This window comes from Pipistrellus kuhlii, unplaced genomic scaffold (assembly GCF_014108245.1).
Source record: "Pipistrellus kuhlii isolate mPipKuh1 unplaced genomic scaffold, mPipKuh1.p scaffold_m20_p_7, whole genome shotgun sequence".
Classification (NCBI taxonomy): domain Eukaryota; kingdom Metazoa; phylum Chordata; class Mammalia; order Chiroptera; family Vespertilionidae; genus Pipistrellus; species Pipistrellus kuhlii.
In genome coordinates, this window is record NW_023425573.1 from 25,348,551 (window position 1) to 25,420,112 (window position 71,562).

General features: G+C 45.8%; 2 protein-coding genes and 1 long non-coding RNA gene across 3 annotated transcripts; all 3 read right to left on the reverse strand.

Moving 5' to 3' along the window:
• Nucleotides 1–5,262: 5,262 nt before the first annotated feature.
• LOC123651640 lies at nucleotides 5,263–8,268 on the reverse strand. The gene is made up of 3 exons (XR_006740484.1): nucleotides 8,224–8,268; nucleotides 5,479–5,562; nucleotides 5,263–5,406 (listed from the first exon to the last, which is right to left on the reverse strand). It is a non-coding gene; the product is annotated as an uncharacterized LOC123651640 (long non-coding RNA).
• Nucleotides 8,269–27,088: 18,820 nt separating this feature from the next.
• LOC118709397 (nucleolin) lies at nucleotides 27,089–35,270 on the reverse strand. Its single transcript, XM_045575489.1, has 8 exons — nucleotides 34,985–35,270; nucleotides 33,624–33,733; nucleotides 30,993–31,278; nucleotides 30,442–30,606; nucleotides 29,836–29,922; nucleotides 29,238–29,376; nucleotides 27,703–27,827; nucleotides 27,089–27,454 (listed from the first exon to the last, which is right to left on the reverse strand). Exons 2-8 carry the CDS (start codon nucleotides 33,705–33,707, stop codon nucleotides 27,417–27,419), a joined length of 924 nt encoding a protein of 307 aa, XP_045431445.1. The 5' UTR covers nucleotides 33,708–33,733; nucleotides 34,985–35,270; the 3' UTR covers nucleotides 27,089–27,416.
• Nucleotides 35,271–36,440: 1,170 nt separating this feature from the next.
• Nucleotides 36,441–44,214, reverse strand: NMUR1 (neuromedin U receptor 1). The gene is made up of 3 exons (XM_036421452.2): nucleotides 44,103–44,214; nucleotides 40,679–41,543; nucleotides 36,441–38,000 (listed from the first exon to the last, which is right to left on the reverse strand). Exons 1-3 carry the CDS (start codon nucleotides 44,103–44,105, stop codon nucleotides 37,480–37,482), a joined length of 1,389 nt encoding a protein of 462 aa, XP_036277345.1. The 5' UTR covers nucleotides 44,106–44,214; the 3' UTR covers nucleotides 36,441–37,479.
• Between the last annotated feature and the right edge of the window lie 27,348 nt (nucleotides 44,215–71,562).

Genomic DNA, 71,562 nt, shown 5'->3' on the forward strand with positions numbered 1-71,562 from the left:
GCTGCTCCAGAGCTCCACATGGGGAGCTGGGCCTCGCCTGCTGCCTGGGAGAGCAGGAGCTCAGCAGATGTTTCTGGAGTGACCTGAAGTCAGGAAGAGACTTATCAAGGAGATGTCATTTATGTTGAGACCATAAGGGGAGGGCAGAGTGTCCTGGGCAGTACAAAGGCCCTGGAGAGTGGACTGGTGCCCTCTTGAGGACTCAAGGGAGACAGAGGGACTTGAAGGCTCTGGATCCATGTCAAGGAAGAAGATCCACAGCAGAGAGAGCTACAGACGTAGATAGAGATTTGAAAGACTTATTATGCAGGAGACACCTTTCAATGCAGCTGCTCAAACTGTTTACATACTCAAGGGGATTCACTGGCTCCCAGTACTGCAAAGTGCTGGGTACCCTGACTCAGCACATCAGGCTGGCTTGATCCAGCAGCTCAAAGATATCATCCTGGACTCTATTTTGTGTCTTTCTTCCCTCACTTCTCCATGTCAGCTTCATGCTCAAACCAGCTTTCATCATTGTGGCAAAATGCTTCTTGTTGCGGTTCAAGCAATAAACCTCATGTCTATATATCTTAGAGTCAGGAGAGAGCTAGAAATATCCTTCCCAGCTACCCTAGCTAAAAAGAAAGTCTAGTCCACTGCCCTTGGGTTATAGGCTGACCCTGAAGCCAGGTAATGGGACTGTGCTGATAAGTGTGGACCTGAGCCACCACACTGCCCCCAAACTCAACTGTATCTGCATTTAGGACAGTGAGTATCCAAGAATAATCAGGGGAATGGCTAGACAACAGAGAAGGGTCATGTGAGATAACCACAGTAGTCAAAATGCTCAATTTTTTTTTCTAATCTTTATTGTTCAGATTATTACGGTTGTTCCTCTTTCCCCCCCCCCCCCCATAGCTCCCCTCCACCTGGTTCCCACCCCACCTTCTGCCCTTACCCCCCACCCCACTGTCCTCATTCATAGGTGTACTATTTTTGTCCAGTCTCTTCCCACACTCCCACACCCTTTTCTCCCCAAGGATTATCAATCCACTCCCTTTCATTGCCCTTGATCCTATTATATTCACCAGTTTATTCTGTTCATCAGACTTTTTATTCACTCCATTTTTAGATTCACTTGTTGATAGATATGTATTTGTTGTCACTTTGTTGTTCATAAATTTTGTCTTTACCTTTTTCTTCTTCTTCCTCTTCTTAAAGAATACCCTTCAGCATTTCATATAATACTGGTTTGATGGTGATGAAGTCCTTTAGCTTTTTCTTGTCTGTGAAGCTCTTTATCTGACCTTCAATTCTGAATGATAGCTTTGCTGGGTAGAGTAATCTTGGTTGTAGGTTCTTGCTGTTCATCATTTTGAATATTTCTTGCCACTCCCTTCTGGCCTGTATAGTTTCTGTTGAGAAATCAGCTGACAGTCGTATGGGTACTCCCTTGTAGGTAACTGTTTTTCTCTTGCTGCTTTTAATATTCTTTGTCTTTTGCCCTTGGCATTTTAATTATGATGTGTCTTGGTGTGGTCATCTTTGGATTCCTTTTGTTTGGGGTTCTGTGTGCTTCCTGGACTTGTAATATTTCTTTCACCAGATACGGGAAGTCATTATATCTTCAAATAGGTTTTCAGTATCTTGCTCTCTCTCTTCTTCTGGTACCCCCATAATTCTGATGTTGGTATGTTTGGAGTTGTCCCAGAGGCTCATTACACTGTCTTCATATTTTTGGATTCTTTTTGCTTTTTGCTTTTCTGATGGATGTATTTTGCGTTTTTGTATTTCATATTTTTTAAAATATTATTTTATTGATTTTTTACAGAAAGGAGGGGAGGATAGTTAGAAACATTGATGAGAAATATCAATTAATTGCCCCCTGCATGTCCCCCACTGGGGAAGTGCCTGCAACCAAGGTACATGTCCTTGACTGGAATTGAACCTGGGGCCCCTCGGTCCTCAGGCTGACACTCTATCCACTGAGCCAAACCAGTCAGGTTGTATTTCATATCTTTGACTTGATTCTTGCGATCCTCTAGTCTACTGTTGGATCTCTATATTATTTCAGCCAGTGTATGCTTAATTTCTAGTTGGTCCTTTTTCATATCCTTGAGGGTCTCACTAAATTTATCGGCCTTTTCTAGAAAATTCTTGAAAAACCTGATAACCGTAGTTTTCAAATCTATATCCAGAGAGAAACATTGATCAGTTTCCTCCTGAACGCCCCTACTAGGGATATGCCCACAACCAAGGTACATGCCCCTGACCAGGATTAATCCTGGGACCCTTGAGTCCACAGACAGATGCTCTATCCACTGAGCCAAGCCAGCTAGGGCCAATTTGTACTTCTTTTTTTTTTTTTTTTTTTTCAATTTGTACTTCTTAATCTCACCTTTTTCTCCCAATCCTTTACCCCCCACCCCTTCCTCTCTGGTAACCTTCAGTCTGTCCTCTGCATTTATGAGTCTGTTTCTTTGCCCATTTTTAATTGGGCTGTTTGGGTTTCTATTGCTGAGTTAGAGGAGTTAGGGTTTTATTACAAATGATGTAGGGAATCATTGGAGAATGTTAAGCAGGGAAGTGATGTGACCTAATTTGGGTTTGTTCTGTTTTATTATTTGGTCACTTGGACTGTTGGGTGGAGAATGTTTTGAAGGAGAAGCGATTATAGATGGAGAGACTAGAGGCAGGCTGTAAATGGAAAAATAACAGGACTTAGAAGGCGATGCAGATTGACAGAAAGGCTTGTTTGGATTCTTTGGAAAACACAGCAGCATGAACAGGACACTAGCACCATCAGAGACCCGCCAGCTGCTCATCCACCTGTTCCTCCTCCAGGATGTGGAGCTGAGTACATTCCCAGGCTCCCTTGAGACTTGAGTTGTAGTCATTGACCAAGTTCTAGTTAAAAGTAGTGGCCCTTCAAAAGTCCAGGCCCTTCTAAAATCTGAACATTGGATCCCAGTTGTTCTTTCCTGTCCACTTTCTGCATGAGGAGATTGTCAATGGCCCAGAAGAGGATAGAGGCACAAAATGGAGGGAGCCTGGGTCCCTACATGATCACATGGACGGCCATCTGACTGGCAACAAAGTAGGGAAGGTCATATAGCTGGTTTGGCACAGTTGGTGGAGCATCAGCCTGCGGTCTGAAGAGGCTGAGTTCTATTCCAGTCAAGGGCATATGCCCAGGTTGCAGGCTCAATCCCCAGTAGGAGGCACACAAGAGGCAGCAGATCAATGATTCTCTCTCATCATTGATGTTTCTATCCCTCTTTCCCTCTTCCTTCCTCTCTCTGAAATCAATAAAAATATATTTAAAAAATAGAACCAAAGTTGTTTAATAATCATTCTCCTTATTATCAATAGAAAGTTTTCTTAAAGACCCTGGAAAACTAGAGGATGAAACAATGGGTCTCAATGGGCCCATTACTCAGAAAAGAAATAGATTTTGAGAACAGATCAAGGACAGGACATGCTTTGATTTGGTCACTGTGCCTGGACCCTGCCCCCTCTGGACGTTTGCCTCAGAAATGCTAACCATTCTCCGGTCCCAGGAATGGGCTGAGCTGTTTATAACATCATAGAAGATTAGCCACCTTATTATCGGACTTTGAACTCCTGAAGCCTGGACTGCAGGCACTACCCTCTCCGTTCCATGTTACACTTGCAGCTTGAAACTGCATGTAGTTATCATCTCCCTCATTCGTATATAATCAGTCCACTGATGAGGGGGATCAGAGCAAAATTTCCAGGGTGACCGACTGCTCTCCCCATACTGTCAGCAATATTTATTTTGACATTTTTCTTGCCAGTAATATTGAAATAAACACACAAATGATTCAACCCTGTCTCCTGCTCAATTTGGCTCAAGTAGTGACAGGCAATCTTGGAACCACTGTGTCTGGTTTCAACACTGCTCTGAACTATGGCAAGAATGAGAAATATATTTTTACTCTGTTGAGCCACTACGACTATGGGTCCATCTGTCCGAGGAGCTAGTTAACTTGAGATATTGGTGAAATAATTTTTTTGTATAGTCTACATCACTACAGCTGTAAGACTAAGGAAGCAGCTCTTTGCTATTCAATATAGAATGATCTCCAAGATAGCTTTAAATGGAAAAAAAGCAAAGAACAAGGAAATGTGTATAACCTGTTAGTTTTTTGTGTAAAAAAAAATAGGTGGGAAAAATAATGTAAACATAATTCCTTGTTCATGCATAACAGTGGAGGGATAAAAGAAACCAGTATAGCTCTAACTGGTTTGGCTCAGTGGATAGAGTGTCAGCCTGTGGACTGAAAGGTCCCGGGTTCAATTCCAGTCAAGGGCATGTACCTTGGTTGCAGGCACATACCCTGTAGGATATGAGCAGGAGGCAGCTGATTGATGTTTCTCTCCCATCGATGTTTCTAATTATCCCTCTCCCTTTCTCTCTATAGAAAATCAAGAAAACATATTAAAAAAAGAAAGAAACCAGTATACTGGTTACTTCCATTCAGGGGCCTGGCCAGTGGAGGGGTAGGAGACCTATCAATATGTACCTGCTGAATCTTTTAAAAATATATATTTTATTGATTTTTTACAGAGAGGAGAGAGAGGGATAAAGTTAGAAACATCGATGAGAGAAAATCATCGATCAGCTGCCTCCTGAACACCCCCTTGACCGGAATTGAACCTGGACCTTTCAGTTCGCAGGCCTATGCTCTATCCACTGAGCCAAAACGGTTTCGGCTATACCTGCTGAATTTTGAATGTGAATGTGTTTCCTAACTTAAAATTTTTGTTTTAATTAGGAAATGAAAAGGAGTATGCCCAGAGATGTGGGCATGTTCAGATACTGGTGGAAGGAGCCAGTACAAACAAAAATCCCTAAAGTACAGGGAGATCGAGGATAGAGGAAAGCCCTGAAGAGCTGTGAAGAGCAGGGGTAGAGATGAGCACGGGGCAGGGACCGGCCAAGCGCAGGAAGAAGGTACATTAGGACAGGAAGGGAGGAGGCAGGAGGCGTGCGACCCCAGATAAGTGTATAAATGCCAACAGGAAGGGAGGGTGAAAGGGTTCTTTTCAAACAGCTTTTATTTAGAAGGTGAAGTTACCGAATGAGAATGAGAGGAGTGGTAGATTTAACTTATAGGGGAGAAAAAGGGGTCACGGGGACAAGAGTACAGGAAAATGAAGACTTCCAGGGAGCAGTGAGGGCTGGGCCAGGAGGAGGCATGTATTTAGAATCAGACCCCTCATAGCACCAGTCCCTCCCTCTCCCCTGCCCCCCATCTCTCTCTTTGCTCAGTGGGCCTGATCCAGCAGAGCTTCTTCATGCTCATTAGTGATTCCAGGACCTCTTGCTTGGAGGCTGTCATCAGATATGATCTGTCTCTCCTTCCTGGGACAGCAGGGTTTCTCTGGCCTTCTCAGAACCTGGCAGGATGAAAGGGGGATCTCACCCCTGGAAATCAACCCTGTGGCTCATGTGAAGCCAAGAGAACTCACCCTGACTGGCAGAATCAAATAAATTCAGCCCTTGAAGTAAGTCACTCAAAGACAAAATGCCAGATGATTTCAGTCATGTGGAATCTAGAAAATGAAATTAACAAGCAGAACAGAAACAGACTCATACATTTTGACAGTTGCCAGAGGGGAGGGGTTTCACAGGATGGGTGAAAAGGGTGAAAGGATTAAGAAGTTTAAATTTAAAAAATAATAAGTAAATAGTATAAATTGGCAGCTACAGAATAGTCAGAGATTGAAAATATAGCGCAGGGTTCTGGTGGATGTGGCTCAGTTGGTTGGAGTGTCATCCCGTACACTGAAAGGTGGGTTCGATACCTGGTCTGGGCGTGTGTGTGAGAGGCAATCAATTGATGTTTCTTTCTCTCTCTCCTTTCCTTTCTCTAAATATATATATTTTTAAATCTTTGAAGTACAGCATAGGGAATATAGCCAATAATCCTACATAATAAAAAGGTAATAGGCAAATCAAATGGCAGAATGACTGGAAGGTATGACGCACACTGACCACCAGGGGGCAGATGCTCAACGCAGGAGCTGACCCTGGTGGTCCGTGTGCTGGGGGAGAGGGAGTGATGCTCAGCCAGAAGTTGGGCTGACAGCTGGCGAGTGCAACTGCAGTGGCGGTATGTTTGACTTGTGGCTTAGGCCCTCTCCCCACAACCCACTCCCTAAGCTAGGGGTGTCGAACTCAATCAGAGAAGGGGCCAAAATCTAAAATCCAGCCTAAATCGCGGGCCGAATGGTTTACTGAACAGTCATAAACTGTCATTGTGATGGAAACGCAGCGGAGTGCAGTGATGACAGCGCGGTGCGGGCCACATTGCAAGGCCTGGCGGGACGGATTTGGCCTGTGGGCCTTGTGTTTGACACATGTGCCCTAAGCCATCAATCGGACACCCCCCAAGAGCTCCTGAACTGCACTGCAATAAAGGGCGCAGGCTGGGCTGAGGGACCGCATCCCCTTCCCCCAGTGCACAAATGTCGTGCACAGGGCCTCTAGTATTGTAATAAATATGTATGATTTCAGATGGATAATAGATTAGGGTGATTGTGAATTAGTTATAGAAATGTCTAATCACTGGGCTGCACATCTGAAAGTAACATAATGTTGTAATCAACGATAATTGAAAAATAAGAAATTTTAAAAAGAGAAAAGCATCGACCTATTGCTTTACCCATCCATGCATTCACTGGCTGATTCTTGCATGTGCCCAACCCCAGTCCAAACCTGCAACCCTGGTGCATCAGGATGACACTCCAACCAACTAACTGAGCTAACAGGTCAGGGATAAAAAATTATTTTTTATGAAGCAGTTTTGAGTTTACTGGTGTGTGCGTGTTTAAATTGAATTTTTATTTATTTTTTATTATTTTTTAAATTACATTATCTGTGTACATATCTTACCATTGCCCCCCCTCATACATACCCTCCCTCCCCAGAATTTTGTGTCCATTAGTTGTACTTATATGCATGTATACAAGTCCTTCGGTTGATCTCTTATCTCCTCCAGATCTCCCTACCCTCCCCACTGTAATTTGACAGTCTGCTTGTTGCTTTACTCTCTCTATATCTATCTTTTGGTTCATCAGTTTATAATATTATTATCCATAAATGAGTGAGGTCATGTGGTGTTTCTCTTTCATTGATTGGCTTATTTCACTCAGCATGATGTTCTCCAATCCCATCCAGGTTGCTGCAAATGATGAGAATTTCTTCTTCTTTATGGCAGCATAGTATTCCATTGTGTAGATGTACCATAGTTTTTTGATTCAATCATCTGCTGACGGGCACCTAGGCTGTTTCCAAATTCTAGCTATTGTAGATTGTGCTGCTATGAACATAGGGGTGCATATATTCTTTCTGATTGGTGTTTCTAGTTTCTTGGGATATAATCCTAGGAGTGGGATTACTGGGTCAAATGGGAGTTCCATGTTCAGTTTTTTGAGGAAACTCCATACTGTTCTCCACAGTGGTTGCACCAGTCTGCATTCCCACCAGCAGTGCACAAGGGTTCCTTTTTCTCCGCAACCTCGCCAACACTTGTCGTTTGTTGATTTGTTGATGTTGGCCATTCTGACAGGTGTGAGATGGTACCGCATTGTTGTTTTGATTTGCATTTCTCGGATAGTGACTTTGAGCATGTTTTCATGTGCCTTTTGGCCTTCCTTCTGTCTTCTTTTGAAAATATTATATTTATGTCCATTGCCCATTTTTTTATTGGATTATTCATCTTCCTTTTATTTAGTTGTATAAGCTGTCTGTAGATGTTGGAGATAAATTGAATTTTTAGAAAGGGACAAATGCAGGGATAGAAACATCAATGTGAGAGACACAAATCGATTGACTGCTTCCTGTATATGCCCTGACCTGGAATCAAACTGGCAACCTTCCAGTGCAGTCAACGCTCCAAACAGTTAAGCCATACTGGCCAGTGGTTAATTTTTTTTTTTTTTTTTTTTAATATTACAGACTTTTGTAAAAAAACAACTGTCTTGAGCTTAGATGACTGGCAGATGTTTAGGATTTACTGTTATGTGGGGGAATGGGAGAGAGGGCAATTGAATTCAAAATGGTCCATACATAATACAAACAGAGCTCAGTTCCTGAACATCTCTCATCTTAAACAATACAAACATCTCTCATCATAAACAATACGATTCTTGACCAAGTTGTTTACAAAAAAAAAAATGTCTAAATTGTAAACCAAAACTTCAGTTTTTGACCTGACAACCCTTTCCTGCTGATACTTCAGCATGACAAAAAGCATCGGTCAGGCAACAAACAAAGGAGAAAATGCTTTGGTTTAGCACAATTTTAAAACATAGAGACTATCAAGAGTGCTAATGTTGCTAAAGGGTGTGAAAGTGATAATAAAACAACCACAGGTAATGGAGTTGCTGATTGGAAAAAGGAAAAGCAGTTAGCTGGTGGTAGCATTTCTAAGGCAGTGATAAATGAAAAATTCACTTAAGGCTAGTAGGGGTTGGTCCCATAAGTTTAAGAAAAGTATTTATTTATAGATTAAACAGTGCACTATGTGTGTACTATACATAAGAAAGGTTTGGCTCAGTGGATAGGGCGTAGGCCTGTAGACTGAAGGGTCTGGTTTTATTCCAGTCAAGGGCACGTAACTCAGTGGCAGGCTACATCCCTGGCCCTTGTTGGGAGCTTGTTTGGGAGGCAGCCAATCAATGTGACTCTCACGTTGATGTTTCTCTCTCTCTCCCCCTCTTCCATTCTCTCTAAAAATCAATGGGGAAAAAAAATGTCCTCAGGTGAGGAATAACAAAATATCCAGGGGAGAGGACTTGGTGGGAAACTCAAGAAAACAGGTGGGCTGCCTTTTCTACTCGCCCTCTCAGTCCACCCTCCTTCCTCTCGGAGTTAGGGAGAAAGAATCATTCCATCGGAAGGCTAGAGAGCAGAGGTTTGAGGATTGTATACTGGAGCGGCCCAGCCCTCAAGTCAGACTAGATTCTAAGAATTCTCTAAACGGGAGGATCCAAGATGGCTGCTCGGGTAGACACCTAACCGCAGCAGCACACAACAATTTCAATGGAATACAACTAAAATGTAGAGTGGACATCGCCCAGAGCTACAGGTAGTCGACTGACTGAAAATTCTACAACAAGAAGGAAAGAGAAAACCAGAAGGAAAATCAGAGGAGCTGAAAAAAAGTCTAAGGTACGGAGACATGCTGCGCGCTAGCATGCGCACGCGCGCAGAGAGGTCGCAGCCGGAGAGGAGGAGAGGGCTGGGTGCTGCCTGGCGTTCCCTAGCAGGAAGAAAATAAAACCCCCAGCCTGGGCTAAACCCCCGAACCGGCAGCGCTGACCCCCAGTTATGAGCCAGACCCTGGGGACCCAGGCTCCAGCGGGGGAGACGGGGCTGTGAGGCGGAATCCCAAGCAAGCAGCTGTTATGCCCAGACTTCGTGATCCCCAAGGACCACCAGGGAGCCAAGTCCGATGCAATAAGCAAGAGAGCCTTCACCATGCTAGCATGTGCTCCCCCACTCATGCCGGCAGCATGGCGGAAGAGAGCGAATTTCTTCCGGTCCAGGGGTTTTGAGGGCTAGGGATAACTCCGCCCTACGGGGCGGAGTTGGGAGCTCATCCTCGCCCCGCCCTGCCCTTTCATTCCCCCCTTGTCTAATGTGCCTAGTCAAATCATTGACTCAGCAGCCTACTTCCTTTCAGCATAAACAACAAATACAGTTATCAAGACCCTTAGTACCACAGTTCCCATCAGTATTGTCCTCACTGAAGTCCAGTTCCCCTCCTGCAGGCATCAGTTCTCCTCCTGGCCTGTAGTTGCCAGGATCCAGGCCATGCAGGAGCTGGGAGTCATGTAGTCAGGTCTGGGTGCCATCTACTTCAACAGCAGTGGGCGTGCTCAGGATAACAGTGCAGCATCCCTTTGAGTCCTTGGGCAGCAAATTTCTTTACCCACATTGAGTTCCAGGGCTACAGGGTCTGCGGTGGGCACTGGCAGTGCATCTGGAACAAGCAAACTGCAGAGCCTGTAAGGACTTGAGCAAGGAAATGGTTACCATACATGATCCCCTCCCAAAAAGGGGAAACTTGTCCCAATAAGGCGTACACCTGGCCCTCAAGAGGGCAAAGGACAGGGGGTTGGTCCAATTTTCACCGAATCTAAGACACATTTAGTTAAACCCCCTTTTCAAGAGTCTCGCCTGTCCTAAGGCTAGAGCTATGAGATACCTTAGCTACCAAGGGGAGGGCTGTTATCTGATAGTGGGGTATACCTCAACCTAATCTGAAGTGTCTATAAAAACTAGACCTTAATGCTGGTGGTTTAATCTCTGAAATCCACCTACCAATGCTCTCCTGGGGAGGTTCCCTGGGACCTGAATTCCCAGGGGGGATCCCCTTACCTTGCTTAGCATTTACCTGTGCACAGACAGTACTTCTAGCAACTCTGCCTCACAGAAGTTCAGAAGTCTTGGTGACACTTAACCTGGTGTCACCGGGCAACTCTGACCTAGAGCCTCTGGGACCAACAGTCTTGTCATCTGGAGGGTCCATCAACCATCTGGTCCTTCAGTGGCTTGCTTCTGGTCAGCCAATTCCTTCTGGCTGCAGTTGGTACCCCTCTTTTCTTTGTGGATGGCACAGTGTTTCTATCAAAGGGCCTGGATTAAGGCCAAAAGTTCTGGAACTGTGCCCAAATGGTGTGGTCCAAGGTGACTACCACTGCCCCTGCATATCAGGTCCCATCCTGAACATAACTGCTCCCATCCATGAACAGTACCTTGTCGTCTGTTACCTCTGTGCAGTCATGAATGGGTTCCATCATCATCATCTGGAAGCAGGCTGGCAGGGTTGATGGCCAGAGTTTTCTGAATCTGGACACAGGGCTGGTCCAGGAGAAAAGCCTGGCCCATCCAGGTTAGCTCCTGGTCCAGAGTCCACTTATCTGCCTCCTTCACCAACAATGCTGTGGCTGCCACAGGGTCCAGTCTCTTAGACAGATAGGCAACAGGTCTCTTCCAGGGACCTAGAGTCTGAGTGAGAACCCCTTTGGCAATGTCTTTTACCTCACTCACGTAGGGGTGGAAGGGCTCCGCGTCGTCCGGCAAGGCTAGGGCAGCTGCTGAGATGAGAGCCTTCTTTAGCTCCTCAAAGATCCATTGTTCCACTTTGGACCAGTTCAACAGCTGCATTCCCCCAGTACGTGTTCCTTCCGAGGACCACAGTCCTTCTTGATGTCCAAGGAAAACAGGTAGTTTGTCCGGTGGCTTCCTGGGCTGATGTACGGGTCCTATTGGCTCTCTCAAGACTAAATAGGGTGCCCCCATGCCCATCAGGAAACTAAAAGGCTTGCCTCTCCTAGCTAACCTGTCAGGACATACTCTTTATAATTTCTATAAAAATCTTATCTTCCAAAAATACATAACCATGCCTCAAATTTTAAAAGGCAAGGGAGGAGGGAGCAGGTCCAGTACCTGTTCCCAGGCCTCTAACAGCCACCTGAAATGTAAAATGCCACATTTTCCCTACAGATATAGATTTATCTACATTTCTAAGCCCCTCTACTCCCCACTGCAGAACATCGGTGAAAATTGTCCAAGCAGTCTCGGGGGGTTAATCATACAAATAATTGTTTTCACATTGTTTTAACACAATTCTAAATAAATTATAAACCTTTGTGATGAAGTCTACTTAAATCTATAAAGTAGATACACATGACTGAAACCAAAAATTATTCCCAAAGTTTAAACAAAATACAAGATGCAGGTACAAGCCCAAATTCAACAACAATGGCATATGAAAAAAGCAAAACAAAACAAATCAAATATAAAAGTTTCATATGTTACATTAAACATTACTTTAGAAAAACTGACTTTTAAAAAAATACTGCATCACTGACTTAAAATAATTTTTTTAAGTGTAAGCATTACATACTTTTTCATCTGACAAATGAGAATAAATCAATCCTTGAGATCTTTGATCATTACTGCTTATTCTTAACATATATAATACAGTTTAGCCTGCCATATTCTAGGCATCTAGTTACTGCAATTACCTTTTCCTAAATCAACTTATAACTTTTAAAGCTGGCAAGTCAAATAAATTTGGCATTTCTTAGATTAATAACATTACATTTCTAACACATCCTGCTTATTTAGGGTAAAGTTTCAGCAACAGATCTAATCATACAATTTTTTCAGATCTCAAAAATTTTTTTCCTGAAGTTCAAACAAAGCACTGAATAATCTCTTTGTAGGAGAGCTAATAGTCTTGCGCTCTCCGGCCTCCCCTAGACCTCTTCACACCAGAGGCAGTTTACTAGGATTTAAGACAATGTCAGAAAATCATAGGTCAATCACAATTCATACTTAAGTAGCTATATGACTCTGCTTAGCTGATACCAATGACAAGGAAAACTAACCATTGTGGGCTGCTTCACCACCAATTACCTGCCACTCCCTGAAGCTGGAGCAGCATTCAAATGCAAATGAACACATTCTTTACCTAAAGACTCCTGGCCATTCAGGGCCATTCACCACCATTCACGTAAACTTGTTACCATTACCATCTAGTTTCCGCCTCATGGCGGGGAATTTCAAAAGCTGCTTACAATGACTTGGGAAACCAGTTTTAATTTATCTCCACCACTTTTAAAACTTATTCTGTACCCAGAAAAGTGTTTTTAAGCACAGCCCAAAACTATGCGCACTCGTTTTGAACTGGCCTTTTCACTTTACTGAGCACAGAGATTCGCCCTTGAGCTCTTCTCCAGTACCGGATGTCGCCAGGGACCAGATGCCTCCACGCTGGCCCAGGCCACCAGGGCCCAGGCCCCCGGAGCGAGGCTGCTTTGGCGGCAGCCCCAGCCACGCTACTCAGGCAGCCCCCGAGGAGAAAGTGCGGGTCGCCCCAGCGGCTTCCCGGCTCCGCCTCCCCTTCTCCAGACAGCCAGCAAATTAGCCCAGGTGCCTGCTCCCCGAGCGAGGCCACCACTGCCCAGCCGCGCTCCAATGCGCAGACTGAGCCCCGCGGGAGCCCCCCTCCGACCCAACGCCGCCAGGGGGCCCCGAACCACCATGCTGGCCACACTTCGCCGGCTCCATCCTGGGGCGCCATGTCGCCCACAGATACCAAACTCAGACCTGGGAAAGGCTCACTTTCCGCAGGTGAGGCAACGGCTCACGCCATTCCTCTCCCCATACGAGGGTCCCTCTCGGGCCCTCCCGGGAGGTCAGAACGTCTTCTGATCCTCCTGCCCGTGGCCTTCATGGTGCGTCCACCAGGCGTTTTCGGGCACCAATTCCACAAGGGGTTTTACTTCCCTCCAGAGCGCGCACACAAAAACACAGACACACACACACCTACCGCGGCCAGTCAGACTCTCCGGACCAGGTTTTCCCTAATGGTCCGGGGGATCCCGGACGAATTCCCCCATCTGTTATGCCCAGACTTCGTGATCCCCAAGGACCACCAGGGAGCCAAGTCCGATGCAATAAGCAAGAGAGCCTTCACCATGCTAGCATGTGCTCCCCCACTCATGCCGGCAGCATGGCGGAAGAGAGCGAATTTCTTCCGGTCCAGGGGTTTTGAGGGCTAGGGATAACTCCGCTCTACGGGGCGGAGTTGGGAGCTCATCCTCGCCCCGCCCTGCCCTTTCAGCAGCGAAAAGCAGGGCCCCCGGAGTCGTGTGCACTTTGCGCGCAGAGGACTTAATGTTGACTCTGATGCTGGATTACCCTAGCCGGAAGAAACAAAGCCTCCGGCGGCGCTGAGCCTCAGTCCGGACTGCTCTGAACCCCAGTCCTGGACCAGACCCTGGGGACCGAGGCTCGGGCAAGGAGAGACGGGGCTGTGAGGTGGAATCCCAGGGGAGTGGCAAAAAGCGGAGCCCCCAGAGTCGCGCGCACTGCGCGCAGAGGACAGTCTGTTGACTCTGATCCTAGACTCCCCTAGCGGGAAGGAGAAAAAAAAAAAAAAAAAAGCTCCAGACTGGAGGAATGCGACAGGGAGCAGGAGCCCCTGCCGGACACCAGCCAGGACACCAGCCAGCCGGGCAACGGCAGGGAGCCGGGCGACGGGGCCCCCAGGGGGGGGTGCCCCCGAGCCATCGACCTCTGAGCACGGGCAATGGAGCCAAGGCCGGGGGCCGCTTCCTGGGCGGCGCCGACCCCGGCAACAGGCTGGAGCAGCGCGGGAGCCCACGGAGAACAAAGGGGTGCCACAGGCCAACCTGCTGAGCTCCCAGGACAAGGAGGAAGAAACCAAAGTTCTCAATGTGAAGAAATCAAGTGAGAGCAAAAGATAGTAAAATTACTTAAGAAAGAATACAAAGAAGATCTTGAAAAATCAAAGACTAAGTCAGAACTCAACTCACCAGCCAACATTGCAACATAAATGCGTTTAAAAAAAAAAAAAAAAAGGACAGAATGTTGGAACAGCGGCGGCCAGGCCTAGAGTGCCCAGGCACAAAGCAATGGCAACCGGGCCCGGAGCAGCAACGGCCAGGCCCCAGAGCAGCAGCAGCCAGAACCAGAGCAACAACAGCCAGCAATGGAGCAGCCAGACCTGAGGCGGAGGCAGCCAAGTCCAGGGTGGCCAGTCCAGGAATACCCAGACCCGGAGTGGCCGGACCCGGAGAAGCCGGGCCCAGAGCAGCCGGGTTGGGAGCAGCCAGGTCCAGAAGAGCAGTAGCCAAGCCCGGAGCATCCAGGCTGGGAGCGGCCAGACTCGGAGCGGTCGGGCCCGAGGCAGCCAGGCCCAGAGCAGCCGGGTCTGGTGCGGCCAGGCCCGGAGCAGCAGCTGCCAGGCTGGGAGCGGCCAGGCCCGGAGCAGCCGGGTCTGGTGTGGCCAGGCCCGGAGCAGCGACTGCCAGGCTGGGAGCAGCCAGGCCTGGAGCAGCGGCTGCCAGGCTGGGAGTGGCCAGGCCCGGAGCAGCGGTTACCAGCCTGGGAGCGGCCAGGCCCCGAGCAGCCGGGTCTGGTGCGGCCAGGCCCGGAGCAGCGGTTGCCAGGCTGGGAGCGGCCAGGCCCGGAGCAGCGGTTGCCAGCCTGGGAGCAGCCAGGCCCCGAGCAGCCGGGTCTTGTGCAGCCAGGCCCGGAGCAGCGGTTGCCAGGCTGGGAGCGGCCAGGCCCGGAGCAGCCGGGTCTGGTGCGGCCAGGCCCCGAGCAGCGGTTGCCAGGCTGGGAGCGGCCAGGCCCGGAGCAGCCGGGTCTGGTGCGGCCAGGCCCCGAGCAGCGGTTGCCAGGCTGGGAGCGGCCAGGCCCGGAGAAGCCGGGTCTTGTGCGGCCAGGCCCGGAGCAGCGGCTGCCTGGCTGGGAGCGGCCAGGCCCGGAGCAGCTGGGCCCAGAGTAGCCGGGTCGGGTGCGGCCAGGCCCAGAGCAGCAGCAGACAGGTCCAGAGCAACTAGGTCGGGAGCGGCGGTGACCAGACCCGGAGCAGCTGGTTGTGGAACGAACCAGAGCAACAGAGGCCAAGCCCGGAGCAGCCAGGCCCGGAACAGCTCGCTCCTCGCCTGCCCCTGCCCCACAGCTGCCTCTCAGACATGGCTGGAAACTTTTGTGGGAACTTGAGGGTCTGCTGAATCAAGTGATGAAGGCTTAGATCTGGATGTGTTGAGTTAGTATAGGGCTGGGGTGTTCATCTGTGAGTGCCTTGGGTGGGGCCTGGATGAGGCTGGTTGACCTATTTGGAAATGTCTTTTGTGTGAAATGTATCATTGGGCATGTGGTGGTATTATTGATATGAGAAAATGCTAAGTAACTGATTTACTATCTGAAAAGGGATTTACTATCGGGGAAAAGGAGGGAGGAAGAGACTGAACATAAACTGTGCACCTATAAATGAGGACAATGGGGGATGGGGATGGGGCGGAGGGTGGGGTGGGAACCTGGTGGAGGGGGGAAGAAATGAGGAACCTTTGTAACAATATAAACAATAAAGATTGATTTAAAAAAAAAAAAATATCCAGGGAATCATTTGGGAATCTGGAACGATTAATTCAATTTACATTATTCCTAGTGGGGGGGAAATGATTTGGTTTTAGAATAAATCACTTCTCAAACAGCCTTCCGGAAAGAATTAAGTTCAAGAAACGAGGTTCCACTACTCAACCATATAAAATAATGCATAGAAAACATGCCTAAATATTTATAGGGCTTACCTCTGGTTGTTGAAATTGTAGGGTTTTCCCCTTTATTCCCTTATATTCTCCAAATGTAAATAATATATACATACACATATGTACGTATATTCATATAACTGCTATAATTAAACTGGTTAAATAGTTTCTGCAGCAATGAGCAGTCAAGTCCCAATTGCAGTTATGGGCTTTCTCCCTGGAAAAATGCTCATAAGCTCTTACACACATCAACATCCATTCTGCATCCCTTCAGGGTGGCCCCAATGCAAGGGTATGTCCATCTTTGCCTGTAGGAGGCAGATGACTCCTGGCCCAGCCATGTCTGTAAGCTGACCAATAATATTGAAATTTTAGCATAAATGCACAAATCCAAAATGGAAGTATCAATTAAAAAGCCCATGGTCTAGCCGGTTTAGCTCAATGGCTAGTGTTGGCCTGCAGACTGAAGGGTCCTGGGTTCAATTCCGGGCAGGGGCATGTAACTTGATTGTGGGATGAGCAGAAGGCAGCTGATCAATGTTTTTCTCTCATCAATGTTTTTAACTTTTCTCTCATCAATGTTTCTCTCTATCCTTCTCCCTTCCTCTCTGAAAAAAAAATCAATAAAATATATATTTTTTAAAAAGAGCCCATTGGCTATACCACACCAGCTTGATCTGTGAAAGCAGGGTACTCTGGCCTGAGCCCCACAATTGTAGCTGCAGGTCTGTGGTCCTCGGGGATAGAAATGCTCTAGGCATCTGAACATTCATTCTATCCAGCTGACTCTCTGGTTCACATCCTTGACTCATGAGTGCCTTTAGGAAAATATGTGGCTACTTTTAGGGCAAAGGTTTATATACTTTTATAATACTAGGGACAAGAAAGGCAAAGCATAGGAGAAATAAACTGTCAGGGTATAATCAAACTTTATTTTATGTTATAAGGTACAAACAAATGATGCCAGAGATTGTGCTTTAAGTTGACATTAGAAAAATGTAACTTGGAAATAGAAGTAATTATTCAATTTTTTAAATTTGTTACTCCTTAGGTATGAAATCTAAATTTCACTGATGCCCATCAGGTTGGGGACTTCTTGTAACAATACGCAGGAGCAAACTCATCTCTGAATCTTTTAACTGGGAACAATAGTTTGATTTTGTGTCATATCAGAAAATAGTTGCTCACAAATATATATACTTCCAAACATGGACAGAATCTTTGCACAATGGTTTTTATATTTAGGGTAACTATTCCCAAGATATTTGAAGAATTCTGGGATTCCAACATCATCATATTTAGTCTTCAATATAGTGTTGTGCTGCAATTCAATAACCTCCATTTGTAGCTCTTCATCCACATTATTAATATTAATTGAGAAAGGTGAGCTGAACAGTATAAGTTCGTTTTCATAAAGTGTGAAATCAGAAAACCTTTTCTGAAATTCAGTCTTCAACTCTTTAATTTGGGGAATGTAGTTCAGTCCATCACTTTCATTTTCAGAAACCAGTCTCAGCGTTGGGAAGTGGGCCAGATTGTTTCTTGCCAAATGAGTTTCCCAAAGACACAATTTTGCTAGGAAAGAGCGAACTGCATGGTACATTTGCGTAACCATCTGCGAATGCCCTTGCAGAGCAACATCCAACATGTTTACATAAGTCATAATGTCAACCAAAAAGGCTAGGTCTTTGACCCAATCTTTGTTACGAAGCTGAGGCACAGATTTTCCTTTAGAAGACATGAAAAAGTCAATTTCTTCCAAGAGTTCAAAAAACTGCTTTAGCACCATACCACGGCTCAGCCACTTCAGTTCCAGGTACGACAGGTTTCCATACTGTGTGTCTAACTCACTGAACAAAGCACTGAACTTTCTGTGGGTCGAGCCATGGGAATGTAGCCAGCTTATAGTGTAAATAACTACGTCCATGACATGATCCATTTGTAACTTTTTAGCACAAAGGGATTCTTGGAGAAAGAGGCCATGCACAGATTTAAGTTCTATGTCTTTGCAAAGCCCTGACACTTTAGACTTAAGTGTTGTAACAAGTTGCTTCACACCAACCGTTGCAGAATTACCATCCGTGCTAACACTTACTAATTTTGACCAGTCTACGTCTAATTTTCTAAGATTTTTCTCAACACATAAAAATAAGTCATATCCTGATGTTGTGCCCGTCAGGGGTACCATGTCCAAAAGTTCCTCAGTCACATCAAAAGTTTCATCAACACCACGAATAAATACAGCTAATTGGGGGGTGTTATTAATGTAAGTGCTTTCATGAGCTGCAATAGAGAAAGCCACAAATGATTTAGCTTTTTCTTGCAAGATGCCCTGTAAGCTCTCAGTCACATTGGGAACATGTTGCTCAGCAATATTACCAGTGAGATTTATGTTGGCAAACACTTGTCTCTGTTCAGGGCACAAAATTTCTGCAGCACTCAGTAGACATTCCTTTATAAACGCACCATCTGTAAGGGGTTTTGATGCTCGAGCAATTTTCTCACGTAACACGTAACTACATTTCATAGCAGCATCAGTTACTTTATTCACATTCAAAAGCAAATCATGTTCAAGTTTCAACCTTTTTTTCAGTTCATTGAGTTTTTTATCACGCATCTTTTCTGTATATCCCACAAGGTTCCTACTGTGGTTTGTTTCATAATGGCATCTTAGGTTATATTCTTTTGACACAGACAGACTCTCTTTGCATATTAAACACATAGGAACATTCTTTACCTCCACAAAGAAATAAGCTCTCTCCCATTTTTCTTGAAATGTGTGGCTTTCTTGTTCTATCTTTTGTTTTCCTATTTTTTGAAAGAGACAAATGCATAAGAAATGTTAAAATGTCATCTTTACTAATAGGGGAAAAAGTACTACTTTGGAAGAAAAGTATTTACTATTTTTTCAAAGTGTAAGTGTGCAGTTCACTTGTTCAGAGTTAGGGAGAACTTAGAGAACGGTGGGGGATGCACAAACAGCAAATGCCAGTTAAGAGAAACGGCTGCTTCTCTCCAGGGGGCTGCAGACAGGTAGGACTTCAGATAGGTAGGGCTGAAGCCAGGGATGGCCAGATTTCCTGATGTAGCAAAAGAAGCTGGAAATCCCAATTTTTATGTGAAATGTCTTAATTTTTAAAAAACATTCATAACAAATTGTATTGCTTTTTCCTATAAATGCTGTATAAGCCACCACACTTACACCCATCAGATTAGGGACACTGGTTTGGGGTCTCTGATTTAAACCTGACAACTCTTCCTAAAAAGAATTAAATGTCTGAAGAGAACTAAATATCAAATTCTAAAACCACAAGTTTGAGAGGTTGTTCAAACCGAAGCCTAAGGGTACCCAAAAAGGGGAACCAAACTGATGTATCTCAAAGTGCCATTTCTTTTTAATATGTTTTTACTGAATTTTAATATGTTTTTAGGAATGGAGAGAGCGAGAGAAACATAGCTCAGCTGCCTCCTACATGCCTGCAACTGGAGATCGAGCCAGAAACCCAGGCATGTACCTTGACTGGGAATTGAACTGGGAACCGCTTGGTGCATCAGATGGTGCTCAACCAAAAGCCACACCGGCCAGGCCACAAAGTGCCATTTCTTTTACAGACATCAAGGTTGCCGTTAACTGGGATAATGCTCATTAGCTTGGTATAATCATTAGGATGACTTACATATTTTAGATACAGGGAAAAATTGTATTTAAAATTGCCACATGCCTCTAACCTAACGCCAGCCCCTCCCTGAGCACCCCGGTGAAAACCCTTGTAAATCTCCATCTACAGAGCTTTAGCATGCTCACCTCTCCAACGTTTGTTCTTCCTGGCCCTATCTTCTTGGCCTTGATCTTTCTCTCCAACATGCTCCAGAACTATGGCAAGCCCTCCAATTTCTGTTCCTTGTTTCTCTTCCAAGGTTCTCTCTGCATCAGCTTGTGACCTAAAGTCAATATAGGCAATCCTGCAGTTGTGGGGATGGGGTGGGGAGAGAGAACTATCAACATTTAGTATTTGTGTTTGTCTTTTTAACTGGTAATACACACACAAGATTCAAAATGCAAAAAGGTAGATACCGTGAAGTCTTTCTGCCACTCCATTTCTATCCTTAGAGATAATAAGCTGTACAAATAAAAAGAAATATACACATACTCTATTTTTTAAAATATATTTTATTGATTTTTTTTTTTTTACAGAGAGGAAGAGAGAGGGATAGAGTGTTAGAAACATTGATGAGAGAGAATCATTGATCAGTTGCCTCTTGCACACCCCCTACTGAGGATGTGCCCGCAACCAAGGTACATGTCCTTGACCGGAATCGAACCCGGGACCTTTCAGTCCGCAGGCCGACACTCTATCCATTGAGCCAAACCAGTTTCAGCTATTTTTATTATATATATATATATATATATATATATATATATATTATATATATATTATATATATATATATATATATATATATATATATATATATATATTTTTTTTTTTTTTTTATTGGCTTCATAGAGGAAGGGAGAGGGAGAAGACAGAAATATCAATGAGAATCACTGATTGGCTGCTTCCTGCACACCCCTTACTGGGGGTCAAGCCTGCAACCTAGAACCGGGAATCAAACCTTGACCTCCTGATTCATAAGTCGACACTCAACCACTGAGCCACACCAGCAGGGCCACATATTCTACTTATTTCACCCACTTAAAGTATGCAATGGTTTCTAGCATATTTAAAAAACTGTATAATCGGAGCCAAAACGGTTCTGGGAGAATCCAAGATGGCTGCACAGGTAAACACCTAGCTGCAGCCGCACACAACAATTTCAATAAAATACAACTAAAATATAAAATGGACATTACCCAGAACTACAGGAAAGTCGACTGACTGGAAATTCTACAACGAGAAGCAAGGAGAAAACCAGAAGGAAGATCGGAGGAGCCGTAAAAGCCTAAGGTATGGAGACACGCGGTGAGAGCGGAGAGGACTGAGCCGGAGAGGAAGGGCAGGGCCGCTGAGTGCCTGCCTGGCGTTCCCTAGCAGGAAGGAGATAAAAGCTCCGACTGTGCTGGGCCCCAGTTCTAGGCCAGACCCCGGGGACCCAGGCTCAAACAGAGGGAGCTGGGCTGTAAGGCGGAACCCGGGGGAGCGGCGAAAAGAGGTCCCGGAGGCGCGCACATTGTGCGTGTAGAGAAGGGACGGTTGGCTGTGCAGCGGGATTGCCCTGGTGGGAAGGAGACAGGGGCTCCAGTCTGCTCTGAACGCCACCTCCAACTCCACTTCCAACTGAACTGAACCCCAATACCAGGCTCATTGGGGGAGAGCCTAGACTGTTTGGTAGCAGGCGAAAATCGAGGGCACCTTTCTCTCAGAGGCGCTTGCAAGGAGTACTGAAAGACCGTGAGACTCAGGAGCCGCATAGGGCGGGGCTGACGGAAGCCAAGGCTGTAGGCTCCACCCTGAAATCCCGCCCCATCAGGGAAGCTGCGAAAATGCGACAACGAAATAGATCACAAACGAAAGAAATGGAGGACAAAAAGCAACTGGATATAGAGTTCAAATCTACGCTTATAAGGTTTTTCAAGAATTTCCTAGAAAAGATCAATAAGATCTATGAGGATATGAAAAGGGATCAACTAGAATTAATAAGGAATCAACAAGAAATTTTAAGGGATCAACAAGAAATAAAGAATACACTTTCTGAAATAAAAAAATATTATACAGAGTCCCAAAAACAGAATGGAAGATTGCAAGAATCAAGTCAAAGATTTGGAACACAAAGAGCCAGAAGACACTCCTCCGCAGAACCTAGAAGGCAAGAGAATCCAGAAAATTGAAGATAATGTAAGAAACCTCTGGGACAACTTCAAGCAAACCAACATCAGAATTATGGGGGTCCCAGAAGATGAGAGAGAGCAAGATATCAAAAACATACTGAAAGAAATAGTGACAGAAAACTTCCCCCACCTGGTGAAAGAATTAGACTTACAAGTCCAGGAAGCGCACAGAACTCCAAACAAAAGGAATCCAAAGAGGACCACACCAAGACAAATCATAATTAAAATTCCAAGAGCAAAAGACAAAGAGAGAATATTAAAAGCAGCAAGAGCAAAGCAGGTAGTTACCTATAAAGGAGCACCTATACGATTGTCAGCTGATTTGTCAACAGAAACCATGCAGGCCAGACGGGAATGGCAAGAAATATTCAAAGTGATGAATAGTAAGAACTTACAGCCAAAGATAATCTATCCAGCAAAGCTATCACTCAGAATCGAAGGTCAGATAAAGAGCTTCACTAATAAGCCGGCACTGGTTTGGCTCAGTGGATAGAGCGTCGGCCTGCGGACTGAAAGGTCCCGGGTTCGATTCCGGTCAAGGGCATGTACCTTGGTTGCGGGCACATCCCCCATGGGGGTGTGCAGGAGGCAGCTGGTCGATGATTCTCTCTCATCGACGTTTCTGGCTCTCTATCCCTCTCTCTTCCTCTCTGAAAAATCAATAAAATATATTTAAAAAAAAAAAAAAAAAGAGCTTCACTAATAAAAAAAGCTAAAGGAGTTTATCAACACCAAACCAGAATTATATGAATTGCTGAAGGGGGTTCTTTCAGAAGAGAAAGTAAACAAAGATAAAAATTATGAACAACAAATACGTAACTATCAACAAGTGAATCTAAAAACCAAGGAAATTAAAAAAAAAATCTGATGAACAATATTAACTGTTGAATATAATAGAATCAGAGGTATGGAAGGGGAGTGAACTGACGATTCTTGGGGGAAAGGGGAGAGGGGGATGTGGGAAGAGACTGAACATAAATTGTGCACCTATGAATAAGGACAATGGGGGGTGGGGAAAGGGCAGAGGGTGGGGTGGGAACCTGGTGGAGGAGAGCAATAAGGGGGGGGGGAGGGAAGGAACATTTGTAAAAATATGAACAATAAAAATTTATTTAAAAAAAAAACAACTATATAATCACCACCATAATTTAATTTTAGAACATTTCATCATCCCCAAAGTATCCCTTAGCAGTCATTCTTCGTTCCCCCCACTCACTCCCATTCCCCAGCCACAGGCAACCACTACAATATTTTCCATAGATTTGCCTATTTTGGATATTTCATATAAATAGGATTATACAAACATGCAATCTTTTGTGTCTGGCTTCTTTCACTTAGCCTAATGTTTTTGAGTTTCATCCATGTTGTCATAGCATGTGTCAGTACTTCATCTCTTTTTATTTTATTTTATTTATTTATTTTTAATCAATCTTTATTGTTCATATTGTTACAAAGGTTACTTCATCTCTTTTTATTACTGAATAATATTCCACTGTATGAAAGTACCAGATTTTATTTATCTGTTCATTAGCTGTTGTACATTCTGGGTTGTTTACACTTTTTAGTTTGTATGGATAAATCTGATATGAACATTCATAGAAATGTATAGTTACATGTTTTTTTGGGGGGTAGATACCTAATAATAGGATTGCCAAACCATATGACAACTGTATGTTTAACATTTTGAGAAACTGCAAAATTGTTTTCCAAAACCATAGCTCTATTTTGCATTTCCACCTGCAATGTATGAGGACTCCCAATTTTTCCACATCCTTGCCTGAACTTGTTACTGTCTGCCTTTTTTATTATAGGCATTCCAGTGGGTGTGGTGTCACATCATGGTTTTGATTTGCATTTCCTTAGTGACTAATATTGAGCTTATTGGCCATCTGTGAATCTTACTTGAAGAAATGCCCATTCAAATCTTTAATTGTTTTTTTTTTTAATTGATTTTTACAGAGAGAGGGTTAGAAACTTTGATGAGAAACATCAATCAGCTGCCTCCTGCACACCCTCTATTTGGGATCAAGCCTGCAACCAAGGTACATGCCCTTGACCAGAATAGAACCCAGAACCCTTTAGTCCACCAGCTGATGTCTATCCACTGAGCCAAACTGGCGAGGGCTATGGTTGGCGAACTGCAGCTCACAAGCCACATGCGGCTCTTTGGCCCCTTGAGTGTGGCTCTTCCACAAAATACCCTGGACTGGGCGAGTCTATTTTGAAGAAGTGGCGTTAGAAGAAGTTTTAAAAATTTGGCTCTCAAAAGAAATTTCAATCGTTGTGCTGTTGATATTTGGCTCTGTTGACTAATGAACTTGTTGACCTCTGGGCTAGGGCAATTGGGTTGTCTTTTAATTTCTGAGTTGTACGAGTTCTTTCTATGTTCTGAATACAAGTTTCTTATCAGATACATGATTTGCAATATTTTCTCCCAGTGTGTGGTTTCTTTTGACTTTTTGGATAGTTTCCTTTGAAGTACAAATATTTTTAATTTTGATAAAGCCTAACATCTCAATCTTCTGTTTTATTGTTTGTGCAATAATATCTTAACCTAGTATCATAAAGATTTACTCTTGTGTGTTTTTTCTAAGTTTTAACTCTTACCTATAGATATTAGATTCATTTTTAATTACTTTTATGATGTGTCCCCATTATGCTTTTTCCCCCCTTTTTTCTCCTATTATTTTTTTAATGTTTTTATTGATTTTTAGAGAGATAAGAAGGGAAAGAGAGAGAGAAACATCGATGAGAGAGAAACATCAATCAGCTGCCTTCTGCATACCCGCTTCTGGAGATTGAGCCTGCACCCGGGGCATGTGCCCTGGCTGTGAACTGAGCTGGCGATCTCCTTCCTGGTACACAGAGAACACTCAACCAGCTGAGCCACACCAGACAGGGCAGTAGAGTATTCTTGAAGAGAATGCACCACACTCATTTCTGACTTAGGCAATATGCTTTATTTCATATGGTCATGGATTTCTGGGCTTCTCTTAGCTCCCCTTTGTAAAAAATCTTCATATAGCCGAAACCGGTTTGGCTCAGTGGTAGAGCATTGGTCTGCGGACTGAGGGGTCCCAGGTTCGATTCCAGTCAAGGGCATGTACATTGGTTGCGGGCACATCCGCAGTAGGGGGTGTGCAAGAGGCAGCTGGTCGATGTTTCTCTCTCATCGACGTTTCTGGCTCTCTCTCTCTCTCCCTCTCTCCCTTCCTCTCTGTAAAAAATCAATAAAATATATATTTTTTAAATCTTCATATTCTAAACATTTACGTATATCTAACTACAACTTTATTAAATAAAGTTAGAGAATTAATACAGCTTTTGGCAGGAATTTGTTTTATTGTTGCTGACCACAAGCATGCAGAGTACCCACCAATCTCCTCACAGCAAATACTGTGAACAATCTGGGATTTCAGTTTTCAGACTTGTTTTCTAAATCTGCATGATTCTTTTATTATTTTTTTAAAAATATATTTTATTGATATTTTACAGAGAGGAAGAGAGAAGGATAGAGCGTTAGAAACATCGATGAGAGAGAATCATCAATCAGCTGTCTCTTACACACCCCTTACTGGGGATATGCCTGCAACTAAGGTACATGCCTTTGCCCGGAATCGAACCCGGGACCCTTCAGTCTGCAGGCAAACGCTCTATCCACTGAGTCAAACCGGTTTCGGCTTTTCTTTTTTTATTATTGATTTTTTTACAGAGAGGAAGGGAAAGGGAGAGTTAGAAACATTGATGAGAGACAAACATCAGTCAGCTGCCTCCTGCATACCCCCCACTGGGGATGTGCCCACAACCAAGGAACATGCCCTTGACCAGAATTAAACCTGGGACCCTTGAGTTCACAGGCCGACATTCTATCCACTGAGCCAAACCGGTTAGGCCTAAATCTGCATGATTCTTTTCTAAAGATTATGTTAATCAGAATATACTGGCATAAATTGTTTTAGAGTATACCTACACCAACAAATTTAGCTCAAATGTGTCTGGAAACCTGATATTTAATTTTCATCTCACTGGAAATCCCTTCAAAGTACATTCTATTCCATCCATTCTAACTTCACCTATTCACCCTCTTACCCTATCAAAGCTTGGACACATGGTGATAATTTTCATTAACTCCTCATGATATAATTTTTTTTTTTAATCCTCACCCAAGGATATTGTTCCCAGTGATCTTTAGAAAGAGAATGGAAGGGAGAGAGAAGGGGGAGAGAAAGAGAAACATTGATGAGAGAGAGTCACATGGACTAGCTGCCTCCCGCATGTACCCTGACCTGAGATCAAACCTGCAACCCAGGTACAAGCCCTTGACTGGAAATCAAACCTGCGACTATCCTTCTGAAGGCAACACTCTTAATCACTGAGGCAAACTGGCCAGGGCTCACAATATAATTCTAACAGACCATTTTTTAAAATATATATTTTATTGATTTTTTACAGAGAGGAAGAGAGAGGGATAAAGAGTTAGAAACATCGAGGAGAGATAAACATCGATCAGCTGCCACCTGCACACCCTCTACTAGGGACAAGCCTTCATCCAAGGTACATGCCCTTGACTGGAATCAAACCTGGGACCCTTCAGTCCACAGGCGGAAGCTCTATCCACTGAGCCAAACCGGTTAGGGCCTAACAGAACAATTTAATATTCTGTTTTGGTTCCTGCCCAGCAAGTCACAAAGTGTGTTATTTTACTGGAGCTAGCCCTGAAGAGTAAAGATAACCTATGAATGAATTCTTCCAATCTTCAATCTTGTATTTGGTTGGTAAGTCTCCATTTCTCTATGATACTTCTCTATGATACCACCACAGTTTTCTACCAGGGTCTGGCTGTGCATTATATGCCTTCTAATAACAAGGCTACTTAACTACTCTTTCGTTCTCTAAAATCAGACATCAATGATTTGGGAGAATGGAATGAAATTGTCACGTTTCGATCCAGTAGACATGTATTCTTTTCAGTACAAGGTACGAAACATACCTTTTACTTATCTCATCATTGCCCAGAAATCTGATTTGAAAAGCATCCTCAAACACTTCCTTTAGTTCATGCTCAGTGACCTTGCTAGGCAAGTTCTTGATCAAAAGTGTTTTGGCATTTCGATCTACATAAATAAAAAAGAATATTTTTAGCCTGTGCTTAGATCTCATAGGCATCAAAAGTTCTCTGAGAAAAAAAATATTTCACAAGAGTTGAAGAGAGGAAACAATGATGCCTACTCCTTCAAATATTTGAACTAAACAAATATTTGAACATATAGGTTGGGCGAGGGCCTATGCTTCATGCTGGCTGTGAAAATACAGGACTGTGGTCTTGTTGGGGAAAAACCAGTACATAAACAATCCCGTAATTACAAATTGTGCTAAGTGCCAGGAAAGAAAAGTAAAAGGGGAGATGAGAACATTTAGTGGAGAAGACAGCCTCATCTGGGGTAAGGGAAAGGATTCCGGATCTGAGGAAGTGACCTTTAAGCTGGATGGGCTACAGGTAGCCAGGGCATGAGTCCTGCAGTGAACATGTGACAGAGAAGATAAGGTAGAAAATGACAGACAGTAAGGTAAAGAACACTGTGACAGAGAAGGTGAGCCAGGCAGTTTGAGCACAGGGAATGAGAGCACGGCAGATCAAGTTGATACTTGGAAGTAGGAGACCTGTTGGTAACGGAGGAGCATGGAATAAGACAGAAGATGATATTCTTGCCTGATGCAGTCTTTTAGATAGGTATCTATAGACAAATTACCTTATTTACATACCTTTCTTTGTTTCCTTTCCCTTTGGTTTCTTCAATTTAATTTCATACCCAAGGACCTTTGTCTCACTGAGTTCCAGGGCTTTTTCCTGATCGTCAACAGATTTAAAATTCACATAACCAAATCTCCTACAGAGAGAAGAAGAAGAAAGGAAAACACACACACACACACACACACACACACACACACACACTGGTGAATTAGTATCAAGTAGAAATTAGTATCAAATAAAAAGCAGTTGCCGAATTTACAATTTCAAACCAAGGCTCCAACAACTGGCAATATCAGTGCCAGGGAGTCCCCAGAGAATAGTGGTTCTCACCAGTGAGTTTGGCAATATCTGGGGACATTTTTGGCTGTTATAACTGGGGGAGTGCTTCTATTATCTTGTAGGTAAAATCCAGGAAAGGGGCTAAACAGCTACAATGAACTTGACAGCCCACCACACAAAGGTCAACCATGCCAAGGTTGAGAAGCCCTGATCTAGAGCAAGGACTGATTTTCTGTTTAATAACTGACCAAATTTAACCAAAAGCTATAGAAAGCGAAGCTTAAAATGACAAGTTTTCGAACTTTTATTTTTAAGAAGCAGCCATCTGCATTTGTTTATTAGAACAAAAATATTATTCCTAATGTGGATTTGTTAACACTCAAGGGCTATTACAGTAATAACTTTTTGTTAATACAAAAGGAATCCTTACTTACTACAAATGCAACAATATTCCAAAAGATAGCTAACAAAAACTGGAAGAAGAGCCAGGGGACAGGCTCTGGAGCCAGAATGCTGGGCTCAAATCTTGGCTCTGCCCCTTTTTCGCTGTCATATTGGACATGCAGCATAACTTCTCTGAGCCTTAATCACCTCCTCTACAAAATGGGGATATGACAATAATCACCACAGAGGACTATCTTATGGAGTAAGTTACATAAATAAGAAACTAAGAGCAACACCTGGAACAGTGAGCACCCAGCAAATGTTTACTAGTATGATTACCTTTCATTTCTATCTGAGAAATTCTGAGTTCTACGAAACACGCTTACACCTAAGATATATGCTGTTGATGAGAAAGAAGTGAGAAAAGATGAAATTCAACTCAGCAAAAAAGAAGAACTGATGCAACTATATTTACCACCAAAGCTGGCGATTTTGTGATTAAATTTGTGACGTGGCTAAAATAATTCTAGGCAAATAACATTGCTCACAGTTGGAAAATCATGAAAATATGTTTCTGTCAAGACTCGGAAGATCTTGGGATTATTTTAATGCTTTGGTTGGGAAAATTGGATAGCAAAGTTTAATCTTATAAGTTTAACAAACGAGCCACTAAAGGGTTTTAGATACTCATTTTGAACTGCAAGAGACTGAGGTAAAATCCTACCAAAGGGCAAAGAGCAAGTAACAGAAAGCTGTGACAAAACAGAAGTCTAGTAACCCACCACCATGAAACAGAAAGCGACTGGGACTCCTAAATTCTCCAGGGACAGAACGTGCTAGGCTGATAAACTCTTAACAACATTCTTAATTTACCAGTATTTACCTGGATGAGCTGACTCTGACATCAACAACTGTGAGATCATTTTTAGCAAAAAATTCCCTGAGACCAGTTTTTAGTTCAGCAGCAGTTTTGTTGAAATTCAGGTTTCCAACAAACAGTTTGAAAGTTACAGGTGGTTCAGCTGCCATACAAAAAGGTAAAACAAGAATAACAACACACACAAGTCAAATAAGCAGTTCAGAAAGAATGATGCTAAAAGAAAAGTCATTAAAGACTGGTGTATTATAACACCAAGCTGCAATTAAAATCCCTGGTCATCATTTAAGATTTGATTTTCACCAAGATAAAACTCTCTGTGTCCCTTATATTTTAAACACGGGAAAGAGCCTTGGCCAGTGTTCTCAGTGATTAGAGCATTGGCTTGCACACATGAAGGTCTCAGGTTGGGTTCCCAGTCAAATGCACATACCTGGGTTGCAGATTCCATACCCACCCCTGGTCTCTTATGAGGGAGGCAATTAATCAGTGTGTGTCTCTTTCCTCCTCCCTCCTTCTCTCCCTCCCTTTCACTCTCTCTAAACAGCAATGGAAAAAATATCCTTGGGTGAGAATTAACAAAACAACAAAGCAAATAAGTTACCTTCTAATTTCTGTTTTTTGGTTTCAGGGGAAGCCTTCTGTTTGGCCATTTTCTTCTTCTGTTTATCAGGTGTTTTTTTAATATGATCTGTGAACAAAAGCCAAAATATTGTATTTTTACTGATCTGTCTGCGCCACTAGTAAGTAAACTGGAAGCTCTTACACTCTCCACAAATATATGTGTTACGCCTATTCTTTACAAGACACATGGATTAGGTCTGATCAAAATACTTTTAAAAGCATTTATAAATTAATTAGAAAGTTCTTCAAGTTCCTAACAGAAATCCAACAGTCCCTGCCCAAGGACTTCCCTTAGAACTAGAAATCGCTGATAATGGCCACCATTTAACTTAATTTTTACTTAATTTGGGTCATTCTGACCCTCCTCCTCCTCATAGCCTTTGTTATCACAGTGGTTGTCCTGCTCATCCTTCTCAACCCCTACAGGAAAGGCTTTTCTTCCTCTGTGTCCCTCTGGACCACGTAGAATTCACAGCTTCTTTTCAGAATCTAAATGAAAACCCACCCAATCAATTCCTAACACATATTCAAGTACCTCCTTTAAATAAAACTCATACCAATACACTTTAGAATCTATCTCAATTACCTTCCTCTTCTTCCAACTCCACCTCCATCTCAACTTCATCTTTATCCTCTTTGTCATCATTCTCTTTGTCTTCATTTTCTGTGCTCTTGGCCTTCACGGGAACAGCTTTTACAGGAGCTTTCTTGCCTTTGGCTGGTGCAATCTCCAGAGGTTCTTCTTCAGAGTCTGAAAGAGATTCTACCTAGTCAAAAACTCAAGAGAATTATTCCCAAACCAACACAGTTCCAGATAAATCTAAAGGAAAACATAAATAGTACAATATATGCTTAGTAGTTATAGCAAGAAGTTTAACAGATTCCTTGGAAGTGAAACCCTATATTATGAAAACTACTCATAGAATGTGCTGTGCTAAACATTTTATCAGGGGCAGGCAATCATTCATGGCTACCACCCTAGTACATAACCAGCACAGAGAATCCCTGGGAGGATTTTTATCTACCCCCATGGTGTCATGGAAGGAGTATGTTTACAAGTTGCCCACCCATCCCACAATCTCACCCCTAATGTACCTTGCAAACAAGAGCCCAAGGACTACCCGTAGAACGCCTTACCATCTTCTTTGTCATCATCCAAGAAAAGGGCAGCAGCAGCAGCTTTCATCACTGCTGGCTCAAATTCATCCTCATCTTCCTCATCACTATCTTCCTTCTTGGCATTCCTTGCTCCCTTGTCTGGGGTGGCTGCTTCCTTCTTACCAGGAGTTGCTATGGCTTTGGCTGGTGTAATTGCTGCCTCTTTGCCAGGATTGACAACTGTAAGTTTTTCTGTTGGAGAAAACATCACCTTCTTTCCTGGAGTTGTAGTAGCCTTCTTTCTTTTTTTCTGAGGAATGATAACCTCAAAATTAAGTAAAAACAAACATGAGTCACTCAGCCGATGTGGCTCAGTTGTTGAGCATTAACCTACAAACCAGGAGGTCACAGTTTGATTCCAGGTCAGGACATATGCCCGGGCTGTGGGCTCAATCCCTAGTGGGAGGCATGCAGGAAGAAGTCGATCAATGATTCTCTCTGATTATTTGTTTCTATGTCACTCTCCTTCTCCCTTCCTCTCTGAAATCAGTAAAAATATATTTTAAAACAAATAAACAAACATGAGTCTATTTTCAAACTCAAAAAGGGAGTACTGGTCCCTCATAAATGAGCACTAAATTCTGGCACTGCCTTCTGGTTCAAGACCACATGCATTAGATATATGCTAGCATGTTAAACTATAGCATCATGTTACATGTCCTTCTCTATACCTGTGCAGTCACAATCCTCATTTTTAGGAAAAATGTCTAATCATAATGAACCCTTCAAATACCCCTGGACCCACACCTGTTAGTTTCTATACCTCATACTCTAAGCACTTTAGCTTGGAAGCAGCACACCCTAAAGCATTCTGAAAATAGACTGTCTAAATCCCATCTGCTACTGTGTGGCTCTAGGAGAGTTTTTAAAAATATATTTTTATTGATTTCATAGAGGAAGGGAGAGGGAGAGGAAATATCAATGAGAGAGAATCATTGATCAGCAGACTCTTGCATGCCCCCTACTGGGGATCAAACCCACAACCTGGGCATGTGCCCTTGACCGGAACTGAAGTCTGCAAGCTGATGCTCTATCCACTAAGCCAAACTAGTTAGGAATAGGAGAGATTTTATTTATTTTTTAAAATATATTTTATTGATTTTTTACAGAGAGGGAGAAGGATAGAGAGCTAGAAACATTGATGAGAGAGAAACATCGATCAGCTGCCTCCTGCACACCCCTCACAGGGGATGTGCCCACAACAAAGGTACATGCCCTTGACCAGAATCAAACCTGGGACCCTTCAGTTTGCCAAACTGGTTTTGGCAGGAGAGATTTTTTTTTAAGCCTCACCTTTTTTTTCTCTTCTGAAAATGATAACCAACGTTACATGTTGTTTTGAGGATTATGAATTAATTTCTGTAACTAAGAGCTCTGTTAAGTGTTATTAAATCATTTGGGGAGGTGGTATAAAGTGCATGAAAGCTCAGTCTTAGGACCAGAGATAAAATGAGTATCAAACAGGCTGGACAGTCCTTGCAAATTTAATATAAATTAGAGTGGGCAGTTAGCTTGATAAAAGCATTATCTACATTCAAGTCACACTCAAAGCTACTTTTTGCTGACCACCAGTTTTATCAAGTTATGTGTTAAAACTTGTAGCCAGGAGTACAAAAGTGTCATTGTCAGCACAAAGGGAGGTGGTGTTCCTCACTACACAATGACTAGTGTTACAAAACTTGTACAGAGACCTGCCCAGCCGGTGTAGCTCTGTGGCTGAGTGTCACCCTATGAACCAGGTCACAATTCCATTTCCAGTCAAGGCACATGCTCCAATTGTGGACTTGATCCCCAGTAGGGGTATAGGAGACAGCCAATCAAAGATTCTGTCATTGATGTTTCTATGTCTGCCCCTCTCCTTTCCTCTCTGGGAAAAAAAAGAAAGAAAAAAAAAGAGATATATATATATATATCTATATATATCAATATATATATATATATATATATATATATATATATATATATATATACACACACACACACACACACACACACACACACACACAGTATATGTTAAAAAACAGAGACCTGCTTGGCAGCTAGGAAAGGAATCTGGTAAGGCTAACCTCAGACCTGAATATAATGCTCAGCACTGCCACACACAAGACAGCTAACTGTTCAGGCTGTTTCCTCATCTAGCATGTGGGGCTACCATATTCAAATTGGAAAAATGTTGTTTTGTTTTTTAAATATATTTTGATTTTTTTACAGAGAGGAAGGGAGAGAGACAGAGAGCTAGAAACGTTGATGAGAGAGAAACATTGACCAGCTGCCTCTTGCATGCCCTTGACCGGAATCGAATCTGGGACCTTTCAGTCCACAGACTGATGCTCTACTGCTGAGCCAAACCGGTTTCGGCTGGAAAAATGTTTTAATACATCATCACACTAAGCCCTGTAGAAGGCACAAAAGGAGGAGGTTCCAGATCTTTTCTCTCAATCTCATCCAAATACCTACCCTTATGGTATTTTGACAGGTCAACGAAGAGCTTGCAAAACACTCAACCATTACAACAGGGCATATATGAAGGAATACAATCTTCCCTTTGCCAGTATTTTCAGACATACACCGTGATTGTATAGGACTCTGCATTAAATTGTACATAATTACCTCTTCTCCACTGCTTTCATCTCCTCCATCTGACATTTCCTCATCTTCACTACCTTCTTCTACCTCCTTTGGAGAAGAAGCCATTTTCTTGGGATCACCTTTTTACTAGCCTAAGATGGACAATTATTAGCACATTACACCTCTCACATTTCAAGCCACCCACATTTTGCCTGCAGTCATCTTTCTTTCTCAGAATCCACTTTTCATTCTGTTAAACATTACAAATAAGATAAACCAATCTTATGTAAAAATATAATTTTAGCCCTTGCTTGTTTGGCTCAGTGGCTAGAACATTGGCCTGGGGATTGAAGGGTCCCAGGTTCAATTTTGGTCAAGGGCATGTATCTCAGTTGCAGGGCCTGGGCCTTGGTTTGGAGCCATGCAGGAGGCAACCAATGGCTGTGTTTCTCTCACATTGGTTTTTCTGTCTTTCCCTCTCTTTAAAAATTAATGGAGCCAAAACCGGTTTGGCTCAATGGATAGAGCGTTGGCTTGGGGACTGAAAGGTCCCGGGTTCAATTCCGGCCAAGGGCATGTACCTTGGTTGCGGGCATATCCCCAGTAGGGGGTGTTCAAGAGGCAGCTGATTGATGACTCTCTCATCGATGTTTCTAACTCTCTCTCTCTCCTCCTCTCTGTATAAAATCAATAAAATATATTTTAAAAAAATAAATTAAAATTAAAATTAATGGAAAAATATCCTTGTGTGATGACTAAAAATAAAATAAAAAAAACAATTTCAAATAAATGATCTCCCTCCTCCTATTGCCTTCATTTAGCACACCTGTTTTAAAAATTATACTTCCAGCCCTAGGTGGTTTGCCTCAGTGGATAGAGCCTCGGGTCCTCGATGGGATTCCCAGTCAGGGCACATGCCTGGGTTACAACCTCCCATCCCCAGTGGGGCCGTGCAGGAGGCACCTGACCAGTGTTTCTCTCTCATTGATGTTTCTCTCTCTTTTCCTCTCTGAAGTCAATTAAAAGAAAAAAAGAAAAGAAAACCTTAAAAAAAAGTCTTCAGTAAATTCTGGCACCTTATTCCACCCCTCTCCTCTGAATTTAAATTAGGGCAATTTTAAAGAGCAACCATGTCTTAACTAGACTTCAAAAATGAAGAAATGAGGCTAGTCAATGAAGAAATGAGGCTAGTCCCCACCTCCTGGAACGACCTGCGTGGCCCGGCCCACGTGACGGGCCACCCAAGGCACGTGCCCCGCTCCCACCTGTTCCAGGGGTTTGGCCTCCTCCCCAGCTCAGCCCCGAAGTCTTCCCCCGCTGCATCAACCACCCGCAACACCTGCCGAAGCTCTTCACCTCGCTACCAAGTACCCAAAATCCCAAGTACCCAAAAAGCGCAAGACCTCCGCGCTAATCACGCGAGACTTTCCGCAGCATGACGCCAGGGATGGCGCGCAGACCCTCCTCCTCGCGGCGCCCTGCGCGCGTTCCTCGGGAAACGGGCCTCGACGTTCGAGGAAGGCCTCTTATCTTTGTGGGTAACAACGGAGGAGTGTGTGGCGCGTGAGGGCAGACGAGCCTAGAGGAACAGAACACGTGAAGGGGGCCGCTGGTACGGAAGCCTCTGGCGCGTACGTTTCGCGGCCAGCTCCAGTTCGAGCCTGAGACAAAAGATCATCTTTGGAAAGTCGACGTCTGTGCCTTCGTCACTCCATTTCAACCAACCGGAGTTTGCGCTCATTCCATGGGCCAATCGCGGGCGTCGTGGGGCGGGGCCTGGAGTGGGCTGGCCACGGCCGCCGGAAGAGAGGCTGGAGATTCCGTTTCTGGGTCGGGCGGGGGTGCGGGCGGAGGAATAGGGGTGGCGAGCAGGGGCCCTCTTTGTGCCAGGCCGGCGCAGACTCGGGGGTGGGCGCGCGGCTACCGAAGGGCCCCTCCGAGGCCTGTGCTCGCGGAGCCTGCGCCTTGGGACGGACGTTTTTGGCGCCGCGTGTGCCGATCTTGGGGGCTGTGGATGTTGGCCCTCCCTTTCCTGTTCCCGCTTGTGTCGGGATCCTGTCGACTGGGGCAGAGAGCCTCGACATTCCCGTCCCTCCACGCCCAGCCTCCCAGCTGCTGCTATGGAGAAAGGAATTCGCCCACGTTTCCCTGCTGATGAGACCTAAGTTCACAACGCCAGCGTGGGAGGCCCACCTTAGAAAACCCCCGGTCTTCAGGTGCTGAGAGCTGTTAATAAAGGCAGTCACGTTGATGGAGAAATATGTGAATCTTTATTGCAAACTTAAAAAACATTTTATTGTGAATATTTTCAAATATACATTAAGTAGAGAAAATTAAAAATTAATCCTCTATTACCCATCACCCAGCTTCAAAACTTAAATATTTTTAAAAACATATCTTTATTGATTTAAGAGAAGGGAGAAACATCAATTATGAGAATCATTGATTGGCTGCCTCCTGCACGCCCCCTACTGGGGACTGAGGGTGCAACCTAGGTCCACAGGCTGATGCTTTATCCACTGAGCCAAACCAACTTGGGCAAAACTTCAATATTTTTGCCATTCTTTTCTCAACTATTCCCTGCCCCACTTTTACCTTCTCACCCCTTTCCTTTCCCACTCCCCCTTCTCCTTTTTCACTTGAGTATGTTAATGTGAATCCCAAGCATCCTATCATTTTGCCTGTAAATACTTCATAGTGTACCTATACAGCAGTGGTTCTCAACCTTCCTAATGCCTCGACCCTTTAATACAGTTCCTCATGTTGTGGTGACCCCCCAACCATAAAATTATTTTCGTTGCTACTTCATTACTAATTTTGCTACTGCTATGAGTCGTAATGTAAATATCTGATATGCAGGATGTCTTAGGCGACCCCTGTGAAAGGATCGTTCGACCCCCAAAGGGGTCGCGACCCACAGGTTGAGAACCGCTGCTCTACAGGATATTGGCTTTGACATCTGTTCCTAAACAGCCCCAATTGTCCTGCTCTGCCCTGTGCAGGAACTTGAAAGAGGGTGAGGCCTGTGCTGAAGAGGTTTAGACTGTCAGAAGAATGTAAATGTTCCTAGGATCAAAATGCCTTAAATCTGGTCTCATCTTTCTCATTTCTTAAGAAAAAAAAAAAAAAGAGTTTTAAAAACAGTGAGAGAAATAATTCGAATGATTACTAAGTATTACAGACTCTTGTGTGGGGCTTTAAAAAAATAAATGAAAATCTCTGCTTATCTTAGATTTTTTAAAACTGTGGTAAATACACAGCAAAATTTATCTTAACCATTTAATCATACAGTTGAATAATGTTTGAGCATGTTCACATTGTTGTGCAACCAGAAGGGGGCATGGGAGGTGGTGCGTAGGAAGGTCAGGGAGGCAGAGGGGTGGGGTGGTGAGGGTGTACTGGAGACTTTAATTTCCGCCTTGGTAATCTGAGGGTGTCAGTGGGTTTCACTACAGCAGTGACTTACGCACACTCGCAGAAAATGTAGCTAAAGAGGCAGAAGGTGGCACTTGAACATCGGGGCCCCTTTCATTTTGCAGGCAGGGAGGGGATCAAGGCCTGGAAAGGTGAGGTGATATGCTTAATGCCACACAGCAAAGGTGGCCACGTCTCGCCTGGATCCCTGCCACCCTACAGTGCCACTAGTAGAGATCCCAGAACAGAATAAGCTGACTGGGCCAGGGAGGGGTCAGGTAGGAGGAGGGTCCCAGCGCAGGCCATGAGCGAGAAAGGGACAGAAAATGGGAGGAAAGGTAGAGCCTTGGGGAAACATTTTGGAAACTGGCAGGAGGGTGGCTGTGATGAAGGTGTGCTGTGCCAGTTCACTGGCTGTGATGTTCCTGCAGGGAAGGACTTTACGTGGAGGCCTCGGGGCCTAGAGGGTAATCTTATATCCCTTCTAGGACATGGTGGGGGCAGGAGTCACTGAGGTGCCTGCAGCGGGGACTGGGCATGAAGACATCACCGAAGAGGAGGGCAGGTGTGACTGCAGGTGGCCCTCTGGTGCCTCCAGGTGAAGCTGCTCTGGGGCTTCTCTATGGAGAGAGGGGTCAGTCTCTTGCTGTCCCTGAGCTGGGCCCTCAGCCAGAGGATGGGCCCTGCTGCCCAGGTAGCCCATGTCACACAGGGTGCTGCCCGTGGTCACCCTGCTGAGGCTGCGGGAGCTGTGACGTCGTCGGTGGCCACGGCACCAGCTTCCCAAGCACAGGGCCTCCCGGAAGGTGTCCTGGAAGCGGCTGGACATGAGGCTGTAGAGCACGGGGTTGACAGCTGAGCTGAGGTAGAAGAAGACGCCAGAGATGACATGTACGTACGAATAGGCCAGCATCAGGCAGTCGGTCCAGTGCGACACGAAGCTCCACATGAGACGGTCGATATGGAACGGGGCCCAGCAGATGCCAAACACCAGGACCAGCACAACTGTGGGGGCAGAGAAGGGAGTCTGGGTCTGCTCATTCTCACCTCCCCTCCTATTCCACAGGCTACCCATGCCACTGTCCATCTGGAAGTTTGCCTGCCCTGGCCACACCCCTATCAGAGAGGCTGCTCTCACTACTGTCACTGAGTGGGCAGTGGGTATGTGCACTGCCCCTGGGCACAGGCCACTGGGCCAGGCATGGACACTTGAGTCTGGCCCAGCTTGACTATCTCACCATGGAGCTTGAAACTAGGTGACTATAAGCTCTGGACACAAAGCCCCAGCGTGATGCAGAGTGTGCGGCTAAGGCCCATCCTGGACAATGCTTACTAATGAGGAAGCAGAGAGAAGCAGAAGAATGGGGCTCATGCTCAGACAGCAATAGATGGAGGTGAAAGGCAACATAAACACAAACACCTTTCTTGTCTGACTTGCCCCAGAGCCTTCCCAGCCCCAGCCACCAGCTCTCCAAGGCCCAGCTGAATATCTTGCCCTGTACTAACTGCCGTTGCTTGAGGTCCCATCCCCCACCATCCAGCAAAAAACAGGACAGGTGGGCAAAGTCTTCACTCTTTCTCCCCAGCTTCCTTCCAGCCCTAGTCTTAACCAGCCATGATCTTCTTGAGTCTCTGTCCCTGGGTCTGCCTTGATTTTTTTTTATATATATATATTTTAATTGATTTCAGAGAAGAAGGAAATGGGGGAGAGAGAAACATAAATGATGAGAGATAGTCATTGATTGGCTGCCTCCTGCACGCCCCCTACTGGGGATCAAGCCCACAACCGGGGCATGTGCCCTTGACCAGAATCGAACCCCAGACCCTTCAGTCCACAAGCCGACGCTGCTCAGTGGACACTCTATCCACTGAGCAAAACCAGCTAGGGCTGCCTTGATTTTTGATTCTTATTTCTTGTGTTTGTTTAGCTGACTATCTTTCCCCTGTAGTGTCAGCCCAGTGTGGTTTTGCTTGTAATCCCAGATTTCACTGTCCCCAGCACACAGCCTGCTGTTTAGTAGGCCTTCAGAAAGTGAAGGTGGAGAAGGGAGGGATGGAGGGAGAGAAGAAAGCCAGAGTCGAGGCCAGCAACCAAGGTGGCTTTAAGGAAACATCTTCCCACCCTCCTGCCCAGGGTGAAAACCATCCCAGCTGAGCAGACTCAGACCTGAACCCTGTGATCTGGAGGAAACAGGAGCAGGGGTGAAGGGTGGGCAGGGGCCAGTTGGTCTGTAGTAAAGGCTTCACAGTGCAGAGCTGGGAAGCAAGTAAGGAACTACAGGGGATGGCAAGTGGCACCACACTCTGGAACACCACACCCAGGGTGGGGGGAGGGAGGCTTCTCTCTGGGAACGGGGCAGTCCTCAGTTAGCTGGCTGTGATCCCATGGCTTTGACCAAGGCCTCACCAGCTTGTGCTGCCCTGGCTCACCCCACCTGATTCAGGCCCTGCAAGGTGGGATGAGATGGGCTGGAAATCAATGACTGTCTTAGTATCAGTTTGTCTTGCTTCCCCAGGGCCACAGTTTTTTACAAAAGAACCAAGTCTAGAGCACAGTAACATCTAGAATCTCAACCCAGCTGCATGCCTTGGCTGGCCCCAGTCCACACTTCTGCCCTGATTCTCCTATGCTCTGACCCTCACAAATACCCGTCCCGACAATCCTCTTTTAGACAATGATCACTGGTGTGGTCCCCAGGGAACTGCAAACATAGATGGAAGAAATTCATCATCTTGCATATGCAGATCCTCCCAGACCACCCCCCATATGGTTCTGTGGGGGTAGTCACTTCAGCAGCCTGTCATTCTGGCCTGAGGATGGGCCATGACCTAACCCCACCAATCAGAATCCTTCCCTGGAACTTTTCAATAGCCACTAAGGAAAGAGAACGGTTCCTCAGGAAAGCCTATGACCATGCCTTCCAGTGACGTAGGAAAGGACAGAGCCAAGATGTGTTTAGGGCCGAAACCAGTTTGGCTCAGTGGTAGAGCATCGGTCTGCAGACTGAAAAAGGTCCCAGGTTTGATTCTGGTCAGGGGCATGTGCCTGGGTTGCGGGCACATCCCCGGTGGGGGGTGTGCAGGAGGCAGCTGGTCGATGTTTCTCTCTCATTAACGTTTCTAGCTCTCTATCTCTCTCCCTTCCTCTCTGTAAAAAAAATCAATAAAATAAAAAAATAAAATAAAATAAAGATGTGTTTAGGAGCCAAGATGAGAGACCTGGAGAGTCCAGATGACATGAACAACTCTGTTATCCTGGAGCCCAGCCATGTTGCCTGCCCTGACTGTGGCTTGGGCCCGAGAGCCAGGGCTGGCTTCATGTGTGTGCCACCTGTGCATTTGCACAGGGCCCGAGTTTAAAATGGTTCAATGCTCTTCTGTTGCTATCCTGACCATCTTACTTTTTAAACAAGAAACCTGAATTTTCATTTTGTACCGCACCCTGCAAATGATGTAGCTGATCCTGCCAGAAGCCATTAGCATTTGCCTTTGGTGTTAGTTTCTAAAACAGTAAGCATGCATGCACTTGTGTATGTGCACCTGTGCGTACACGCACTCGGAGGGGTATGTGATTCCAAGCCTTACCCTCATAAACTCGATGCAGCCCCTCCTTCCAGGCCCTGGAAGCCCCAGACTCATACCCACCATCTCCATCAGCCCCCGTTCCCAGCAGCAACACTTACACAGCATCTTGGTCACCTGCATCCGACCCTTATCCTGTAGTTGCTGGACCCTGCTCTTGCTCCCCTGCCTTAGCAGCAGCAGCTTCTCACTCCGCAGCTGCAGCCCGATGAGCAGGTAGAGTACGCTGATGATGGCCATGGGCAGGCAGAAGAAGAGCAGAGCTGTGATCTGCATGAGTAGGTTGTAGGAGGCCCTTGAGCTGACCACCATACACATAGCCGAGTCGGGCACTATACCCCGGCAGGGCACATCCAGCAGCTTGATGCCATGCAGGCTGGTGTTGGGCAGAGAGCAGAGCACAGCAAGGCTCCAAATAGCCCCGAGCACCCGGCGAACATGGGCTTGGGTCATCACAGACCTGGCCTGCAGTGGGTGCACCACGGCCATGTAGCGCTCCACACTCAGGGCAGTGACATTGAGCACAGAGGCCAGGCAGACTGTCTCAAAGAGCAGTGTGCGGAAGTAGCAGCCACCAGCGCCCAGCAGGAAGGGGTAGTTACACCACTTCTCATAGAGCTCCAGGGGCATGCCTAGGAGCAGCACCAGCAGGTCTGATACGGCCAGGCTGAAAAGGTAGTAGTGGGTGGGCGTGCGCATGGCCTTGTAGCAAAGGATGACCATGCAGGTTAGCCCGTTGCCCACGGTGCCCACCACAAAGATCAACAGGTACGTGACACAAATGGGTAGTAACAGATCCGTCTTCTGGGGCCCCAGATACTTGAGTCTCAGCTCCTGATCAGTCAGGTTCAAATCCTCAGGTTCAAAGGGCTCCCGCGCCCCACTGCCATTGCAGAGCACCGGGCTCCTTGCACCCCTGGGGGACACATCTCCAGGGAAGATGGAACAATTGAGGCAGAAAGGAACCTGTGGGACAGAATACAGAGACACTCAGAAAAGTCACTTAGGGAACCCTGGCTCTGTTGTAACTCATTAAACCAAAGGTGCCATCATTTATGTACTGCTGAGAAAGAAGTCTGTCTTCCATTGTAAGATGCATTACAACTTCAGAGATGTAAAAATGTACATCTTACCCTAGCCGGTTTGGCTCAGCAGTTAGAGCGTCACCCATGGACTGAAAGGTCTCAGGTTCAATTCCGGTCAAGGGCACGTATCTCTGTTGCAGACTCGATCCCCGAAGCAAGCAATTGATGTGTCTCTCTCACATCAATGTTTCTCTCTGTGTCTCTCCCCCTTTCTTCCACTCTCTCTCTTAAAAAATAAAAAATAAGTAAATAAAAAATAAATAAATCAATGGAAAAAATAACCTTGGGTGAGGATTAATAAAAATTAAATAAATAAAAGTACATCTTCAAAATGATAAAGCCCTAGCTGGTGTGGCTCAGTTGGTTGAGAGTTGTTCCATGACCCGCCAGTTTGATTCCCAATCACAGGGCACATACCCAGATTATGGATTTGATTCCTGTTGGGATGTGTACGGAAGGCAACCGATTGATGTTCCTCTCTCTCTAAAATCAATAAACATATTTTTACAAAAGATAAAAAGTGGACTTCAATTTGAAATGTCTCAATCTATTGAAACCTTGACTAAATGATGAATCCTTTTGAGCATGGGCTTTGCCATCGGCAGTTTTCCCTTGAATCTCTCCCCTTTCAAGCCGCAGACTATGAGACAGGTACTCAGTTTGGGCATCTGTAAAATGGGCGATGTGCGGGTATCACATGGTCTTGAAGAACAAGGACTCAGTAGGCAACTGCTTGGGTTCAAATCCAGCCTCCCCAGCCCCAGGCTGTGTGACCAATTTTCTGGTAACCTCTCTGCAGCTATTTCCTTATTAGGGGGATTGAGAGAGTTTAATCCATGAAAAAGGCCTGCCTGACACATGGACGGGTCAGGTTTATCAGCATCCGACTGAGGGGACTGAGTGACAGAGGGCGCTGAGTCACTGAGAGGACTCAGGGCTAACAGATGGCAACGCTGATCCAAAAGTTAGTTCTTTATTGTAATCCTCACTGAAGGAGTGAGGATATTTTTCCCATTGATTTTTAGAGAGAGTGAAAGGGAGAGGAGAAAGAGAGAGAGAGAGAGAGAGAGAGAGAGAGAGAGAGAGAGAGAGAGAGAGAGAGAGAGAGATTGGTTGCCTCCCACACCTGACCGGGGTGGGAGTGGGTGGTGGGGATCAAACCTGCAACCTAGGTACCTGCTCTTGACTGAAAATCGAATCTGAGACCCTCTGGTGAATAGGCTGACATTCTAACCACTAAGCAATGCTGGCCATAGCCAAGAGTTCATTCTTGTTTCTGTTTTCCATCACCTAAACGATTAGAAGTAGAAACATTTGACACCCTTAACACTGCCAGTTCTAGGGTTCCCTCTCCTCTCTCGGACTGCCCGTCTCTGCCAGTCCACCATATACAGTGATTAAGAACCAAGGCCATGGTGTTAAACAACTGTCCTGGGATCAAATGTTACCTCCCCTTACTGTGCCTCCGTGTCCTCATCTGTGAAATGGGGGTGTTGATAGAGAGAGCCTACCTTATATTTATAGTTTCTGTGAAGATTAAATGAGAGTCTACACAAAGTTCTCAGGAGTGCACCTGGTACATTCTGGGAGCTCTGTTTCAGTGCCCAGTAAATGACCCTGCTCCTCACATGGAAAGGAAAGGCAGTCCCCCAGACTGTCCTCCGGAGCCTGCTCTCCAGGCTCACCCCACCATCAACCCTCCCCGCCAGCAACTGGATTTTCAGGCTGGTTCCCGGACCTTCTCCCGATTCCTTCAGCGCCATTCCTCTCTTCAGTCCTGGGCTTGGGGCCTCAGGTAGCCCACCTACCCCCCGCAGCCACCTTTCAACTACTTCCTTTTCCAGGTGCTTTGCTCTCCCAGACCCAAGCATCTTCTTCCTTCCTCTCCTCTCTTCTCCTCTCTTCTCTCCCTCTCCACTTCCTCTCCTCTCCTTTCTTTCCTTTCTCTGTTTTCTTCTTCTTCTTCTTTCTTTCTTTATTTATTTTTACTCCAGTGAGATAGTAAACTGGGTCATAGGGTCCCCCAGTCACTCTTAATCAGGGTATCTTCCTCCTCCCAAATAGAATCCCACAGCCTCCCTACCCCTCCCACACATAATCCCCGCATCTTGGGATCCTGGCGCGTTTTCATCCAACTCAAGCGCAGCCTCTGCCTCGGCTACCCGGCTGGTCGGGAGGCGGGGGATGAGCTGGATCAGCGCAGCGCAGACCCAGCATCCAGGGAGGCTCCCTGCACCCCTGGGGAGGGTCGCCCCGCGGCGCGCTGCCTCAACAAGACAAATCACCCGCGAGTCCCTCGGAGATGGGGCGCCCCAACCGGACCCTCAGACCTCTTCCACCCGGAGGACCCAGTGCGCGCTCCTCCCGCCTCTTCTTACCCACGCCCCACGCCCGGTCCAGCCACAGCGCTCTTGCCCGCCCCGGCATCCCGCTCACCTACCATGCCGTCGGCGGCCGTGAGCTCCAGCGGCGGGAGCGCACCCGACCGGCAGCTGCGGCGCCAGGAGAGAGCGGATGGGCAGAATGGACAACCGTGGGCGGCCGGCCCCACAGCCCGCCCCACCGCCCCGCCTGGCGGTGGCCGGGGTGCCCGGTCCAGGACCGCCACCAGAGGGCAGGACCGCCCCCCTCCCCTCCCCGCAGCCCGCCCGCCCCGCCTCTGATTCCAGACACCCTCTTCTGGGGCCACCCACACACCCACCTTAACCACATCATTGTGTTCTCAAGCGTTTGACAGGGGCTTCCAGGAGCACCTTTATCTCTCTGAACCTCACAACAACCCGCTTTTCAGAGAGACGAAGTCTGGGTGATGTGGGTCTCACACGCTGTCCGTGCTGACTTTTAGCGTAACTCCTTACTCGGGTGTCCCTCCAGCCCACCGCCTCCTACCCCACATTTCAGAGGAGCCTCCAAGGACATCCCACTGGCCCCTCGGGAGTCAATGAGACTCCAAGGGTCCCCTCCTGCCTCCCAGGCTTCACACCAGCCTCTTTCCTCTTTCTTCATTCCCTGCCCCAGGACAGCAGTCTCCATCCTTCTCCCTTGCGGTCCTCCAGCCCGAGTCCAGGTCCTCGGTCCTCCCAGGATTACTGCAGGAACTCCCTTCTCCCTCCAATCTGCTCCCACATCCCAGTTTTCCTGAACCCCCAACGCAGCCATTCTGCTCGAAACCTTCTGTAGGTCCTTCCTTCTGAAAAAGAACACAAGTCTAACCTGATGTTGGACCTCCCTGGCTCCCACTTGCCTTCCTGGGCCCCTCACTAAATCCTGTCACCCTCAATACCCTCCCACTCAGATGTCCCCCAGGCCCCTCTCATCTGATTGCAGGATGTCCACAGGGAAGGAGGGAACTGTCGGCAGGGAGGAACCATGAATGCCGGGACCCCAGCCTCCTCCTGCTCCCACAAACTGGACACGTGTAAACCCAGCAAGGAGCACCTTCCCTGCTCGCTCCCTCCTCTGACCAGCTCCTGAGCTGGCAGTTATTTCAGCTAAAGAGCATAACATCAGGAACTGGCAAAGGGGCCTAGAAATGTGGGCCTCACAGGCTAACACACTAGCTCCTGGGCCTCCTCTCAGGGTCTGATTCACTTGGTCTGGGCGAGGTCAGGGATGCCTTCCTGAGAGCCCCAAGCCCCAGAATCACACACTTTGAGAAGCACTGGGAGGGGTTAAGGACAAAGCCCCGGACCCAGAAAGGGTGCCGTTGAGCTGTGGGAACTGAAGGAAACTCAGCCCTCTGTTCCGTAGAATGTACTAACCACTGTTATCACTACTGTGAGCATGCAATGAGATGGAGCGTGAAGATTATTAGCACGGGGCTGGCATGTGGTCAGCACTCAAGAAAGTTGGGTGGGATTATCTCCATTTAGTGACAACTGGAAACAAAGACCTCTTCCCCCAGATTTTCTCAGGCCTGCCCCCCAGCCCCATGAGACTGGTCTTGGAAACTGGGAGTTAGGCCCTCTCAGAGCCTCCGTCAGCCTGCCTTCCCAGGAACTGCACATATAAACATAGCTCTAGGCACAGGGAGGTTTCAGGCATGCCAGGGCAGATGATCTCCAATTCCTGGGAGTAAAGGATTCTGGGATTTACCAGAGAGTTAACTACCAAGCCCCAGATGAGGAAGTCCAGTGTACCCTTTAAGACCAGGGCTGCAAAAATTTATAACAATAAAAGCCTAACATGCTAATTAGACCAGACAGCCAAATGACCTTCCAAATGACATCATTCCAGAGTCCTTCTGGATGAAGCTGCTGCGGCGGGGGCCAAGGCAGAGGTAGTTAGGGGTAATCAGATAGGCAGGCAGAGAAGTTAGGGGAGATCAGTCAGGCAGGCAGAGTGGTTAGGGGCGATCAGATAGGCAGGCGAGCAGTTAGGAGCCAGCAGTCCCAGATTGTGAGAGGGTGCAGGCTGGGCTGAGGGATCTCCCCCCCCCCCCCCCCCCGCACTGTCCTTCCCCCTACCCCCCATGTGCACGGATTTCATACACCCGGTCTCTAGTGAATAAGTAAAATAAAATAAGTCTAGGGCTGCTATCCTATCAAATGAGCAATGAGGGTCAAGGCAGCATGGCTGGGAAACATGGGGTCACAGACAACACTTAGCATGTGATTAGTGTTGTCGACCCCGCCCCCATCACTGGAGCACACACACCCACACTCACACACCACTTTGACTACTTTGCACTAACTCTGAGTGTCCTGAAACTCATTGTAGACCCTTTGGAAGTGCTCAGAGCCCAGGAAACGATGGAGACGGCCCTCTTCTCTACCTCACAGAAGCAGAAGGGGTCCCACTGGTCGGGAATTCCTACAGCTGGCTGCATCCCTCACAGCATCAGCAGCCATCAGAGACCACGTGGAGCTAAAGGGGGCCCCCTAAAGGAGAAGCCCCGGGGCCATTCATGGTTATAGCACTGTCCAGAGGGCCCTGTGTGTTCTGGCCTCTGGGCCCGAGCTCAAGACCACCATAGCAGCATGTCCCATTAGAACCCGCTGACACCTGCTGCCTCCCTACTCTGTCCTCAGGTGGCTTCCCCAGAGCCACACCCATGGTGGGGGGGGGAAACACTCACAGGGCAGGGGCTTGGAGTAAACACATCCCAGGTTTTCTGGGTGTATACCTCAATCTCCTGGGCTGGTGGGCATCTACTCAGACTAAGGGCCAGCTCCCCATGCAGCAAATCTGCCACGGGAGGGCTGCTGGGACCTCCCGGAGCAGTTTGGGGTACCTCCCAGGTGCCAGAGCAGACTGCACTAGCCAGACAGCTTCTCCTCACCCTGCTGACTCCTGTACTCCCCAGGGAGCAGTGTTGGTACCCAATTTGCGCTGGAATATTTGGTAAAAGAGTTCCCTAGTTGGGGCTTCGTGCCCTTCAAGGGATCACAGTGTGGGGGTGCAGCTGAGATGAGTTCCCAGAGACCGAAGTTTTATTATTTTCATTCTTGGAAGACAGAGACATTGATTTGATCTTCCACTTATTTATGAATTCATCGGTTGTGTTTTACATGTGCCCTGACCAGATTAAGCCCTTAACCTTGACGTATTGAGATGACACTCTAACTAACCGAGCCACCAGGCCCAGGCTGGATAGTTTTCATATAAACGAGAATAGGTGCAAGTCTCAGAAACTTGGTACATTTCTGAACAAAAGGAAGTGATTGTTAATCTTTTTCTTCAAGGCAGTGAGACAAAAATAACCTAAAGGTTTCTCTATCTCCTGGGAAGAGGGGGTTTAGAGAGAGAATCTGAAGGCTATGATTGGTGGTCAGGCCCATTTGTATACAGTTGCCGGCACTCCTTGTCCTCCTGTGGGTGATTCATTAGGATCATGCCTTCTGGCAACTCATGTTCCCAGAAAGCTTCCTTCACATGACGTGCCACTATACTTCACATTTATACTTTGGTATTACACTCTTGTAGACTTGCTCTCTCATAAGTGACATGTAAATAGTTTTCCACTCCCCTCCCTCTCCAGTGCCTATGGGTTCTCTCCTCTCTCTCTCATTTTTTGGTCCAGTACATTTTGTTTCTGTATATGACTCTGTTTTTTGAATCCACATCTCTCCTCCGTAGTACTTCTTAAATAAATGTTTACATTAGAAAAAAACAAAACTCTCGAGTCTGTTTGGGTGGAGGCGTCATAAACAACATTGGGATGAGCAGCTTGAACTGAGCAGGCCTTTATTAGGCCAAGACCGTTCTGTCAGACCATTCCGTGGGGCCCAACCTCAAAGGGCCCCACCCTGCTCCAGGCCGCTCTTTCTTCCGAGCAGGGAGGGGGCAAAGGCCTCCTCTGTGGTGAGGGGGAGCGTCTGCAGCCAGAGTGAGGATAGGTAGTGTGACTGTCCCCTCTCCCACCTCAGCTTCCTCATCTGTAGCACGGGGTCCTGTATCCTCCTCGCAGCCTCGATAAGAGGGGAACCAGCTGAGGTGGGTCCGGCGGTGGGCCCTGGATCCGTGTGTAGCCCTCGGCCCAGCCTCTCTAGGGGCGTCAGATTCTGATGTTGACAGCGGTTTTCCCTCGTGGGTAGACTAGAGTGGGGAGAGGGAAGGTAAATGCTTTTTGTTTTCAGTTAAAATTATTTTCAACAGTCAGCATGTGTTCCTTCTGTAATAATTACATGTGTAAGTTCATAGTTTCTTCATTTTAAAAGGCAGTTTCTTGTTTAATTCCGGTGGCTTGTCCCTGGACAGCCCTTTCTTCAGATCATCCACACGGTCAGGCTTTGTCTGGGCAGAACCCTTCCGAGGGAGGCGTGGGAAAACTTGGACACAGAGGTGTGTCACTGTCACCTCCAGCCAGCCACATGCCCTTGTGCACCCAAGGCCCCTCCATATGGCTGCCATTTTTTTATATATCAGCTCCAACATCTAGGAAACCTGATTTTTTTAAAAAATATACTTTATTGATTTTTCTCAGAGAGGAAGGGAGAGAGGGAGAGAGTTAGAAACATGGATGAGAGAGAAACATCGATCAGCTGCCTCCTGCACACTCCCCACTGGGGATGTGCCCGCAACCAAGGTACATGCCCTTGACCAGAATAGAACCTGGGACCCCTCAGTCCACAGGCCAACGATCTATTAACTGAGCCAAACCGGTTTCGGCATGGCTGCAGTTTTTGTTACCTGATTATTAGACTCTGTGCTGTGTCACCCCTACCACACACCTAGGACCCCCAGGCCCAGTGTGAGGAGGGAAGGGCCACACAAAACCCACTTCCCTCCCAGATCCTGGCTGCCAGGCCCAGCATGGGTTCTTCCTGGTTGAGACCTCTGGCCAGGCAGTTGAGCCCATATTACGTTCCCTGTGTGACCCCTTTGTGGGGGCAGTACCCCACCCCCAACAGTGCAGTTCTGTGGGCACTAACCAGACCTCAATATTGTTTCAGTACACCCCCAAAGAGGGCACCCTCCTCTCATTTCTCAGAGAAGGGAGGGCAGCTGGCACCCACTCCCCCTGCAAAGCCCTGCTCTTGGCCTACTGACTGACCACACACACCATGAATAGCCTAAGACAGCACAGCCCTGGCTGCATCCCCCTCTGCCCCAACTGCCTGTGGGAGCTGCGGGGCCTCATTTCTCTCACCCATCAAGTGTGGGTAGCCATCTTTTACCTGTTGGTATGAGGATAAAATTAGATAATTCTTAATTTTTTATATATATTTATTGATTTTTTATAGAGAGGAAGGGAGAGGGATAGAGAGCTAGAAACATCGATGAGAGAGAAACATCGACTAGCTGCCTCCTGCACACCCCTTACCGGGGAAGTGCCTGCAACCAATGTACATGCCCTTGATCGGAATTGAACCTGGGACCTTCCAGTCCGCAGACCGATGCTCTATCCACTGAGCCAAACCAGTTTTGACAACATTAGATAATTCTTATAGGCTCCCGGGAACCTGTGGAGTTTTTAATGACAAAACACACTCCAGAAGAATTCTGTAAGAATAGTACCAAGGACTTCCTGTCCTGAACCATTTGAGAGTAAGTTGCTGACCTGAAGCCCAGGCTCCCTGAATACTTCTGTCTTTCCTGCAAGTGGGGATCCTCTCCTCTGTCGCCACTGGCAGACATCAACATGGGAGGCATCACTGCCCGCTAATCTGCAGGCCCTTTCAAGTTCTGTCAGTTGTCCCCATCTGGAACAGTTCCCCAGTCTGCCCTTGACTTTCATGACCTTGAAATTATTTAAGATTATAGGCCAATTATTTTATAGGTAACCCCTTCAAGCTAGCTCCTGCATTTCCACATTGGCCATGGAACAGTGGCTCTATTGGTGAGCAGAACTAGGGAATGTATATGTGTATGTTTCCAACCTCCCAGAGAGAGGGAAATAGGCTTCCTCACTGTGGATGGGAAATACATTTCTGAAACACAAGTTTAACAGTAACTACCAAAATGTAGAAGTTTATCCCTTTGACCCTGTAACTTTACCTCTAGAAATTTATGGAAAATAGTAACTCCAATGCAGAGCTGAGTGTAAGAAGACTCATCTTTGTAATAATGAACAATTGGAGACAACCTCAACCGAAATATTTTGTCTTAACTCCTCAAAGCAGTGTCCCGCACGCTCCCGGAACCATCTGTCTGAAGGACCAAGTAATTGACTGCTAATTGGCTTCCTCCAGGGCCGTTAGCTCCCCAGCACTTGGAGGATGTGTCTGTACAAGAGTCCAGAGAATGTCCTTCCACAAAGCGAGAGATGACAGGCATGAGCCTGAGTTGGGACCCTTCCTCCCCAGCTACAGGTGAAATCAGAGTCAGCGCAAGGCGAGGAGACATGGGCCACAAAGGATCCTGCTAACTCCATGAAAAGGGACTCCATCAAAAGGAAATGAGCGACATAAATGATGAGACACACACTAAGAAGCACTGGACATGTGCGTGAGAGGGAGAGGCTGACCCACACATGATGTCCTAGAAAGGCATATAAGCAAGATAAGTTGCCAAGGGAAACCTTGGAACATAAGAACATAGCAACTGGGAGGGTTGGCTTCCCAAGTATGTAAATTACTGGGTGGGTTTATGCATGAAAATGGTTGTAGAACACTTGTCAAATGGGCAACAGTGGTTGATCCTAGAGACTTTCACTCTTTAAAAAAATAAAATGTTGGCCAAAACCGGTTTGGCTCAGTGGAGAGAGCATCGGCTTGCGGACTGGAAGGTCCCGGGTTCGATTCCGGTCAAGGGTACATCCTCAGTGGGAGGTGTGCAGGAGGCAGCTGGTCGATGATTCTCTCTCATCAATATTTCTAAATCTCTATCCCTCTCCTTTCCTTTCCTCTCTGTAAAAAAAGTAAAAAAATAAATAATAAATAAAAAAATAAATAAAAATAAAATGTTGGACCAGCCAGCGTGGCTCAATGGTTGAGTATCGACCTATGAACCAGATCTATGAACCAGAAGATCACAGTATTATTCCCAGTCAGGACACATGCCCAGCTTTTGGGCTCGATCCCTAGTAGGAGGCATGCAGGAAGCGTTGATGTTTCTATCCCTCTTTCCCTCTCCCTTCCTCTCTCTAAAATCAATAAAAACATCTTTTAAAAAATAAATGTTTGTGTTGTTTGCATTTTCAACAAGCAATATTTATTGGTTTTGTTAATCTGAAAGCAAAAGATAAAAATCAACTGAGTAAGTAAATAAGAAGACCTGGGAAATCTGCTGAAACCACTGTTGATCAACTAAGCGGGGAGCAGATAAGAACTAGAGCAAAGTCCCACAGGACATGACAGAGACCCAAGGGCATGTTCAACAGGAGAAAGGATGGAGATTGGAGTCACGGTAAGTGTTAGGGGGGGGTGGGTCTTTCAGCAAGGAAGGGGATGCTGGACAGGTTTGATCATTGTAGCAGGCAAGGTCTGGCCATATCTCCTGTGGACATCTGCAAATATGGCTCATACAGGCTGACAGCTTCCTCTCTCTCTCTCTCTCCCTCTCTCCCTCTCTCCCTCTCTCCCTCTCTCTCTCTCTCTCTCTCTCTCTCTCTCTCTCTCTCTCTCTCTCTCTCTCTCTCTCTGCCTGCAGATATTCTTTAGCATGATAGGACCTTCAGTATTTTCTAGTTTAGGCCAAAAGTACCAAGGACTTAACACCCCAGGAGCTACCCTCCTACTGAGAGATGGGAGTGGTTGGATAAGTATCCCATGTGGTAGGCAGCTTCCAAGATGGCCCTTGGAAGCAAGCCACCTCGGAAACGGATCCTCCAGCCCAGCCAAGTCTTCAGATTATTTGAGCCTCATGAGAGATCCTGAGCCAGAACCACCAGGTCCAGCTGCTTCTGGGTTCTTGACCCTCAAAAACAATATAATGTAATAAACGTTTACTGTTTTAAGCTGCTAGGTTTTGGAGTATTTTGTTATGAAACAACAGCTAAGTAACAGTCTCATATGTTCCTGATAGGGCTGTAAAATGATGTAGCCACTTAGGAAAAACAGTTTGGTAGTTGCTCAAATGATTAAATATAGAGTGACCATATGACCCAGCAATTATATACTGAAGATACATACCTAAGAAAAATTAAAACTTATGTTCACATAAAAACTTGTATACATGACCTGGCAGGGTGGCTCAGTTGGTTGGAGCCTTGTGCCGAACACCAAAGGATTTCGGGTTCGATTCCCAATCAAGACATATAATGAGGTTGCAGGTTCAATCCCTGGTCAGGCGCTTATGGGAGACAACCAATTGATGTTTCTCTCCATCAATGTTTCTCTCTCTCTTCCTCTCTTTCCCTTCTTTTCTCTAAAATTAAATAAAAATATATCCTCGGATGAAGATTTTAAAACAAAAACAAAACACACTTGTACGCAAATGTTTATAATAGTATTTTTAAATATAATAGTCAAAAGATAGAAACAACCCAAATGTTCATTAAGGGACAAATGGAGAAACAAAATGCAGTCACTCATACAATGGAACCATCCTATATAATAAAGAGCTAATATGCTAATTAGATCTGACAGTGAAATAACCTTTCTCTGGAACGACCTTCCAGAATGACCAATGGGCAGGGCCATGAGGGCCGAGCCCCTTGCACAAATTTCATGCATCAGGCCTATAGTTTTATACAAGGGACTTGAGTATCCGTGGATTTTGGTATATCCACAGCAGTCCTGGAACCAATCCCCCATGATACCGAGGAACAAATGTAGTTAAGTTTTAGGAAGTCAAAAGTTATGCTTGAATTTTCAACTGTATGGGGGATCGGTGCTCATAACCCCCACATTATTTAAGGGTCAACTGTAGATTCGTGATTGCTTAGGCTGAGGTGGGGTGTGGTGGATAAGAGTGATAGTTAAAAGCTGTGGGATTTGTTTTTTTAGAGGTGATGAAAATCTTCTAAAATTGACCAATGGGATAATAGCACATATCTGTAAATATATTAAAAACCACTGAATTGTACACTTTTAGTGGGTAATTTGTATGGTATGTGAATTATCTATCTATCTCTATCTATATCTAAATCTATATCTATCTATCTATATCTATATCTATATCTATATCTATATCTATATCTATATCTATATCTATATATATATATATATATATATATATATATAAAAGGCTAATATGCTAAGTGTACGACCAATCGCTATGATGTGCACTGACTACCAGGGGGCAGATACTCAACATAGGAGCTGCCATGATACACACTGGCTGGCACCATGGACCTGGCACCAACAAACCAACACTTGGCTTCCCCCAAGTGGGACACAGGCCCAGCCACCACCCCAGAATTGCAGCCAATGCTGCCACCAAATTGCAGCCAATGCTGCCAAGACCCCATGATGCAAAATGCGGACCACAGCCCAGCCCAGAAACGGTAACTGGAAACCAGATGTAGCAATGCCCAGCTTCCTCTCCCTAGTGACTAGCCTCCTTGGTGTTTCTTCAGCCCAGGAACTTGACTTACTTTATAGCCAGATGCAAACATTTTACACTTTAACCAAATGTTTGTGAAGTGTTTTCCCATGCCTCATCTCATTTGATCCTCACAGAAGTCCTGGAGTAGGTAGGTAGGAGATTTGGTAGAATACTGTTTTCTTTTCATTAGCCGGAATACAAAGATTTAGGAAGTTTAGAAACTTGACACAATTGAAAAGAATTAAGAAATGGTGGACTTTGAAAATGACTTCAGTTTTTCTCACTGTGCAGAATATAAACACTGCTGCAGTTAAATATTTTACCCTTTGTTCTCCCTGAATGATCTACAATATTAATTTGCTTTGTGTTGATATTTACTGCTGTGTTGCTGACAATTACCTGAAAGAGAAGTTGGGGTGCTTCACTAGGCTGGAAAAAGTTTAGCTAAATCAGAAAGCAGGTCTAATTAAGCAAGTTTATCTATCTATCTATCTATCTATCTATCTATCTATCTATATAAAGGCTAGGTTGACTCACACATGTGAAATACATACAAAGCTCTCACTGACGCCAATCACACACATGTATTTTGATCTGTCATTGTTGATAATGAATTTGGTTGACACTTCTATTATAGATAAAGGGTGAATAGCAATATTAAAATATTTCTTCTAATTAATTTCCTTTCAATGTGCACAAATCCATGCATCAGGCCTCTAGTATCTTAATAAAATTGTTTTAAGCACAGATACACCACAGCTTCCTTTCCCCTAGGTGGTAACTCTGAGGCATGTTTTATTCTCTCAGAAGGTCCCAGTGGAACTAAACCCATTTCCAAAGGCCAAAGCTTGCCATTAATATGAACTTCCTCTCCTTTCCTGTCTGCTTTGTCTCTTTTCTCCACCCTATGCTTTCTGGGATCACATCTCAAATAAACAACTGCACCCAATTCTTGTCTCGAGGTTTATTTTTAAGAAACCCAAACTAAAGCAGTTATCTTCTTTGGGTTGGGAGTCAAGTTCACCTGGCATGGGGCTGATTCTAAGCCCTGTCAGTTCTCTACTGGGGAGACTGTGTTCACCAGCCAATTGTCTAGAGCACATGAGTCAAACACAAGGCCCGAGGGCCAAATCCGTCCCGCCAGGCCTTGCAATGTGGCCCGCACCGCGCTGTCATCACTGCACTCCGCTGCGTTTCCATCACAATGACAGTTTATGACTGTTCAGTAAACCATTCGGCCCGCGATTTAGGCTGGATTTTAGATTTTGGCCCCTTCTCTGATTGAGTTCGACACCCCTAGTCTAGAGTGAAAGCTTGAACCAAAGTCCAGAATATCATGGAGCTGGCCTCAGTCTGCCAGCATGCCTGGTATGTGCCTGGGGTAGTTTGCATACATGCTAACCACCCCCCCCCACACACACACACACTTTCAGGCCTGGGAACTGTGGTAGGGACCATTGAACAGTCCAGGCCTGTCACTGCCCTTTACCCTACAGTCAGGCTGTGTGGGACGTGTTCATTTCCCCTTTGTCTTATTTTGCCTGTCTCTTGTATTTGGGTTTCATCTGACCACACAAACCACCAAGACAGAGAAGCAGGAGGTTATAGAGGGCTATGAGAGCAGAGTTCAGCAGACTCCCTGGGAAGGGTCTGACCCTTTGACTGTGAACTTGACATATCTGATTAACGGAAGGCAAAGATTACACAGCCAAGACTTGAAGTGACTGAGCCAGGAAGACCCTTTGAGGCCTGTCAGGGAAGGGGATCAGCGGGAGAGGCATCCTGCCCAGCGAGGCCCAGGTCACTTAGGCCATGAACCTCACCGTCTGAGCACAGGCTGAGAGTCAGAGGGGAGAAGTTTGGGCTGGACCCAGCTTCCACAGTACCTCTGGACCCGGATTGAGAAATGGATGCTCAGAACTTGATTTTTCCACAATTTCAGGCTGCTCAGCCTCAGCCAAAAGCCTTCATTTTCAAGTAAAGGATAGTTGGTGGATGTTAATGCCCACAACACTTATGCCTAGGTTTGCCCAGAGCAACAGAACAAAAGAGCCTAGGTTAGCTCAAAGTTTTCATAAGTTGACCTAAAATAAAATATATATATATATATATTTTTTTTTTTTTTTCTATATTTTATTGTGATAGTTTTATGTGTCAACTCAGTGGAAGGCAGGCCTGAGAGGTGCCGAGCTAGGCTGCAGTGCCCAGTTCCTTATTCAAATACTAACATAAATGCTGTCATGAGCCCTAACTGTTTTCTCAGTGGTTAGAGCATCAGCCAGAGGACGAAGGGTCTTGGGTTTGATTCTGGTCAAGGGCACACACCTCAGTTGTGGGCTCCATCCCCAGCCCTGGGCAGGGTGCAAGTGGGAGGCAACCAATTGATGTGTGTCTCTCACGCTGATGTTTCTCTCTGTCTCTCCCCCCACCCTTCACTCTAAAAAATCAATGGAAATAATATCCTCAGGTGACAATTAATGAAAACAAACAAGCAAAAAAAAAAAGAAAAGAAAAGAAAACCAGAAAGATAAATGCTGCTGTGAAGGTATTTTACACAAGTGGTTCACATCCACAAGGAGTTTATTGCCCTCATAATGTGGGTGGGCCTTATCCAATCAGGTGAAGGCTTTAAGAGCAAAACCAGAGTTCCTTCCAGAGCAGAACTTCTGCTCAAGACACATCATCAACTCCTACCTGAGTTCAGCCTGCCAGCCTGCCCTATAGATTTCAGATTTGCCAGCCTCTACAAATACAGATTCCTTAACATAAAATATAGATCTACACTAATAAAAGAGAAATATGGAAGCTGACTGTCACTTTGCTATGTCCACCATCCAATCAGGAATGAGTATGCAAATTAACCCAACAAAGATGTTGGTGGCCCTGCTCCCCAGCTGCTCAGGGCCTCTGAGCAGCACACATTCAGGCAAGGAGTGGCTGGGTGGGGCGGGATGCCTGCTATGCGGGGGAGAGGAGGGTGGAAATGGTTGTGGAAGGAGCTACAGGAGTGGTGCTCCACTCAGAGCAAAGACTGAAGGTGGCAGCCAGAGGGAAGACCTGGGTCCGGCATGCTGAAGGAAAACCAGTGCCGGCAGCAAGGGGAAGGAAGACTTATTGCATGTATCTCTACATGCAACAATAGGCCTCTAGTGTAATTATAGATATAGATAGATGATAGAGATAAAGATTGACATAGAGATAGAGATATTGATTTATCTATTGATTTGGTTTTTCTGGAGAGCCTTGATGGATGGACCTCAGTGGAAGGCAGGCCTAAGAAGTGCTGAGTAGCACGAGTGTCCCTCTCAGGGGAGACATTCCTCGAAGTCACAGAGAAACATGTGGGACGATTGCCATGGATCCTGCTGTTGGTTCAACTGAAATGGCCAGACATCCAAGAATAACCTTCATAAAGCTATCCCAATGCTGTAAACAGAAAATTGCAGAAACGGCTCAAAGGACTCATGAAGCACAGTTCTCATAGTCAGCTCCCATATAAATCAGACCAGGTCATGCCACTGCCCTGCCAACCCTCCCCCCCGCCCCCCACCCCCAAAGCTCTTGGAATAATCCCAATTTTTTTTTAAATTTAAATTCTTTTCTGTTGAAAGTATTACATGAGTCTCCTTTTCCCCCCATTGACTTCTCCCTGGCCACCCACACCGCCAAGCACATCCCCTCACCCCCCTACTGTCTGGGTCCATTGGTTATGCTCATAATAATCCCAAATTTATTTCCTTAATATATTTTATTGATTTTGTACAAAGAGGAAGGGAGAGAGATAGAGAGTTAGAAACATTGATGAGAGAGAGTCATCAATCAGCTGCCTCTTGCACACCCCCTACTGGGGATATGCCCGCAACCAAGGTACATGCCCTTGACCGGAATTGAACCCGGGACCTTTCAGTCCCCAAGCCGACGCTCTATCCACTGAGCCAGACCGGTCTCAGCAATAATCCCAAATTTAATTCAGCCTGTATCCCAGCCCTGCCCACCTCTGCTCAGCTTCCCCTTCCCTGAGCACCACCAGCCCACTCTGCCACCTCGGGGCCTTTGCACCTGCTGTTTGCTCTGCTGGGAATCCCTTTCCCTGCTTCTTTGCCTGCACCTTCTCATACTTCAGGGTTCAGGGATAGTTTCTGACCACACATTCTGACACCACCACTCCCCTCACTGAAATCTTCTACTAAATCCCATTTATCACAGTCTAGAATGATTTTACTTGTTTGTTTTGTTAATTGTCGGTCTCCCTGTTCTGGTCTGGAAGTTCCAGGAAATGTGGCCCCTCTTGTTCTCTTGTGTCATAGGAGGCGCTATGACAAATCCTATATAATAAAACCCCAATATGCAAATCAACCAAACTGTGGACCTACACAGAGATGCTCCGCCGAACAGGCCCCAACCGGAAGTGGTAGGGGTGGGGCTGTCAAGTGGGTGGCACCAGGCCAGCTAAAGTTGGTGCCAACTGGAGCTTCCTTATTGACCTGCTGGTTGCCCCACAGATTAACCCTGATCACCGGCCAGGCCTAGGAATCCTACCTGTGCATGATTTTCGTGCACTGGGCCTCTAGTATTAAATAAAAAAATGATTCCTCAGCTCCTAAGCTCATTCATATTTGGGCCAGCTCCCTCCCCCTTTCCCACAGTACCCTGGGCCTCCCCCATCATGTCCCTTGGTGATGGACAGTAGTAAAGCATGACATTCAGCTGTCCAGCGGTGTGGACCCCTGACTGGAGGGTGGAGGAAGGACTTGGCTACCTTGTATGGGGCTGCGCCTCAAGAAGAATGTGCCACTTTTCTAAGGGAACTGACCTGAGCCCTGAAGGACGGGGAAAGAGGATTCCAGGGGCGGGAACAGCAAGGGGAAGGCCCGGAGGAGGGGGGAGGGGCATCTCCAGGAACTGGTTAGAAGCCAGAGCACCTCCCACTATGAGCCAGGAGGAGGGTGGCATGAGCTGAGGGCAGAAAGGGGGGCAGGGCCAAGAGCAGACTCTGAGATCCATGGAAGGGTCTTCAGCTGGGAAATGACAGGGTCTGGTTCATACACTGAAAATTCAGAGATTGTTTCTGGCTGAGGAAGTGGGAGCAGGCACAGTAGGGAGGCTTATTTTTTACTGTAGAATCAGCTACACTGCTAGCATTTTTATTTATTTATTTATTTTTAAAAAATTATGTACATGTATTGCCTTAAAATTTAAACAAGTAATCCTCTGGATGCTAAGCAGAGCCTGGACTGTAAGAGACCGGAGAGGATTTTGGTTGGTTCTTAGGACAGAGACTGCAGGCTGACCACCTAGTGGCCATTCTCCTCTCTCCCTCTTTCCTCACTGACAGATTCTAGTTTCTGTGTTATCCCAAGTGACCATTTACACAGCATGTATCCAGCCAAATGGTGTTTCCCAACTAGGGGTGCTATTGAGTAGAAGATGTTGAGGGGAGTTATGAGAAAATTAAAAGAGAAATAGAGAGCCCTGATTAGTTTGGCTCAGTGGATAGAACATTGGCTTGTGGACTGGAGGGTCCCAGGTTCAATTCCAGTCAAGGGCATGTACTTTGGTTGCAGGCACATCTCTCAGTAGGAGGTGTACAAGAGGTAGCTAATCAATATTTCTCTCCCATCGATGTTCCTACTCTCTATCCCTCTCCCCCTCTCCCTTCCTCTCTGTAAAAAATCAAATATATATATATATATATATATATATATATATATATATATATATATATGTGTGTGTGTGTGTGTGTGTGTGTGTGTGTGTGTGTGTGTATTAATTTAATTTAATTTAATTTTTTTAAAGAGAGAAACAGAGAACTGACAAGGGCCAATTTTACCCTCCTCTCAGCCTCTCCCGCCCATTTGCTTTCTGGGATACAGCTGTGAGGTCTGGAGCTCCAGCAGCCATCATGAACCCTGAATTAAACTATAAGCTGCAAGTCACCACATATGAAGAGCAGAGCTGAAAGGCAGAGGAAAGGTAAGTCTCTAGTGATGTTATGGAACTTCTATTAGATAGACCAGCCCTGCACACAACTGAAGTTCATTACTCTCTCAGTTTACATTTTTGTCACAGGTTTCTATAGAGCGGTAAGAGGAATCTTCTCACGTGTTATTCATGGACTGATACTGATGGAGGGCATCTGGCAATTAAATATTTAGCCTAGAAGTCACTCAAATCACTCTACTCATTGGCCAAAACTAGTCACATGGCCCCATCAAGTCAGTTATAAGGAGGCCAGGAAATGTGATACTGCCAAGTGCCCAGAAGGCAGGGAGCCAGAAACAGATGGAGGAATCATCCCTGAGATATCAGATAGAGGTCAAGATTTAGAGGACATGTGTGTGCATCGTGACAGCTGGGTGGGGAGGACTGTGGAAGGCGGGGGTGGGGGTGGGGGTGGTCATAATTCTGGCTCCACAGGAATGGCTTTAAAAGGCAGCCATGAGCCGAAACCGGTTTGGCTCAATGGATAGAGCGTCGGCTTAAGGACTGAAGGGTCCCGGGTTCGATTCCGGTCAAGGGCATGTACCTTGGTTGCGGGCATATCCCCAGTAGGGGGTGTGCAAGAGGCAGCTGATCGATGACTGTCTCTCGTCGATGTTTCTGACTCTCTATCTCTCTCCCTTCCTCTCTGTACAAAATCAATAAAACATATTTTAAAAATAAAAAATAAAAGGCAGCCATGAGAACAAAATGAAATGAGTGAGGATACTCTACAGAGATAGACACTGCTGCCAAATGGGATGGCATGACCTGAACAAACAGCTGAAGTCTAGGTTGGATGAAGTCTGGACCATCACCCTCAGGCTCTGCCATCCTGATTTTGCCCTCCTCTGTGACCCCTCCTCCCCTGCCCCCAAGAAACTCAGTCCCTCCACAGCTTCACTGGGGCCCTATGTTGGAGGGGCCTTGACTTCCAGCAAGCAGGGCCTTCATCGTCTCCAGGGAACATAGACCCAACAGGGGCTTCCAGCAGTCATCTGAGCCCCCGCGTACAGGTGTCCAGGAGCACCTGGCTTCGGGCGGGGAGGAGTAGGGAAGTAACCCGCTGCTGTGTTTCCAGGATATTGCACTGGGTGGGGGGTGCAAACGGCTCTCCCAGAAACTTCCCTGGGAGGGGCAGTCCTAGAGGTGTTCCACCTGACCCAGGTGTTCCTTTCTCCCCATAACCGGGGATCCTTTCCCTCAACCTTGGACCCCAGATCTTCCCCTTCTCGCGTAGAAGCCCTCTGACTCGCATTCTTCCTCATTCTGACCCCACATTCTCCAAGGTGCACATCTCTCCGTCTGTGGACCAGGGATCCGCCACGAACCAAGGATCCGAGGGGCTCCACGACCACTGACCTGAGCCTGGCAGTGGTGGCCACGGTGGCCGCGGGTAGGTGGGCCCCCTGAAGCTGGAGAAGCAGGGGTAGTGTCTCCATGAGCGCTCACCGGTGTCCAGCAGGTAGTCACTGAAGCCGGCGGGAGAGGCACAGGGCACAGGCAGCTTCCTGCCTCCAGGGAGGAGGCAGTGCGGCCTGGTGATGGATCCAGTTGTCAATCTTCTGGTGAGGACTGCCCTTTGAGAACGATGGTGCAGAAGTTCCGGTTCTGGTTTCTAGCATCCAGTATCCTGATGCCAATCGCAAATCTGCCCCCTGCTGGCCAAAGAAATAGCTTCTTCAGCTTCAATTTCTTCTGTTAGATAAGTACTACTACCCTGTTTCCCCGAAAATAAGACAGTGTCTTAATATATTAATTTTTGCTCCCAAAGATGCGCTAGGTCTTATTTTCAGGGGATGCCTTCTTTTTCCATGAAGAAGAATACGGTACACATTTACTGTTAAATGAAAATAAAGGAAATTGATTACCTCTATACGGTACAGTAGTACGGTAGTTGTCAACACAAACCAGACAAACTGTGAATCCTGAAGTATCAAGAATTTACTCATTTATTCAATGACAATCATGTCATCATCTTCTGGAACATCATCATAACAATTCAATTCCTAAATTTCCTGGTGAATTTCTTGTGACTCCATTTCTTTCAGAATCAGTGGACCAAATCTCTCATGTTTAGCCTGGGGGGCCTTATTTTCAGGGGATGCCTTATATTTCACTAAGAAGGAAACCTGTAAGTGGGTCTTATTTTCAGAGGATGTCTTATTTTCGGGGAAACACGGTAATATACTAGTATTTACCTACCGAGGTGTTTGTGGCGATTAAATGAAGACACTTTGGGTAAATTCTATAGCACAATTCCTGGCACATATTAAGAATTGGGGAACTTCTTTTCCAAGTGGTTGAGGTGTAGAAATTTGGCTGGAAGGCTGCTACTGTTTCGGGGGTAGGGAAGTTATATACCTTAAAGAATTATTTGACTTTGAAAAGCACGTGCCTATCCAACTGGGGTTGAAATTATATTTTAGTCAAAAAATTACGTAAGATTTGGTATCATTCAAAAAGAGAAATTAAAAGCAGTTTAATAGTTTAAACCTGAAAACACCTGGAGACAATTGTGTTCTAGTTCCCAATTGTTTGCTCTCTCTTCCTGGATGGAGATTATACAACCCCGCTAATCTGCGCTGCCTCCGGGGGGCACTATTTCCTGCCCCACTGGCTTTGCCCTTGACCTCCTGACTGCCTTTGCCAATGGCTTGTGTATGAACATGATTTGTGGCATCTCAAGCTGAAACTTTCTTTTTCTTTCTTTTTTTAAAATATATTTTAATTGATTTTTTACAGAGAGGAAAAGAGAGAGGAAAAGACAGAAACTTCAATGTGAGAGAAACACAATGATTGGTTGCCTCCTGCATGAGCCCTGATCAGGACCTGGGCTGGCTGGGGCTGGCACTGGAATCAGTGCCCTTGACCAGAATTGAACCTGAGACCCTATGGTCTGCAGGCTGATGCCCTATCTACTGAGCCAAAGCAGCTAGGGCTCAAGTTGAAACTTTAAGAGATCTTGCTTATTTCCATCTGCTCACTTGCTCTTAACCTCTGCCACAAGATTGATGTGTCTCCAGTGGGGGCTGTTTCTTTGACTTGTATTGTAGAAGGAGGAAGTATAGACACAGGTGATCCACAGCCAGAAGGAGCTAAGCCACAAGAAACCTGTGAGAGAAATATAGGGTGTCCCCCCAAAACGTAGACACACACTTTGAGTAACTATAAAGGCAGTGTTTATTAACATGCATTTCATTTTCAAAATTGAGCTAACAGCTTTTAAAGTGTGTGTAAATTTGGGGAGACACCTATTTAAGACGGGCAAGAAATGAGCCTTTAGGGTTGTGAGCTGCTGAGATGCGGAGATATGTTATTACTGCAGATACTCCCAGTGAACACAGACTAAAAAATACCCTATAATAGGTGACTGGCCATATACTGTACCTTTAAGGTGGGAATGCAGCTATCAAATTTAAAGTTATGTTTTAAATTATATTAAATTTATACTTAAATGTATGCACCTATTAAACTTCTATTTAAGGACATAGGAAATTGCTCAAAAATATGTGTGTTTCAACATATTTTTATTAATTTCAGAGAGGAAAGGAGAGGAAGAGAAAGATAGAAACATCAATGATGAGAGAGAATTACTGATTGGCTGCCGCCTGCTTGTCCCTATTGGGGATCAAGCCTCCAGCCCTGGCATAAGCCCTTGACTGAAACTGAACCCAGAACCCTTCAGTCCACAGACTGATGCTCTACCCACTGAGCAAAACTGGCTAGGGCGCTCAAAATATTTTATTTTTTAAAATATATTTTATTGGTTTTTTACAGAGAGGAAGAGAGAGGAACAGAGAGTCAGAAACATCAATGAGAGAGAAACAGTGATTAGCTGCCTCTTGCACACTCCCTACTGGGGATGTGCCCACAACCAAGGTACATGCCCTTGACCGGAATCGAACCTGGGACTCTTCAGTCCACAGACCGACACTCTATCCACTGAGCCAAACCGGTTTCAGCAAAATATTTTAAGTAAATGAATAAAAGTTTAAAACTGAAAGTACAGTGGGATCCCAATTTTTCAAATAAAAATATACCTTGTAAATATTGATTAAGGTAAGTTGGCTGGTAATTTTACCTTTAAAAAAATGGATTGGGGAAGACCCTTAAATGTTAACTGGTTATCTCAAAGTGGTAAAATTAGGGAGGGTAGTTATTCTCCTTTATACTCATCTATAATTTCCAACTTGTCTAAAATAACCATATCATGATTTTGTAACTTAGCAAAATGGTTATACAAGTATGTTTAAAATAATCATAGCTGGTGAAACTGGTTTGGCTCAGTGGATAGGGGATCAGCCTGTGGACTGAAAGATCCCAGGTTCAATTCTGGTCTAGAGCATGTACCTTGGTTGTGGGCACATCCCCAGTAGGAGGTGTGCAGGAGTCAGCTGATCGATGTTTCTCTCTCATTGATGTTTCTAACTCTTTCTCCCTCTTCCTTCCTCTCTGTAAAAAATCAATTAGAATATATAAAAAATTAAAATAATCAATAGCTGATGGCAATGTGGAAGGCTGGGAGCCCTGGGAAGGCAGCAGGGTCCAGGGTCCCAGTAGGTGCTGGTGGGGGATGGTCTCCTTATACCAGGCATCTCAGACACAGGCATAAATCTAGCAGCTAGGGTCCTAAGAGTATATGTGTAACATAAAAAAAAAAGAAAAGAAAAGATTAATTGGCTTCAAATATAAGAATTAAAGTATAATTCCTGGGTTAATAAATGTTAGTAAAAGTTAAGAATTGTTGCCCTAGGTGGTTTGGCTCGGAGGATATGTGTAGCTTTGTGGGTGGGAGGGAGGTATGGATCACAAACCTCCTCTTCTCCCTGTGACATGGGGTCTGGGTGTGAGCCCAGACTCTGAGAAGCATCAGCTGTCTACAGAGCCAGGAGGCTGAATGAAGGGTGGCACTCTCCTGCAATTCCGAAATCAGCACTGGGGGGCAGCAGAGAGCTAGGTCAGGCTGGGAGGGCATGTGGGAGCTCTCCACATCCACAGCTCTTCCCCCAAACCCTTACCCCCAAGACAATCACTTCAGCTTGGTTTTCAGAAGATGGTGCCATTTCTCAAAAGGAAATTGCTTTGCAAGTAAAACCTAAGTGTTCACCACGTCATTCCCATGGACTATTCAAGATAGCTCAGTTTTTACGTGTTTAACACGTTTTATTATTTAAAATGTGTTTTCAATTTCAGTCTATGGCTTAATAAAGCTCACATCCTATATTTATCCTGCTGATGTCGTTAAGTCTTAAAATTTAAGAGAATAGGAAACTTTAGTAGCAAGACTGGTGGCAAAGATTACCTCTTCATAGAACTGAGGTTACCAGTACCTTTGGTACAGAAAAAGGCATCCTGAGAAAAATATTCTGTATAAATCAGTGATAATCACAGGTCTCTTCTGAAATGCCTTAACTACTATTAAAAAAAAAAAAAAACCTCAAAACTTTATAGTTTAAAGAAACTATTATTATTATTATTATTATTATTATTATTATTATTTGGGTTGGGCTCAGCTGGTTGATTCCTCTGCTAGTCTACGTGGCTGCAGTAGGGGGACTGGATGGTCCAGGACTCTGATAGCCCCACTCACATGCCTGGCTTTTGGCTAGAGTGGTGAGGGCAACTGGGCCACATTGATCTCATTACCCAGCAGGCCAGACTTTGTCGCTTGGCAGCTGAGTCCCAAAAGGAACAAGAGGAGCCAAGCCCCCGTGCACAAACACTTTTTAGGTCTCTGCTTGAGTCATATTTCCTACTGTCCCTGGACCAAAGCAAGTCACATGGCCAAGCCCTGACTCCGGGGGGTAGAGAACATAGATTCCATCTTTTGACAGGAGGGGCTTTAAGAAATAACTTAACACATGCTCTTTCTCCTCTCCTTCTGTTACTGAGAACATCCTTACATAGGACATCCTTATACCAAGGATCCTAATAAGAGAAAGAGGAGGGGGTTGAGAATGAAACACGAAAGGGAAGGTCCTGTGAAGATGGAGGCAGAGGTGGGAATCAGTGATGCATCCACAAGCCCAAGACACCATGGGTTGTCGGCAACCACCAGAGGAGAGGAAGGAGGCACGGAGGTGCCATCAGATTCAGACCCTACAAGCTGATCTCCTCTGACATCCTTAACTCTATTACATCCTTATACTACCCATACCCTATTCTCCTGAGATTAAAGTCTACATTTTCCCAGGTGCGTCTGGGGGAAAACCAATCCTCCAGAAAATCAATATGCAGTAAGGGGCTAAATTATGTTCAACAAAATTCACATGTTGAAACGCTAACCCCAATATGACTATATTTTGAGATAGGCTTTTAATGAGACAATCAGATTAGATGAGGCCACATTCATAGGACCATAATCCAATAAAATCCATATTCTTATAAGAAGATGAAGAGATATCAGAGTTCCAGAGTTCCCGCCCCCAGCACCCCCCAGCTATGCACAGAGAAAAGGCCATGTGAGAACACAATAAGAAGGTGGGTATCTGCAAGCCAGTAAAAGAAGTCTCACCAGACATCAATCCTGCCAATACCTGATCCCAGCCTTGCAGCACCTAGAACTGAGGGAAATGTCTGTTGTACCACTCAGTCATTGATATTCTATTATGGCAACCCAGGCTGACTAATACAAAAGGGATTCTTGGTTAAAGAAGTTTGGGAAATGCATGTTCAATACTGATCCTCCACCCTTGGAAATTCATAAAGCTCTGTGACCTATTAAAGTCTCTGAGAGCCATAGCAGGTTTGGCTCAGTGTCAAACACAAGGCCCGCGGGCCAAATCCGTCCTGCCAGGCCTTGCAATGTGGTGCACACCGCGCTGTCATCACTGCAATCCGCTGCGTTTCCATCACAATGACAGTTTATGACTGTTCAGTAAACCATTCGGCCCGAGATTTAGGCTGAATTTTAGATTTTGTCCCCTTCTCTGATTGAGTTTGACACCCCTAGTATAGAGTGTCAGCCTGTGGACTGAACGGTCCCAGGTTTGATTCCAGCGAAGGGCATGTACCTCAATTGCAGGCTCCCGGCCTTGGTCAGGGTGCATTCAGGAGCCACACAACATCGATGTTTCTCTCTTTGCTCTGCCTCTCCATTCCACTCTCTCTGAAAAATCAATGGGGAAATATCCTCAAAATAAACACACACACAAAAAGAAAAAATATATACCCTCAGGTGAGGATAAAAAAAAAAGACTCTGAAAAGTTCTTGAACAAAGAAACCTATAGTTTAACACAGTGTTTCCAATTTTATTCCAATATGAGGTCCTTTGCCAGCACCTCTGATCACCATCAGAAGCTCTACTCAATTCTAGTGCTGATGTAACAAACAAGCCAAACCTGATGGCCTTATTCTCTCACAGTCTGGAGACCAGACGTCAGAAATCAGGACGGTGGCAGGATTGGTTCCTCTGGAGCTGAGGGAGGACCTCCGTGCCTCCTTCCTCTCCACTGGTGGTTGCCAACAACCCATGGTGTCCTGGGCTTGTGGATGCATCACTGATTCCCACCTCTGCCTCCATCTTCACAGGACCTTCTCTTTCGTGTCTCATTCTCAACCCCCTCCTCTTTCTCTTATTAGGACCCCAGTCATCAGATTCAGACCCTACAAGCTGATCTCATCTGACATCCTTAACTCTATTACACCTGCAAAGACCCTTGTTTCAAATAGGTCACGTTCTAAGGTTGCAGGTTGACATGTCTTTGGGGACCATGACTGCATTCACTACAGAAGCCAAAGGACACCCAGGGGCTGGCTGAGTGTGACACAGAGCAGGGTGAGTGGGACTCCTCTAGGTGTGTGCAAGCTCAGGGCCCATCCCCTCCAAGGGACACACTCAGAAGAGCACTCTCCTGTCAGCAATGCTGGATCCACAAACCCTCCCTTCCTGAACTCCCTGCTGACCAGCCCCCAGGATCACATTCCTGTTTGGGGCAGCTCAGGACTTACTGTGCTACTCATTCAAAACCTGAACTGTTCTTTCTGCTCTGTCCTGGAAGATAAGGCCTGAATTTCTGGAAACAATTACAAAAACGGATGCTCAGCCATTGTAGCAGCGTGGTAGGGAGGCTCTTAGAGGGCTGTGCTTCTAGAGGCTTCCTCCCCAAGCCTTCTCGAAGCTCTGCTTCCTCCTTCCTCCTGGCCTCTCTCCTGCCCAGAACACTGCCCCACCCTCTCGGCCCCCAGGAGGAAGTGAGACCTCCTCCCTGCAGGGACAGCCCTCCAGGACCAGTCTGAGTGTTCTTACTGTTGGCACTTTTTTAAAAAAAAAATTAAATTATTATCTGTGTACATATCTTACCATTGCCCTCCCCCCTCCCATACATACCCTCCCTTCCCAGAGTTTTGTGTCCATTGATTGTACTTATATGCTGTTGGCACTTTTTTTTTTTTTTAAAAATGTCTTTTTATTGATTTCAGAGAGGAAAGGAAAGGGAGAAATAAAAACATCAATGATGATAGAGAATCATTGATCAGCTGCCTCCTTCATGCCCCCTAATGGGGATGGAGCCCACAACCCTGGCATGTGCCCTTGACCAGAAATGAACCTGGGGCCCTTCAGTTTGCAGGCCAATGCTCTATCCATTGAGCAAACCAGCTAGAAACTATTGGCACTTCTAGCTACTCTGGTGTCTTCCATCTGGATTGCATCCCTGCTCACACACCCCTACCACCGCTCCACACTCTGCTCGCCTACAAGCCACCCGGCAGGTGGGTTTCAAGGATCTGCAGGTCCCTGGAATGCAAATAACCAGAGATGGCTCAGACTTAGAGGTGGGGCTCAGGGAATGCGTGTGTGTGCATTTTTTCTGGGGAGGGGTCATATCTTTCATCCTCTCCAAATGGTTCTTCCTGACTTAAAGAGGCTAAAACCACTAGTTTAGAACCATGGCTCAGTGAGTAACTCTCTCTTAGAGCAGTAATCCCAGGGAACCCCTCTTCCCACTCCTTCTGAGCTGAGGGCCCCAATCCTGGGAGGCACAGGCATTTCAAATGAGTCGCCATCCACAGGATGCCCAGGGATGGGACAAGGCTGGCTCCATGCAGTCACAGCACCCCACCTACCCCACTGCCACCCTGTAGGTGACCAGCAGATTCCAGCCATGGGAGCCAGCTGGGGAGCCTGAGGCAAAACCCTGTGAGCTCCCTGTACCCGTGGCTTGGCTCCCGGCTGGCCCTATCCATAAGTGTAGCAGCATCCTGGATCTTGCCCTGCACACTGCTGGGATTGTGCATTTGGCCCACTGGGCTGTGTTATGACAACAGACGGAGGACCTGTATCTCAACTTGGATAATAAAAATTTTTTTCCAGCAGACTCCTATCTTTAACTTCTTTAAAATTCTATTTGAGCCGAAACTGATTTGGCTCAGTGGATAGAGTGTCCGTCTGTGGACTGAAAGGTACTGGGTTCGATTCCAGTCAAGGGCATGTACATTGGAGGCAGCTGGTTGATGTTTCTCTCATCATCGATGTTTCTAGCTTTCTATCCCTCTCCCTTCATCTCTGTAAAAAATCAATAAAATATATTTTTTTTAAAAAATTCTATTTGAGGCCCAATCTGGCTCAAGAGCACTGCATCCGTCTGCCAGGGTTGCCATTACAATAAGGTGACTAGATTTTAACATTGGTAAAGCAGGACACCATTGACGGGGATCGGGGGGTTCTTGATTAAAAATTTGGTCTGAACAAAAATTTTCATAGAACGCAAAAATAGTATTGTAATATAGATTTTTAAATTTCAACATAAGTACAATTTACAAATATAATAAATTTAAAAATTATGTATTGTCATAAGTATCACTTTTAAGGCCAGTGCTAGACTTTTTGCCGCCACTATAAAATATAAATAATACAAGTACTGTCTGCTAAATTCAAGAAAATTTATGTATTTATGAAATAAATAAATAAATTACTTACCTAAGTTATCTGAATATCAATAGCTAATTTGTAATGACATCACTTGTTTAACTAGCTTACTAGCACGCAGTACGATGTGTATCATCTGAGAGACAGTTACAAAATATAAATCCCAAAAAATGCCATTGTTCATTAAGTCCAAACAATGGTGGTCAAATTCTAACAACTGACCAACAATGCAAACTTTGATAAGCAGTTCTCGATAATCAGTTCTCAACAATTATTTGTTATTAAAGTTTAACATTATAAAATTAACAAAAAGAATATAAAACTCATATCCTGGCTAAATAGCCACATGGCTGCCGAAAACCGTATATTCCATTCCCGTTCTCCTGCCATTCCCTAGCTTGTGGTGCATTCTTTCAAAAAAATTGGGACTTGTTTAAAACATGGCTGCACGCAGGACAAATTGTTAAAAGTTGGGACTGTTCTGACAAAAGCGGGACATCTGGTCACCTTACATTACAAGTACCCCAGACAGGGGGCTGAAACACAGCACTGTATCTTCCCACAGTTCCGGAGGCAGGAGGCAGAAATCACGGCGTTGGAGGGGTTCGTTCCTTCTGAGGGCTGGGAGCGAAGGAGCTGTTCCTGGCCTCTCCCCTCGGCTCACAGACATTTATGTGTGTTTGTGTCCAAACTGCCTCTTCTTAAAAGGACCCCAGTCACACGGCATGAGGGCCCACACAAATGGCCTCATTCTAACTCCATTAGAATTTAAAGGCCCAACCTCCAAATCAGTCACATTCTGAGATACTGGGGATTAGGACTTCCACACGTGCCTTTTAAGGGATACACTTCAGACACCAGGAGGAAATGAGAAGGATGGGTGGGGGGACATGCCGCAGGCAGAGGGATCATGGTTTGACTTCCGCCCTCCCGAGGCTGGTGGGTACCAGAGCCCCTCAGAGCCCCCTCAGGCCACTGCACAGCCACCAGCCAGGCCTCAGTGGCCTGGGTTGGTCTGCCCCTCCTCTTGGGCCTTCAGGCAGTCCCACTCTGACCCTGAGTCCCCTCTGAGCAGTTGGCAAGCCAAACCTAAGGGCCAGGAGAAACTAGGTGGCCCTGGAGATGGGGATGTCCAAGGGCTGGGCCGCCCTGGGGTGTGTATGGTGTGGGGAGGGCTGAAGCACCCTTTGTTTTAGGGGTGGACGTGGGAGAGGTGGTCTCTCAGTTCAATTGCCTTCCCACTGTGGAGTGGGCGTTTGGATGGCCCCAGGAATCCTATTTGCATGCAGAGCACAGGCTTCTGGGAGGTTAGAAAGAAGGAATTTATTTTAACTTGCAAATTTGTTCTAATTCTTAAAGTAATACTTACTCATGGTTAAAAGAAAAAACTTGCCTGTGATCCACCACAACTAGAAATCTCTGACTTTGGCTGCTCGTTATGTAATGGCATCCTGTGCTTTTACCTTTTAGGATCTTCTCTTAATGCAAGCAATAAATGTTACTGTAAAACAATTAACTAGAAAATGCAGTTTGCCAAAGAAAACAATTTTAAGTCACTTATAATACCACGACCTACAGATAGTTTATTTTTTAATCATATATTTCTTTGATTGCTAATACATTTGAATCTTTTCCTTTGTTTATTAGTTATTTAGATGTCTTGGATGAATGGTCTGTTCTCATCTTTTGCATATTGTGTTACTGGGTATCTAATGGTGTCTGGTCCATCTACGGGAATATATATATATATATATATATATATATATATATATATATATATATATATATATGCAAATAGACCCAAACAGTGGAACAAAGGAATAACCGGTCGCTATGATGTGTGCAGACCACCAGGGGGCGTGTGCGGAACATGACGGGCACTGGCTGCAGCAGGATGGTGGAGCAGGTGCAGGGGGGCACCAGACCAAGGTGGGGTGCCAGTCGCTGTCATGGGGGCGAGCCTCTGGTGGTTACTGAAAACTCTTTGCTCCTGTGTGCTGAGGTCCCAACCAGCGCTCATACCCACTGTCAGCACTAGAGCCACTGCTCACGCCCACTGCCAGTGCTGGCCCTGCTCGCTCCCACTGCTGGTGCCCCAATCACTTCACACCATCAGCAGATGTAAGTGGGGCCGGCTCCACAGCACATGGGAGCAGCAGAGGTGGGAGCAGGAGCAGG

Coding starts and splice junctions, on each gene's coding strand:
- LOC118709397 (XM_045575489.1), bottom strand. CDS start 33,707: ATGGCTTCTTCTCCAAAGGAGGTAGAAGAAGGTAGTGAAGATGAGGAA. Junction 29,377..29,835: donor CAAAAAACAGAAATTAGAAG/GTAACTTATTTG, acceptor TTTGTATGGCAG/CTGAACCACCTGTAACTTTC. Junction 27,828..29,237: donor GTCAGAGTCAGCTCATCCAG/GTAAATACTGGT, acceptor TTCTCTCTGTAG/GAGATTTGGTTATGTGAATT.
- NMUR1 (XM_036421452.2), bottom strand. Junction 38,001..40,678: donor GCAGGTGACCAAGATGCTGT/GTAAGTGTTGCT, acceptor CTGCCCCCACAG/TTGTGCTGGTCCTGGTGTTT.